This window comes from Nansenia antarctica (assembly GCF_963989245.1).
Source record: "Nansenia antarctica genome assembly, chromosome: 12".
Taxonomy (NCBI): Eukaryota; Metazoa; Chordata; class Actinopteri; order Argentiniformes; family Microstomatidae; genus Nansenia; species Nansenia antarctica.
Genome location: NC_137682.1, coordinates 29,310,869 through 29,382,957, shown reverse-complemented (window position 1 = coordinate 29,382,957; position 72,089 = coordinate 29,310,869). Strand labels below are relative to the sequence as shown.

General features: G+C 43.0%; 3 protein-coding genes across 3 annotated transcripts; 1 reads left to right on the top strand and 2 right to left on the bottom strand.

Annotated features, from left to right (window-relative positions):
* Window positions 1-16,644: 16,644 nt before the first annotated feature.
* Window positions 16,645-33,718, bottom strand: LOC308168500 (uncharacterized protein; the record flags this gene model as incomplete). Its single annotated transcript, XM_080543100.1, has 20 exons — window positions 16,645-16,814; window positions 16,955-17,085; window positions 17,205-17,403; window positions 18,000-18,161; window positions 18,245-18,370; window positions 18,457-18,605; window positions 18,829-19,073; window positions 19,380-19,483; window positions 20,112-20,166; window positions 20,267-20,359; window positions 29,904-29,963; window positions 30,489-30,547; window positions 30,954-31,057; window positions 31,298-31,454; window positions 31,631-31,773; window positions 32,119-32,230; window positions 32,343-32,504; window positions 32,606-32,737; window positions 33,115-33,263; window positions 33,546-33,718. The coding sequence occupies 20 exons, from the start codon at window positions 33,716-33,718 to the stop codon at window positions 16,645-16,647; spliced, it is 2,685 nt and encodes an 894-aa protein (XP_080399226.1).
* Window positions 33,719-45,051: 11,333 nt separating this feature from the next.
* On the bottom strand, window positions 45,052-62,246 carry mmp20b (matrix metallopeptidase 20b (enamelysin); the record flags this gene model as incomplete). The annotated part of the gene is made up of 11 exons (XM_080543099.1): window positions 45,052-45,152; window positions 45,428-45,531; window positions 45,633-45,789; window positions 46,342-46,475; window positions 46,608-46,779; window positions 48,482-48,640; window positions 48,982-49,107; window positions 49,281-49,429; window positions 50,263-50,501; window positions 51,229-51,313; window positions 62,206-62,246. The coding sequence occupies 11 exons, from the start codon at window positions 62,244-62,246 to the stop codon at window positions 45,052-45,054; spliced, it is 1,467 nt and encodes a 488-aa protein (XP_080399225.1).
* A 2,111-nt stretch (window positions 62,247-64,357) lies between these two features.
* On the top strand, window positions 64,358-67,619 carry mmp13b (matrix metallopeptidase 13b; the record flags this gene model as incomplete). The annotated part of the gene is made up of 10 exons (XM_080542715.1): window positions 64,358-64,453; window positions 64,865-65,103; window positions 65,310-65,458; window positions 65,662-65,787; window positions 65,871-66,026; window positions 66,165-66,285; window positions 66,599-66,732; window positions 66,923-67,082; window positions 67,260-67,363; window positions 67,519-67,619. The coding sequence occupies 10 exons, from the start codon at window positions 64,358-64,360 to the stop codon at window positions 67,617-67,619; spliced, it is 1,386 nt and encodes a 461-aa protein (XP_080398841.1).
* Between the last annotated feature and the right edge of the window lie 4,470 nt (window positions 67,620-72,089).

Sequence of the window (72,089 nt, the reverse complement as noted above, 5' to 3'; positions counted from 1 at the left end):
GAAGTTGCAGATGCAACCCCAGATGAGTGGCTGAAGCATCAGCCAAAACAGGTACAGCTTAGTGCAAGTTGTATAATCCTAGGCCCTCAGGGAGTGGCTATGAAGATAAACAGTGACACTTATCTAGATCAGGAGCATAAGATTGAGGGTAGCATCCCTCATGTGACACTTATGATATCTGAACACTATAAGCAGAAGCATTTAGGGGCAATGATGGCAGACTCAGAAAAAGCCAGATTTGTAACGACAAAAGAAAACCCTGCTATCTGGAGGAGCATTGATGGACAGTTCACCAAACTGATGATCTCTGCTCAAGGAATAGGACATCCGCAGACTGTGAAGCTAATGAACCAGCTAATCCTTCCTGTACAAGCTGACAGAGACCTCAGAGAAGAAATGATGCAGAACGTGCCAGCCGACCTGTGGGCAAAGAACAGTACAGACATTGGATTTGTGAAATCAGCTCGTCCATTGAGAGTTGAACTCATACCGGGTGCAGAACCCCCTTGGAAAAACCAATACCCATTGAAACAGGAAGCAATTGATGGAATTGAGCCACAGATCAAAGGACTGTTAGAGGCAGGAGTCCTGAAGATAACTCAATATCCGTTAAGCAATACACCTCTTCTGCCAGTGACGAAACCTGATGGTTCATATCGTCTGGTACATGACCTACGGGCTGTGAATGAGGTAGTCGTCAGCTATCCAGCTGAAGTTCCTGATCCTCATGTGCTGTTGACTCAGATTCCATCTACAGCCAAAGTATTTACAGTGATTGATTTATGCGGGGCTTTCTTTTCTATACCTCTTAGTGTAGAAAGTCAAGGGTTATTTGGGTTTACCTACAAAGGTCAGCATTATCAATATACCAGAATGCCACAGGGGTACAAACACAGTCCTCATGTTTTTAATCAGGTCTTAAGGGAGGACTTAGACGGGTTAGAACAGATGATAAGTAGTACTGCCATTCAGTACATGGATGACATACTCCTTTGTGCCCCAGATGAAGAAACATGTCACAGGGATTCCGTCAAACTGTTAAAGGTTTTGGCGGAGAAGGGACACAAGGTGTCTAAAAAGAAGCTACAGTATTGTCAGGAAAAGGTAACTTACTTAGGACAATCCATTACACAGGGACATCGCAGCGTCACAAATGAACATTTGGAAGCTATTCAGAAGGCTCCAAAACCACGAACGGTTAGGGAAATGATGATGTTTTTGGGCATTACTGGGGATAGTTCAGCATGGGTGGAGGATTACTCTAGACTAGTCGCTCCATTGAGGGGGATGATTAAGGAAACAGGTAGCGATAACCTCCAATCTTGCATTACTTGGACAAGGGAAGCTGATTTGGCGTTTGAGACAATTAAACACAAATTGCAAGAAGCGCCAGCTTTAGCGCTTCCAGATTATTCCAAAGAATTTGGATTGTATGTTTCTTCTTCAGCCGAGGGGAAGTATGCCTGCGCTGTTCTTACGCAACCAACAGGCATTGGACCTAGTCCACAGCCCGTAGCCTATTACTCTGTCGCATATTCAGAGGTAGAAATGGGTTTCGCGCCATGTTACAGAGCAATGGCCGGGGCTTATCTTATGTACGAGAAGGCAACAGCCTTAACAATGGGGTACCCAATTACCATTCTCTGCCACCACAGTCTAAGGAACCTCTTGAATCAAGGCAAGTACACTTTGACGATGCCTAGGATTAGGGATTATTACAGGATGTTGGAAAGGGAAGATGTAACATTACTAAGATGTAACACACTTAACCCAGCAGAGACCTTGCCAACCCCAGAAGATGGGGAACCACACGATTGTGTGAAGGAAGCTACGAGGTACTCTAAGCTTAGAGCAGATCTACTAGCTTTGCCTTTAAAGGAAGCTGACGTTGAGTATTGGACTGATGGATCTTGTTACCGGGTAGGAGAACATTTACGTGCCGGGTATGCCATAGTCCGATCCCAAAATTCGGGGTTCATTGTGGAACAAGCCGAGGCTGTTCCTCAGCCTTGTTCAGCTCAGTTGGCTGAATTGATTGCCCTCACAGAAGCATGCAATTTGGGAACCGGACAAAGAGTGACAGTATACACCGACTCTGCCTATGCCCACAATGTGTGTCATTTACATGGAGCTGTATGGAAGGGACGGGGTTTTAAGAAAACTGATGGTTCGCCTATTCAGCACCACGCTCAAATCATGAAGCTGTTACAAGCCATGATGAAACCAAGGGAATTAGCCATAGTGAAGTGTGCCGCACACAGATCTGACTCATCACATGTCACACAAGGTAACAGGGCTGCAGATGATGCAGCCAAAGCTATTACAGGAGCAGACAAAGCAGGTAAAGTTCTGCTGGTCACACATGAAGTACAGTTACAGGGCATGGTCACGCTTGAGGATTTGTTGATGTTACAGAGTGAGGCAAATGCGCTAGACAAAAACTTATGGTTAACAAGAGGAGCTAGTCAGGATGACACAGGTCTATGGAGAAATCATGAGGGGCTGGTTGTGGCACCCCCAGATTTATTAGGCGTACTGATACAGGAAGCTCATGGATTAGCGCATGTGTCCAGGGGGGAGGTAAGACGCAAGATCACCAAGGAATATGGTTTTTGGGCTCCATATTTGTTGGAACAAATAGACCATGTCCTTGGTCAATGTGTGGTCTGTTTGAAGAACAATATCAGACCTGGAATACCAGTGGGAACTGGGCATATCCCTACCCCAAACGGGCCAATGAAACATTTAGTGATTGATTATGTGGACATGATTCAACCTATTGCAGGATACAGGTACATGCTAGTTGTAGTAGACAGGTTCAGCAGATGGGTAGAAGCTTGCCCCACTCGAAGAAAGGATGCTCAGTCTGTAGCAAAGTTCCTATGCAGGGAAGTCATGCCTAGGTTTGGAATTCCAGATAGGATATCGTCAGACAATGGTAAGGAATTTGTGGATAAGACGGTAAAGCTTATACTACAAAAGTTGGGAATCAAGCAGAGACTTGGGTGTATTTACTCACCTCAAAGCCAGGGGATAGTAGAGAGGATGAACGGGGTCCTTAAGAACCGTCTTTCTAAGGTCTGTAAGCATACAGGTCTTAATTGGTTGGAAGGACTCCCTCTTGCATTGATGGCCTGTCGTTCCAGTGAGATTCGAGGGCTGCACTTGACTCCCCATGAACTGGTAATGGGGAGGATAATGACAGCTCCCTGTGTACGAACCAGTGGGAAAGGGCCAAGTTTGGCTCTCCTGGAGAGTGACATGAAAGCCTATGTACAGTACATGACTAACCGGCAAAAGAGTATCTCTTCTTATGTGCTCCACAAACAGGAACGTGAGGAGGAGGTGAACGCACAGGAGAGGAAGGACGCGTTGCAACCGGGTGACAAGGTATACGTGAAGGTCTACAGACGGAAGTGGCATGAGGCTCGACGGGAAGGACCTTACGAGGTCGTTCGGTGCACTGGGACTGCCCTCCAGATCAAGGGGTCCCCCACCTGGTATCACGTTCATCACTGCATCAAGGCACCCAATGAGGACGATGAGGGAGAACCTCAGCAGGATGGTGAGGAGATCCCTGGGGACGAGGAAGTCCACAGCTTGGACATCCAGGCTGACGAAGATGTTGGTGAGTATCTGCGTCATGATGCAGATGATGCCGGGGGCCTCGTCCCAGACCCTGTCCAGCCCACTGATGAGTGGGTCAACGGAGACCGTGAAGGATCCAGTGACTGCGACACCCCTCTTGGGGGTTCTACCGAGCCTGGTGTTGCCCCTGTTGTCACCCCTTCCGACCCTGACAATGCTCCAGACGGAGATGTCAGCAACCCGGGCGGCTGCCCGGACCGAGGTACCATTGAGAGACACAGACCTGTCAGTGATACACCTCAACCAGTCAGACCCCGTAAAACACCAAGGCCAATTAGGAGGAAACTCAAGCCATGCCGTTTCAGAGACTGATATACCCCTTAGTGTTCCTACCCCATTGACTTCTTTGGACAGTGTTACACTTTACTCACACACTGTTATGCCTGGACGTCAGAGAAGAATGATCATAGCAAGTAGAGCTTTTACTTGCCCACATTCACGTTGTACTATTGATGATTGTTTGATCTATACCGCCGAAGAGAGCGAGTGGTATTTATTGGATACTACATATATTACACTTGATCAGTACTCAAGCAACATGCAAGAAACTCGTGTGACATTAACTAATGTTGACCAGGAAGAGAGCTCGTATTGGTGTGCTAGACGTGATATCGGTGAACCGGTGTCTAGTAAATCCAACAATTTCAAGGACAAAATTTGTAGGACCAGGCCTGACTATCCACACCACTATAGGTTGGACTGTGAGACATTGGTGCATAAATATGTTCACGATGAGTTACCAGGAAAGGTTGAAAATGTTGCTGTGAAGGCTCCTACGAAGGCGATTGTAGTTGCTACTGACGATTATTTGTTGTATGATTCTAATCACCTGGGGACACGGTCCCACCCTAATTCTGCCACTAGTATCATGAAAGATTTTGCTTCAAAAATGAATTATTCTGATTGCTGGATTTGTCAACAGGTCCCTGTAAGTGCGTCTGCTCCTATGTTTTTCCCCATACCGTTAACTAAAGCAGAATGGCTTCATTATAATTGGCAGGGTTTAGCCCCATTTGTTTTACAGGGCAAGAACCAGAGCTCTTCTTGTCAGCCCAGCACGATTCTGGTTCCTTTAAATTCTTCCTATGCAGGTGTGGATATTGGTGTGTTGGAACGTCTGACAGCAGCGGTTAACAAACACCATAGGCCTAGCGGTGTGGGGAAGGTTATTATTGATAGGCTTACACATTTGTCACAACCAACAGGTCCGAAGAAGATATATATTATCCAAGCTATGTTCGCTCAATTAAATGGTACTGCATTGAGTCCTCATCTGTCATGTTCTGGGAGTGTGACTTCTACACGGTGGAGGGGTTCAGTTGTTATTTCTGGATTAAAATGTAAAGTTGTTGATTGTGCTATGGTGCCTCAAATGAAATTACATGATACCAATACTACCAGACGGCAGAGAGGCACCACGCAGCTTAAAGTCATGCCTCTCGTAAATGTTACAACCTGTATTGACATTCAAGTACGGCCCAAGATCAGCTCGGTTCGTCAGTTAGGGGCTGCGTCTTGTGTAGGTGGAACCATTTTCTCGTATCCTGGTACGGAGCTTCAACTCCCGGAACATGTGTTTCTTGTGTGTGATAATGATGCATTCTCTAAGCTTCCTGCTTTGATTGAGGGTGGTTGTTATTTGGCTCATCTGATACCTTTGATTAGGAAAGTTACTCGGGAGGAGATGTCTGTACTTCACAAACAAGCAACCCATCGTAGTCGTAGGGCGTTGTCTGCCGCTCAGAAGTTTTTTGGCCTAATATTCCCAAGTTATGGTGTCTACAACACTCAGACTGAATTAAGTGCCTTATCATCCGTTCTTGAAAAACACATTAATGCTTCGGATGCTGTAGTGTCTGCCCTGGCCACTGAATTGACTGAAACTAAGAATGTAGCTCTCCAAAATAGAATGGCTTTGGACATTATTTTGGCCAGTCAGGGTGGTACTTGTGCTTTGATAGGCGGTGAATGCTGCAGTTATATTTCGGATTCTGGTAACGCTTTGCATGATTTTCATGAATCTAACAAGAAGGGTGTAGAGGATTTACATAAAGAACACGGTTGGAATATGTTAGATTTCTTTGATTCTGCTTTTTCAGGTGTTGGTAATATGATCAGGTCCGTCGCTATTATTTTTGTTGTCATTATCATCTGTATTATGTTACTTGGTATTTTGATCAAATGTTTTGGAAAGTGTATTTCGGATGTTCCTATTAATGCTTTAATGTTGACCAACGTAGCTGATGAGCAAAAGCTGGATTCTGTTTTGCTTTCTGATTTTGTTTCCTCTTTTGATGATTTGTTTGTTAAGTGATGTTTTATGATTATTTGCTTCGATTACTGTTTGTTTCTTTCTATATCATGTGGTTGATGTCAGTTGAGAAGTGGTGTGGTGGTTATGCAAAGATAGGAAAGCGGTTCTGTTCCTAGCACAACGAAGAAAACACTCTTGACTGGGAAAGGATATCAATCTGAGAAAGCGGTAAAGGCTGTTCTCCAACTGGGTTCATGTGCTAGTAACCTCTGTCCCTGGCGCTTCAAGGACAAAGAAAACATCGGTCGTTGGTAGTTTCTGTATTAATTTGTGCTTGATGGACTGTGTTTAGTTTAATTGTGGTTGTTATTTTCAAGATTCTTTTTGTTATTGGTTGATTTCTATTTTTTGCATGATGTCTTTGGGTTCTTCTTAGTTATTTTTTATTTTTGGTTTTTAATTTTTTATTTTTTTAATTTTTTTATATTTTCTTAGCTGTGATATGTGGGGTTTGTGTTTTTGTTTTGGTTTATGTGATCATTTAGTTTCGGAACACCCTCTGGGTGGTCCGAGGGGGGATGTGTAGTATATTTTTACACATTAATGGCCTTCTTATATTCACGTATATTTTACACATATATTCACGTATATTTTACACATATTACACGTATATTTTTATTACCTCAAATACACTTTATTGAATACTTTATTATTTCATTTACAAACGATCTCAATTGTCGCACATGTGCTGACACACACACACGAGTTGTCGCACATGTGCTGACACACACACACGAATTGTTGCGCATGCGCAGTCACACACACACGCATATGCACGCCCCCGAGGGTCTAGGCCAATCAGAGGCCTAGGAGGAAGGCTATAAGACTTCTGTGCAGAGGCGCGAGCGGGCTGCTCTGCTGACTATCTCGACTGTGACTGTTTAGTGTGCCTGTAATCTGAAGACCCGACCTTTTTTGAATAAATACTTTTAAACCTGGGCCAGAAGTTTCCACCTCTTCTTGTATCACTGAAACAGAGAAAATATTCGACAGTACATACCAGGGTTTTTCCTGGGTCAGAATCAAGCCTTGGAGGTTGATGTTGTGCGCGCGCAGTGCGCCCAAATTGTCTTTGAGGGACCCCCAATTGTTGTATTTGTATTGTAAATTGTAATTATTATTATTATTAATAATAATAATAATAATACGATGCGATTTGAAAGTACCAGTAGGCTACCAGATACGTATGCACATATTTTGCTACCAGGGTTGCCAGATGGAATTGACAATTTCCAGCCCAACCAGTCTAAAAGCTGCCGAATCCACCCGTCCAGTGTGACCAAAAGTAGCCCAATCTGGCAACACGGCTTGCTTATGGAAGCATATAGTGGACTAAATTCAAATGTTAATGCAATTTGAGATTGCATTTGCATGTTCCACTTTTGCATGCATTCTTTCAGACAATATTCAAATTCAAATGCAATTCTAATGAGCGGATGTGTTTCCTAGAACATATAAATGCAATTGCTAATCAAGTGCTAAGCCCCATCCTCTACAACCTCTACACCTACGACTTCACCCCCGTCCACCCCAGCAACTCCATCGTAAAGTTTGCAGACGACACCACCGTGGTGGGATGCATCTCGGGGGGGGACGAGGCGGCGTACAGGGATGAGGTAGAGCAACTGAGCAAGCTGTGCAAGGTTAACAACCTGCTGCTGAACCAGTCAAAGACCCAGGAAATCATCGTGGACTTCAGGAGGAAAAAATCTGAGGTCCAGCCCCTGCTCATCGACGGAGAGAGTGTGGAGAGAGTCTCAACCCTCCGATTCCTGGGGGTGCACATACAGGAAGAACAACACAGCAGCCACCATCAAGAAGGCACAACAGCGGCTCTACTTCCTGAGAGTCCTCAGGAAGGAACACAACAAGCAGGAGATACTGGTGGCCTTCTACCGCGGCGCAGTGGAGAGCATCCTCACCTACGGCATATCAAATGTTATATATTATATAGCTGACTAGTGAGCCTGCATCAACCTTAATGCTATTCAAGTGCAAGAAGATTACATTTGTCTTTGCAGTTTAGGATACACACATTAATCTGCTGCGGTAGTAATGCTGCGGTAGCAATGCTAGCATGCTAACTAACCTGGTCTGGAACGCACGTCTAGCGGAGCGAATTACGTGTGAAATTAGCAGGTGTTTTCATATAAAATGTTATATATTACATAGCTGACTAGTGAGCCTGCATCAACCTTAATGCTATTCAAGTGCAAGAAGATGACATTTGTCTTCGCAGTTTAAGATACACACATTAATCTGCTGCGGTAGTAAACACAGTGCAGTAGAATGATGTCACAGTCGCCACCTAGTCTGGAACGCACGTCGAACGTTCGAACGATTAGCAAACGATTAGCAAGAGCGTTCGAATGATTAGGCCGTTGATGGCCCTGCCAGGATTTGGCAGTGCCAGGTTTTGGCATGATTTGCCAGGTTTTGGCCTCTGTTTGTTCATGGGGATGATTACCTTTCTTCACATCTTTAGCTCCTGACACGGCTTCATAGTTCGCAACTAGACGGCTCACCTCTGGACCTGATAACATCCATCTACGCAGTGCTGATGGGTTCTCTGTCAGCCCGACTGCTCCCCCATCACCTTTGATCACAGCATTGAGCCATTCATGAGCCTGATCAATTGCCACTGCAGAGAAAGCCCTGTCTGACTTATGTACTACAAAGTTCCCCTTGTGGAACTCTGCAGCCACTTCTGGATGTTGCTCCTCAATGCACATCATGTCTCGAAGGTGTATTGGAAGCCATCGAGCATAATTCACATTGTTGTTGGCAAAAAAGTATGGGACAAGTTCAAACAGTGACTCACGGTACAGTCTGAAGTTACCTTCTCGAAATGATCGGATCAAAATGAGAATGGTCAGCTCCATCCTATAAATGAGAAACCAGAACTTGAACTGTGGACTCTTCTGCTCCGTGCACCACACTTCAAAAGTGGTGTTAGTGTTGTCAGGTGTCTCTTCCCTGTACACATTGTATGCATCTTTCATGAGCTTGTACAGACGGCATACTGTTATCTGATGTGCATACCGTGTTCTAGTTACACTTGATGCTGAAAGAAACGAATCTGCTGTACCAGTTGAGGCTACCCCAGCCTCAACGAGGGCACTAGTCCATCCACTAGTCCATCCACTGTCTTTGAGTAGCGTTCCGAAAGATTTAAACTCTGTCATTTCAATATGTAGACCTCCAAACATGATCACATAGTTGTCTTCTCCATATTGCTCTGGCCAGTGCCATTGGATCTGCTTTGCAAGAGCATATAGTGGCTGGTCAGCAGCTATGACTGGCGTTTGTCCTGGATTCAGGAATGCTACTGTATCCCTAACTTTGTCCATAACATGCTTTATTGTTGCAACAGAGTGGGCCTGGTCTCGGAAGAGGGGAAGCAGTGACGTAATGCTGACATTAAAACCCTGGCTCCTCTTTTGGGATGCATGGGTTGGCTAACCATGTTATAGTGGCAGAAGCATCGACTTCTTGGGTTAGGCTAACCTTCTCCAGCCATTCATACCGGGGGCCGGCCATCTTGAAAATTGAAATTTCAAGTGGCTGGGAGTGTTTTCTTGTCAAGCAACCCTTAGAGACTGCTCAGGCCAATTTTCATGCTTGTATCACCAAATGAACCATTATACATTTACATTTACATTTTTGGCATTTAGCAGACGCCTTATTCCAAAGCGACTTACAATCAATACATTTGAATACTAAGCATGTGAATCAGCAGTCCACTATTCGTTGTAGGAAGAGTACTCTAGCTCGGGCCCGGGGCCACTGATAGAAGGAAAAACCTTCTCCCTATTATCGCCTTCTACTAAAACGTTTTTTATTTTTTATTTTATTTTATTTTTTACTGGAGAAACTGAGAAACAGTACAAGGGGGGCAGTAGAAGTTCTTAGGGACACAGTAGAGGGGAAAGCGGGTGTCTTTAGGAGACGTAGTGGTGAGGGTCAGAAGATGTCTCAGGAGGAGCAGTTAAGATGTAACCTGAAGAGATGGGTCTTCAGTCTATGACGGAAGATGGGTAGTGACTCTGCCGTTCTGACGGCCGTGGGGAGCTCATTCCACCAGCGGGGAGCCAGTGTTGTGAAGAGACGTGATCGGGCAGCCCGACTGCTGTGTAGAGGATGCTATACACAGCAGAGGATGCTGTATAAGCAGTCTTATATCACTTAACGACTCCACTAAGGTGTCGGCCAACTTGAAAAATGGCCGCCATCTTGAAATGTCAAGTAGCTGTGGGTGGCTTATTGTCATGTGATGCACAGAGACTGCTCATGCCAATTATCATGCTTGTATCACCAAATGAACCATTATATCACTTAACTGCTCCACTAAGGTGTCGGCCATCTTGAAAAATGGCCGCCATCTTGAAATTTCAAGTAGCTGTGGGTGGCTTATTGTCATGTGATGCACAGAGACTGCTCATGCCAATTTTCATGCTTGTATCACCAAATAAACCATTATATCACTTAACTGCTCCACTAAGGTGTCGGCCATATTGAAAAATGGCCACCATCTTGACATTTCTAATGTCTCTGACAATTTTCTTGTCAAGTGACCCATGGAGACTGCTCATGCCAATTTTCACGCTTGTATCATCAACTGAAAGATTCTGACGAAAATAAGCACTTAGCCGCTCCACTATAGCAAGTGTGATGTCCTGAGAGTCTTCATAAATTTGGCAGTCAGCGCTACACTGACACAGCTCCGTGCAGGGTAGCTTCACTGAATTGTACAAACATCTGTGTGAAGAACAGTCTGCTTTACATTGACAACATTGGAACTCTGTTGTGATCGGTTTCAGCTGACCATCCTTATCCTTGTAGTAGCCATTCTGTAGTGGGTCAAGGAACTCCTGCTGGGCAATGTCTGCCTGACCCCACACTCTGGCCTGGATATGGGCTCTTAGGACATGCTGCTTGAGAGCACCAAGTGTGGGTGGAAGCTTGTCACTTTCTGCCATGTGCTTGCAGAAAAGATACCATCTCAGTTCAGGGATGTTGTTAATTTGGATCCCCTTCGGTAAGTATACAGTGCATACAAACGTAGCTAATGTAGATAGCAAATCCTCTGTAACTTGGTTGGTTTGACAAAGTGTCTGCAGAGCCTTGAGGACACAATCATGGTTGTTGCCTTCAAAGTGTAATTGATTGTTGCTCTCTGTGTGTCCTGCAGCAGAAGCAATGACAAGCTTGGGGGAGTCTTTGCTGTATTCAACAGTCTTTGTTGCCAGATACTCCGTCAGATCAGCCTTTGTTTGGTCATGAGAAAGTAAGCAGCTCATTGGAATGTTCTTGATGTTTGTCATCTCTGATTTGGTATTGGATTGGATCCTTTCCTTGTCTTCTTTTCTCCCTTGTGTAAGGCGATCAACTTCTCCAGAATCGATTTAATTGAGTCGTCACTTACAAGCGAGTTCGTTTAATCTCAACGAGACGTCCTTGATATCACTTCTTAAGATGATATGATCCAATCAAATATTAGGCACCACTACTGAACTGTTCATTAAGATAATATTTATTCAAGCACATCAGCAAGCAATAATAGTTCATTTCCATGGAAAAGTGTCTCATCTAGTTTCACCTCTGCAGGCCCGTCTCAGCTAGCCGTCAACAAGTTAACTGCAATGGCTCCACCAAACAAGAGTCCCTCTCACCTTCGTACATAGTCCTTTATACATTTGATTTAACATTTTGGGCTGGGTGATGCCTCCCCCCCTCTATCTGGTAGTTTTCCAATTGTCAGCACAAATCCGTTGCAGCTGCAGCAAGTGTTCTCGTTAGCATTGGCCTTCAATTCCTCTTCTGTGTGGGTGCGAGAGTGTACTGTGTGTTATCAGCTTGAGTGTCCTGCTAGCCTCTCGTTCTCATGGTGATATCCGTACTTTGTATGAGCAGAGCATTGTGTCAGTGTCCTTATCAGAATGTCTTGTTATCAGAATGTCTTGTGAAAACACAACTATTGAAGTTACACAGTAATATTAGGATTCGATTTACAAGTTAAAATATAGTATTAGAAGAATAGACTTATCATTAATCATTAGTTATGAAAGTATAAAATCAGTACAGAAAAATAGAATATTATAACAGCAGGTGTAAAATGGTTGTTAGCACATAGGTAAAAATAAGTAATTTACAGGCAGTTTGAATCATAAAACGTTCTTTTAGTCAGGAGCTTGTATTCTTCTTGTCGCTCAAAAACAGAACCTCTCTTTTGGCTTTGCGTGACCTTCCTATTGTTCTCAACTGACCTCAGTCACATATTATTTAAATGAGCACATAGTACATGATTTATCACTTCTAGTTATTTTAATACAAATTCCCAACACTTGTGATGTGCTTCAAAGAATTATGCTTGTATGTATCAAACACCAGGACCACCTCGTCGTAGTCTCTGGTTAGAGACATCAGTCTGCCGTAGAACCAATCACTTAAATATTTGACTGTGACTACTGTTGCTGGCTTCTTTGTCAGTTTTTGGACAACAACCATGCCATCCACTAGTGCAATTTTGTGACTAGCATGACCATCTTGACTGGAGCCCAGAGTTTCAACGTCCATTGGAGCTCCACCTTGTAGTTGGTCCTGATCTGCTGTGTCTTCCTTTGCCAGCTTTTCTAGGAGGTGGATCAACTTTGACTTGTCAGTGCATGGCAGTATCCCCATTAGGGGGCAAAGAGTGCTCTTGGTGTCTGTGTGAACTCGTAGTTGCCAACAGCCTGTTTCTGGTCAATGTGTCTGTTAGACCGGGCAAGGATCAGCAGTCTGCCATACAGATCTTTGGTCTCCTTCAGATCTACAGTTTTGTCTCGGATTTTCACAGTGGACTTCTTGTTGCCAGATATAAACATTTTGTTGTTTTCCTTCTTGACTGGTGCCCAGAGGCTGATTCCTCCATTGATTCTCTCTGACACATACTCTTCGTACAGTTTCTGCCCAGTGTCATTGATGTTCAAGATCTGTTGGACATACTCCTGTGGGATATAGGCATGTGTGATCATGTTGTACAACTTGTCACCCTCAGCGGTAACTGGGTTGCCATGACTAAGTATGGCAGCCTTAATTTTGTCAATTGCCTCATGATCTCTTCTGATGTCTGAAGATCCTAGTCCAGGATGTTCTGTGTTCTTGCCAGCTGTTACAAAGAAAATGGAATCATGCATTTTCTGATTTGTTATGCTCTAAGGTTTTCAAAAATATATAGTTTTCCAACTCCACACATTTTTTTAACAAACTCAATATATGTGAACATAAGTGAACTAGACTAACTCTTTTTGAGCCAAGACGTGAGATAGCGTCAAAAAGAACGCCCTCCCACCTTTGCAAGTCTGCAACTCTTTTTGAGCCAAGACGTGAGATTGGAAGAAAGTTGTAAGCTTGTACTTGGGATTCGTAGTCTTTTTTTGCAACTACAACTCTGAATATGCAAGTCTGCAAATCTGTTTTGCATTGACAACTGTCAATATACAAGTCTGCAAATCTGTTTTGCACCGACAACTGTCAATATACAAGTTTACGTATTTGTGACATCAATATAACTCATTTCTTATTTTTACCCCTAGCCTACCCCTCGTTTTGGAGTGCCATTCGCTTTTCGGGTTGCCCCTCGGAACAGAGTTACAAGGGGTAGTGGTTGAAAATAGGGTTAGGGTTACTGTAATGCACAAATCAGACAAACATTTGGTTTAAATGTCTGTTACAATTAATCTCCAAGTGATGGCCAACTCTGTGTTCGGTGGGCTCATCTTCTTGTTCTCAGCCGTGACAATCATCAGCGTCATGTTCCTGCTCATCATGTTAGTGTGTGTTTGCTACTGATCGCCAATAGAGGGGAGTGTGGTCCTGTACACGCCTAAGAAGGCCGTGCTTGAGCCCGCCACACAGACACGGGTACAGGCAACAGAACACAGACATGAGTGACTGACACTTCTACTAGAACTGAAAGCGGAAAGTAACAGGCACGTAACATCCATAATATGCTGTATAAATAAATATATTTGACTACCAGCAAGACACCGGAGCACTCGTATCTATAACAAACGCGGAGATTGTATGAGCCCCGGTGTCAGTCCAATGGAAGCATCAAGCACAGCCTTTCCGTAGAAATACAAAGTGAAGTGATCTTATGACACTTAACTCCTCCTACTGGCCCCGCTTGCTCCAGGTCTGTTGTGTATAATGGAGAAGCGTATCCTACCCGTACCATACTTTCAAATGCGTGCCGTGCCGTACCAGTCTGGTCAATGGAAAAGCGCCAATATTGGCCCAATCCTGATTCCCTTTTCTACCCCTATGGCTCTGTTTCGAGTGCCACCCGCTTTGGAGCCAAGGCCTCCGAACAGAGCCACAAGCCGTAGTGGCTGAAATCTTTCCCTATGAAATGGGACAACCCTTCAAGACCCTGATACGTCATCAGTAGTGTCATAGAAAAGCATTGACGCTCGCGATTCATTCACAACTTAGGTTTTACGCTATCAATCGATCAAACAAGTCATAAAATAAAAAAGAACAATCAATTGTTGCAGAGGAACAGGGTGACCCTGGGTGTCACCCTGTGACAAACGCGCAGATATGAGTGCCCCGGTGTCTTGCTTTGGTAGTCTAATGGAAGTGCCCAGGTAATAGTTTTGCTATTATTGTCTTCTACTGCTGAGCACCAAAACCCTCGGATCTTAAACGTGGAACGGTGTATTTCTATGTTATGCACATCGGCATAATAGCGATCTTTTTTTTCTGCTTAAAAGTTATATAATGCATTGAAATGACATTAAACTAAGATAATACGATGGTTATCATAATTTTTCAAATCTTTATTTAATAAGTAATTACAGAGAAAGTAATGGCATTTGTGGCTGTTTTCCGTATTGAAAAGAGCGAAATCAGACTTCTGTAGATGATTCGCAATGCATGCTGGAATCAAGGGGTATGGCTCCGAAGCTAGTCTGGTCCTGAAATCGCTCCAAACGAAGCCGTGGATAGCCCTCCCCCTACCCCTTAGCCCTCGATGAAATATGAATTGGGACACCCCTACCCTAAATGTGAACGCGCAAAACGAAGCCATAGGGGTGAAAACGAAGCCGTAGGGGTGAATTGGGATTGGCCCTATAGGTCTAAGATGCATGAGATCTTGTTCTGTGCCTTGGGTTCTGTAGATAAGCCAAAGACATTTCCGATTGAAATTTCCCAATTGAATTATAAATCAGGTCTGAAAGGGAGGTGCAAATGTACCTGATGGAGTGATCCACTTTTGCACTACTAATAAACTCCTGCGGCATTGCTTAATCATTACATTGATTGAAGGCAGCATGGTAGACATGCGATCATAACTCACTTGTTTTGTTGGCAAACTCATTATGGGGTATTGTGTGTGGATTGATGACCATTTTTATTTATTTAATACATTTTAAATTGTAAACACAACACATGTGGGAAAAGTGAAGGGGTATGATGACTTTCTATATAGACCATAGTAAGACAAGCATGAATGATACAACAGGAACAATTGGGGCTACCTCTTAGTGTGCAAATACAATATAAAACACTGGAAAAACAGTATTGAGTTATGTTTGACTCCATGGCCCCCTTATTAATAATACGGGAGCATGCACATTGTTGATATCTAAAGCACTGAAAGATAATACTGACATTTCATGAATTGGTAATTGCAGGACCCTCCCCTCGATATATGTATAACATATGTATAACATATAAAGAAAACACATAATCCTCTCCCTGACTGAAATTGGAAACGTGTGACCTTTATCCAAATTCCATGAGTCGTCCCCAAACAAAAGCGAGTAGGATCCTGTCAAAGCCTGGAGGCACACAGTCAAATCTTCAGGAGTGCTTACACAACTCACATGTCTGATTTTTTTTTTTTTTTTATCCCTGGGCTATGTTCAGAGGATGAACAACAAATGATCCAATATACATTACAGGCAAAAGTTAGCACATCATTTGAAATAAATAAAAGAGACAGCAATCACATTTCCTTGCTTTTATTGTGATGATGATATACATGCCAAGAAACATGACTTTACAGCAGTGCAGAGGTTATTCACAGAAATGTAAGTATTGAGAAATATGGTAGATCTTTTTAGGTTTAACTTGGGAACCATTGATTAACATTGTTGAATCTTCAGGGCAGATCTCAGTAGCAATTCAGCCAGCCGTAGTTTAGGAGAACACGTATCACTCTTTTGTACGCCAAGTAATACTCACTCTGCCTCGGACCATCAGAGAAATAAAGGTAACCTATGGGAGAAAATATACATTTTCATCAATACATCGTGAGAGTCAAGAATCGTGAGAGTGTTTCTTAATGAGAAGAAACAATTGTTTACTGAAGAAAAGGAATGTTTTAATGGAGTTGTGGTTTCCTATATCATTATACGTTTTAAAACATCGGACTTTCTTTCTTACCAAAATTCTCAAAGGCAGCATCCACTTTTGAGCCAATGCCCGGAAAATCTTGAGTTATGAATCGGGGATATCCATTGTCCATTTGGCCTCTGTCCTCATCATAGCTGAAACATATTTATCCATCAAATATATATATTTCATGCAGTGGAAACATACCCAAACTGCAAATCCAGAATAGTGACATTAGTGGCGTATCATGTATCATGAATAGTGGCGTTTGCAAAGCTAATAAGTCATTGTAATGCTCACCTCCAGTATTTGTTGCCCACAAAGAAGTAGGTTCTCCTCGTGGTCGCCACATACACAGATGCATCTAACTTATTTACTGATGAAGGCAAACCAAGGCTGGAGATAGGCTTTGGATAGCCAGGCATGATGGTCTTTGCATACGCCTTTATCCCCCAGTACTTATCACCTGTGGAAATATAGAACAAAGTAACAGACGTCATTTTGAATTGGTGCTTTTCAGGGCACTGACAATAACATGTTGACTTGATTTTGTTCATCATCATTGTGTGTTCATCATCATTATGTGTTCATCATCATTATGTGTACCTTCAAACAGGTAAACCGCGTCTTTAGATGTGACTTCATAGGCGGCATCAACATAGTTAATCCGAGGCCATTTGGAGCTAACTTTAGTGAGGCGAATTCCTTGGTAAGATGTACTCTTCCTCCAATAGTACCTAGAACAGCATAGAGGAATGAGCTTGCAAACATCTTGTTATTCACACATGGTTGTTATTCAAGATTGATAATTGATATGAACATGTTGATCATGTTGAAGTCTTTCCATCCAACTCACCCATTTTTGAAGAAATACAGGTCTCCTCTGATGGAAGTGGCTGCATCAAAGGCCAGATCCGGGCTACACTGCTCGTCTTTGGGGTTGGGCTTAGGATTTGGTTTGGGGTCTGGATCAGCGCATTCTGTAGGCTCAGGCTCCTCTGGCTCAGGAATAACAGTGGGTATTGGTTCAGGTTTGGGATCTGGTGTACGGGAACCTGTAATACAATACAACACACGTATAATATCACACATTCAACAGATACAGAGGCATACAGAATAAATACAATATAGATTTACTGTTGATTATATAGGCAGTCATTACTGGTGCATTTACAGTACAAACCAACAGAAACTCTTAATTTGTATGAATTCATACCCATTCATTCCCAATTAATTAGCTATCTTATGACCCAGTTTGTATAAAGAGCTACAAATACTTGCATGGCGGTTAGGCAGTATTAGGCATTAACTTTGAGTGGTTACGGTTGGGTACGTGAAAAAGTTTCCCAACCACTATTTGAACCAGAGACGTTGAGATTTCAAGTCGCGGTGCTGCTTCCACCACCCCACCAACCTCCTTATGAGGCATTCTACCTTTCATACTAAACTGCTAGGTTCTACCTTTCATATTGAACTGCCATCTTAAATGGTTGTGGCTTTCACATTCGTAGCTATTCATAAGATTTCATACACATTTGGTGTTCTGCTTTTTGTATGAATTCATATGAGGTAATATCCTGCTGTAGAAACACACAGTGTAGTGTGGGTGGTAATATTCAGTATAAACAGTTAACTGTTGATGTGAGGTTACCATATAGAACTTGCACCCCGCGTCTGTCATCATCAGGCAGCTTGTATCCGTTGGTGTTGGCATACTGATAGGTGGGGAACATCAGAGCCCTCCTGTCCCTGGAGTGGTCCAGCCCCAGCGCATGGCCAAACTCATGAGCAGCCACCAAAAACAGATTCACTCCTGAGGGCCATATTTGTGATCACGTTAATCAATTCATAGGGATGTTTGTTGACTTAAACATTGTTATGTGCAGAGACGGTTACCTCTCTGACTCAGAGTCCAAGTTTCATCATCATCAAAGTGTGTGTCTCCACCTTGGCTCTGACCAGGTGAATTGGCGTGGGCCAAAACACCATTACGCCCATCAAAAGGGTAGAAGTCCCCATGATCTGTGTTTGGACATGGAAGATTTGAGCTAATTATTATCAGCAGTGAGAGAGTGCCTATATGGAGAGGGTATTGAGTGCATACTCACATCCACCCTTAAAGAGGATCATGATGTCAGCAGTTCCAGTGTATATCTGTTTGAAGTCCAGGGGGATGACATCACTGTAGACCTGGAATGCCTGGGCTATGGTTGCATCCACTTGATTCTGGCTCAGGTCTGGTGTGTACTGGGAGATTCTAGGTGAAACAGTAATTTCAGAATTATAAGCTCAAGCAATTAATTGACATTACTGTTCAGGTAAAACAATCCTTCAACAGTTCATAAATTGTCAATAGAATTAAATGTATGCTAAAAATGTCAAATGATTCTTCCCAAATTAGCTGTAAATCATTGCAGTAGTTATCAACTTAATCCATAACAAACACAACCAAGTTAACTACTTAGCTATTCAGAACATACCTGTAGGTTATAGTCTGCTTATTCCATTTGGGTCTCCCAGCAAAGTGTCCATATCTGCTGATGTCAGACACGCCACACCTGGGCTCCTTCATCACCTCCATCGTCTTTTGATCCAGGACCCCCGTGACCTCCAGGCCAAAGAACGCCTGCATAGCCTCCAGGCTCTTATTGATGGAGGGCTTCACGATGCTCCGAGATGTTAAGTTTGTGACCCCGACATTAGTGTAGAATTGAAACAGGTAGTCCTGGTACAGGGGAAGGATTGGAAATGATATTGACACTGGTGTTTTATGGATCTCTAAACATAGATGTTTTGCACAGTCTGGACATGATTACAGATTATGTAAGTTATCAAAGTGCCACTTCTTTACAAATAGTCATTATTCCAGGCAGTCTGGGGAACATAGACATGCTTTACCAGATCCAGATAATGCCTATTCCTGGGCTAGAGAGCACCTTTTATGTCCTCAAACATTATGTTAAGTCCAAGGCTAGGCTTAATATGGATCCAGGAAACTGGCCCATAGTGCTTAATACCTCAGATACATTACCTCAGCCATTGTCTTTTCTTCCACTGGTGATGTTTGGACCTCTGGAGCTGTGGTGGGGGCAGCCCAACACAGACCCACACAGGCCAGAAACAGGATCACAGAACCTGTAGAAGAACTCATCATTTACACACCTATGTCAGAAGTGCAGAAATGGTTGCAGAATGGTCGAGTCTCTCTCTCTCTCTCTCTCTCTCTCTCTCTCTCTCTCTCTCTCTCTCTCTCTCTCTCTCTCTCTCTCTCTCTCTCTCTCTCTCTCTCTCTCTCTCTCTCTGTCTTTCGTTCCCTCTGCCCTGTCCATCCTCTCTTTTATAGCCTGCCTAACAGCCCGAGGTATGCATTGCTCTAATCAGAACTTGAGTAAGTTACAACGGTAGATGTTGTGCTCTTGTACATTCCTGTAAATGTTAGGACAAGCCCTTGTCCTGAAGACAGAGGCATCCACCCCTGATACCACTGGGGGAAGTTGTATGTCGAGAGTTTGGGGATGGTGATAAAGTAGTGTGAGGTAAACTATAGGAGTAGTGTACCGTAGATACAATAGTTATAACAAGATACAATATTTAACTATTAGGGTAGGTTGCTCAAGTATTTAGTTTGAATATATTTGTGCATTCTTTTGACATTCAGCAGACACTCATTGCACGGAGTACAAGTACTGAGACAACAAAATGTAGTTTTGCATCTAACCAGATGTGCAAAAGACATGATAATATAGATGAATGTGTCATCTACTGTGATGAATGAAGTCCTGAGTCTGCAGCTGGTAGAGGTATGGGGGGAGTGTACACTGTGTACACATATGGGTAGAGGTATGGGGGGAGTGTACACTGTGTACACATATGGGTAGTCAATGTTCCTCTTGTTGGGGCAGAGGAGGGCTGAGCTACCGCCGGGATGCTGAGTTCAGCAGAGTGACAGCCGCAGGGTAGAAGCTGTTCCTGAGCCTGCTGGTGCGGGAATGGAGACTCCGGTAACGCCTCCTGGATGGGAAGAGGGAACAGTTGGTGGCTGGGGTAAGAGATCCCTACTGATGCCTTGCGCCTTGCGCTGAATAGGCCAGACTATCCATAGACGGCATCAGGCGGATGCCCTGGGGGCACCAGCCAATGGGGGGGCACCAAATGATTAAAACAATGACTAGACCCGAATATTTGTGATATTTTCTATATGTATTATTTACTGGAAGGGATGCAAACTGTACAAAATTAACCATTCGTGTATATAGGTACACTACCGTTCAAAAGTTTGGGGTCACTTAGAAATGTCCTTATTTTTGAAAGAAAAGCACAGTTTTTTTTCAATGAAGATTACATAAAATTAATCAGAAATACACTCTATACATTGTTAATGTGGAAAATGACAATTCTAGCTGCAAACATCTGGTTTTTAATGGAATATCTACATAGGTGTATAGAGGCCCATTTCCAGCAACCGTCACTCCAGTGTTCTAATGGTACATTGTGTTTGCTAATCGTGTTAAAAAGCTAATGGATGATTAGAAAAACCTTGAAAACCCTTGTGCAATCACGTTAGCACAGCTGAAAACGGTTTTGCTGGTTAGAGAAGCTATACAAATGGCCTTCCTTTGAGCTAGTTGAGTATCTGGAGCATCACATTTGTGGGTTCGATTATACTCTCAGAAAAAGAGAACTTTCATATGAAACTCAACAGTCTATTCTTGTTCTTAGAAATGAAGGCTATTCCATGTGAGAAATTGCCAAGAAACTGAACATTTCCTACAACGGTGTGTACTACTCCCTTCAGAGAACAGCACAAACAGGCTCTAACCAGAGTAGAAAGAGAAGTGGGAGGCCCCGGTGCACAACTGAGCAAGAAGACAAGTACATTAGAGTCTCTAGTTTGAGAAATAGACGCCTCACAGGTCCTGAACTGGCAGCTTCATTAAATGGTACCCGCAAAACACCAGTGTCAACGTCTGCAGTGAAGAGGCGACTCCGGGATGCTGGCCTTCTAGGCAGTGTGGCAAAGAAAAAGCCATATCTGACACTGACCAATAAAAGGAAAAGTAGTAATATGGGCAAAAGAACATAGACATTGGACAGAGGAAGATTGTAAAAAGGTGTTATGGACAGACAAATCGAAGTTTGAGGTGTTTGGATCACACAGAAGAACATTTGTGAGACGCAGAACAAATGAAAATATGCTGGAAGAGTGCCTGACGCCACCTGTCAAGCATGGTGGAGGTAATGTGATGGTCTGGGGCTGCTTTGGTGCTGGTAACGTGGGAGATTTGTACAAGGTAAAAGGGATTTTGAATAAGGAAGGCTATCACTCAATTTTGCAACGCCATGCCATACCCTGTGGACAGCGCTTGATTGGAGCCAATTTCCTCCTACAACAGGACAATGACCCAAAGCACACCTCCAAATTATGCAAGAACTATTTAGGGAAGAAGCAGGCAGCTAGTATTCTGTCTGTAATGGAGTGGCCAGCGGAGTCACCAGATCTCAACCCCATTGAGCTGTTGTTGGAGCAGCTTGACCGTATGGTACGCAAGAAGTGCCCATCAAGCCAATCCAACTCGTGGGAGGTGCTTCAGGAAGTGTGGGGTGACATTTCTTCAAATTACCTCAACAAATTAACAGCTAGAATGCCAAAGGTCTGCAATGCTGAAATTGCTGCAAAGGGAGCATTCTTTGACGAAAGCAAAGTTTGAAGGACAAAATCATTATTTCAAATAAAAATCATTATTTCTAACCTTGTCAATGTCTTGACTATATTTTCTATTCATTTTGCAACTCATTTGATAAATAAAAGTGTGAGTTTTCATGGAAAACACCAAATTGTCTGGGTGACCCCAAACTTTTGAACGGTAGTGTATATACATGTATATATGAAAAAGAATTGCGATTGGGTGAAAATGCCTACAGTCTACATTATCATGTATTTTTCGTACCTGTCATCTACTGTGGGTGAGGAGTTCATTTGCTTAAAGGGTGAGAAAGTAAAGAAAAGGATTGCAGCCAAACTACAGCATGCCAAGTACTTCTCAGTCATCTTAGATTCAACCCCGATATGTCACACATTGACCAGTTGACATACATTTTTTGATTTGTCAGCAACAAAGGGAAAGTGGTGGAGAGATGAATTTGACCTACTTCAGTTACTGTATGTCTTGTGCTGCATCCTCTCAGCGTTGGAATCGGATATTTAACAACAAGGATGTGTACATCAGCAGGACTCTAAAACCACTGTCCAGTACTAGATGGAGTTCTAGTACAGCTGACTCCACCAAAGCTTTGAGAGAAAACTACAGTGCAAAAAGAGGCCTTGGGAAGGTTCAGATGCAACAGATGCGGAGGAAAAGGATAATGCTGGACAGCGAGGTCCATGGACAGGGACAGCAGGCGGGCACCATACCCAAACAGGCCATCCAGACTATTGTCTCCCACCGGACTCCCACTACCACAAATAAGGTAATATATGGCGCAAATATGAGAAACGTATTACCCATTTCATTAAGTATTCCCTCGAGTCAGTCCCAGTGTCAAAATGACATCTCCATGGCAATTTTGAATATCAGGTCCCTATCGAAAAAAAAAAGATTTATCATAAATGAGCTCATTTGTGATAGAAAACTCGATTGTATGCTACTCACAGAAACTTGGCTAGATACAAATGGAGCAGCAGTCCCTATTGAGGCATCTCCCCCCAACTACAGTTTTTTCCAATCAATCAGAAATGGAAAAAAGGGGGGAGGAACAGCTACCATAGCTTCAAATAATCTAAACTGCAAGAGCATATCCTTTGATATATTCTCCTCCTTTGAATATCATGCCACAGTTATGGCATGCCAACCACCTATTCTAACGGTAACTGCATGTATACAGGCCGCCGAAACCAGCCCATACCTACTTCTCTTAGTTCCTATCCATTATCCATCCCAACTATGATAGGATTATTATCACTGGAGATTTTAATTTTCATGTTGATAATGAGGCTGACTTGAGGGCTAGGGATTTTATTGACCTCTTGAAATCTATGGATTTTATCCAACATGTCAATGAACCCACTCACAATCATGGCCATACCCTTGATCTTGTGATTACAAAGGGTCTTGAGGTCTCAATATCAGGTATCAGCGACCTGGCCCTCTCTGACCATTTCTGTATTTTCTTTACCATTGTAACACGTAAAGCTGAAAGCAATGCTGAACGTGTTGTTAAAAAACGTTATCTTACCCCTGCAGTGGCTGAGAATTTCAAAGCTTTAATGAACAGTAATCACACAACTCCCACGTTATATGAAAACGACTTAGTAATTACCTTTAACAATAAAGTAAAAATGGCCCTAGACTCCCTGGCACCTACCAAACTACCATTGTAACACGTAAAGCTGAAAGCAATGCTGAACGTGTTGTTAAAAAACGTTATCTTACCCCTGCAGTGGCTGAGAATTTCAAAGCTTTAATGAACAGTAATCACACAACTCCCACGTTATATGAAAACGACTTAGTAATTACCTTTAACAATAAAGTAAAAATGGCCCTAGACTCCCTGGCACCTACCAAACTAAAAAAGGTTGGAGCCAAGAGGAGAGCACCATGGCGTAACAGTGAAATAAATCTCCTTAAGAGAACATGTAGGAAAGCTGAGCGCAGATGGAGAAAGAGCAAATTACAGGTTGATCAGAATATTTTTAAAGAACATCTATCTGCCTTTAACTTGGCAATGCGAAATGCTAGGAAAAATCACTTCTCAAATATAATATCTACAAACAAGAATAACCCCAGGGTCTTGTTCTCGACAATTGATTGCCTTGTAAACCCTGCTCCTAGAACACTAGACGGCGCAGCCTCTGTCACCAAATGCGAGGAATTTGCAGCCCACTTAAGGGATAAGATAACAAATATTAGAATATGTATTACTCAGGAAAGACTAGGTTTGTGTAACACTGTAGATCCGTCACCACAGAACATGACTATGAGCATGTTCACCATGATTAGTACTGAAACATTAGGTAAAATTGTGTCACAGCTTAAACCGTCTACGTGTCCTCTTGACCCTATTCCTACCACCTTTTTTAAGGACATTTTTGAATCTGTGTCTGATGACATACTAGGCATTGTAAATCACTCCCTACTTAAAGGGATATTTCCAGCGGCCCTTAAAACTGCCCTGGTTAGACCCACCCTGAAGAAAAGTAACCTAGATCTTTCTGATCCAAAAAACTGTAGACCAATATCCAATCTCACTTTTCTAAGCAAAATTTTAGAAAAGGCAGCGTACAAACAGCTTCATGAATTCTTAGTCTTAAATAATAGGTATGACCCACTTCAGTCAGGTTTCCGATCATACCACAGCACAGAAACAGCTTTACTTAAGGTAACTAATGACCTTAGGATAAATGCAGACTCGAAAAAACTCTTGATTCTTGTACTCTTAGACTTAAGTGCAGCCTTTGATACGGTAGACCATTCCATACTTATTGAGAGACTTGAAAACTGGGTTGGCCTCTCAGGTCCGGTCTTAAACTGGTTCAGGACTTACCTGGCTGACCGAGACTACTTTGTAGCCCTTGGTGACCATAAGTTAAAAAAAGTATAGCGCAACCTGTGGAGTTCCCCAGGGGTCCATTTTAGGACCGTTGCTTTTTAGCCTATACATGCTACCCCTCAGTTCTGTTATCAAGAGGCATAGCGTTAACTACCACAGCTATGCTGACGACACTCAGCTTTATATCTCAGTAACTCCCAACGACTACAAGATGATCGACCACCTGATAGATTGTATTGCTGATATTAATATTTGGATGACACAACATTTTCTCCAACTCAATCAAGAAAAAACAGAGGTATTGATCATTGGCGAGAAAACTGGGAGAGAGAAATTATCTGCACACTTGAAAACACTAGCTCTTAACACTAAGTGTCAGGCTAGGAATCTTGTTGTCATAATTGACCCAGATCTACATTTTGAAACTCATATTAATAATACTATTAAAACATCCTTCTACCATTTAAGAAACATCACTAAGGTACAATCATTTCTCTCCCAGGCAGACACCGAAAAATTAATGCATGCGTTTGTTACTAGTAGGCTAGATTACTGTAATGCTCTCCTGACAGGTCTCCCCAAAAAAATGATTAATAGACTACAAATGGTTCAGAATGCTGCTGCTCGTGTCCTTACTAGGACCAAACGAAGAGCGCACATCACACCTGTCTTGAGATCACTACACTGGCTCCCTGTCAGTTATAGAATAGACTTTAAGATCCTTTTACTAGTCTATAAATCACTCCACTGCGATGCACCCAATTACATGGTGGACATGCTCATAAGATCCCCTAAGGTCTAGTGGCACGGAACTTCTAATAGTGCCAGAGGCTAGGACTAAGAGATTTGGAGGATCAGCTTTTAGTGTATGCTCCTAGATTGTGGAACACCCTACCTGAGGGCTTGAGGTTGTCTAAAACTCAGGAAATGTTTAAGAGACCTCGAAACCTACCGTACTTATTCAATGTCGCCTTTTGCTACTAAGGGGAGACATTGGACATTATAGAACTAGGATCACTAGGCCATTACACCATACTCGTGTTTTGAGATTTGTGTTGACAGGAAAAAGGACCTGGGTGCTGATGAGGCACTGTCAGCTCCCAGTAGCACCTAGAGCAGTACTGGAATCGGTACCAGGATGTACCTGGACCACCATCAGGTTGTATTGCTGTCATCTTTATTGTGTTGTTGCATCATAACTGCGCTTAAGATTCTCTTTTGGCAGGACCTGTGCCCATGCTGGATGCAGAACGATGCAGATATAACACTACATTTATGGACAGTGTGTACGCCGATAATATGCATGGAACTTTTCCTGGTACATGGTGTACAGGTTTTTCGCCCTTGCTTGCTTGCTTTGCGCCGGTGGTCCTTGGGCCTCCCCTTGGGGGCCCCCGGCTGCCCCGTGTGCCTGGTCTGTTCCTCCGCCGGGGCACCTGCTTGGCCGTCCTTGTGCGGGGCCTTTGTGGTCTGTGCTTGCTTGGCTGGGCCGGGTGTGCTGGTGGTGGGGCGGGCTGGGTGTGTGGGGCGGTGGGGGCTCCCCGGGGGGGGGTGTGGGGGCCCACCGCTGGGTGCTGGTAGGCAAACTGGCTAGTAGTCGCTTTATGTGTAGAGGGCTGCAAGGGAATTTTCCTGGCTACATAGTGTACAGGTTTTTACTTTTGCCTGCTTGCGGCTCTGTCAGTATTGATTGATTGATTGATTGATTGACTGAGAATGTTCATTATGTGAAGCGCATTGAGTTGCATCTTGTCAGAAATGCGCTATACAAATAACATTTGATTTGATTTGATTTGATGCCAAGCGCGAGGCTGCTGTGCTCTCTCATAAACCTGATGAATTGGAGACTGCAATAATGGCGAATCTATGGGATGCTGTGCTGAGTAGGTTCAAAGCCACAAGTGACATATTGCAAAATTGTGATCTAAACTTAGATACTGCACAGTGACTGCTGGAATCTCTGCATTTGTGACATGGTCTGGTGAAAAACTCTGCATGTCGGCAATTCTCAAGTCGCACAAATGACCAAACTTTTTTATTTTTTATTTTTTTATTTTATGTGTTTTCCGTTTTCTTTTCATATTACGAAAGTTTAAGTCTTGAAGAGCCCACTCAATATAACAAACAACAGTTTTAGGATCAATCATTTGTGAATTGGATTCACTGTATCGTCTACTGTCCTGCTTCGTAGGCTACTGTGTAAGTGATACATGGCTTGTAAACAAACCTATGTTTTAGGACATGTTCAAAAGCAAAGACTGTGTGATCATCATTATGTGTAGTTATGTGTTTTTAGCATGTTGATGTTCTATTGTTCAAGAATTTCGTGCAGGAAGAGAAAAAACATTCACCTGAGGACACCTGTGAAGAAAATGGGCTACAGACTACTTTCTGAAGCGTGTTCGTTGCACTCAGGCTGTTCTTAACCCTGCCCATTACCAACTGCGAGGGTAACTGTTGAGTCTGTTATGACCAGTAGTCTATATGTATTTATTTACTGTATGTATGTTTGAGCATGTATGGCATTTGTAGGCCCATGTCTATCTATGGTGTCAGGTTTTTGGGTTGGATCTTACATTTTTCTATAGTATGTGTGGTGAGTCTATACTTAAGCTATAAGTTAATGTAAATCTATGATATTTATAGATAAATATAAATGTAACTTTTGGGAGGAGTGGGTGGTGAAGTTGTGGTCACCCTAGAGCACCACAAAGGGTTAATTCGGGCCTGTCCGCAGACACCGCCTAAGCTGGAGGACCTTGATGGCAGGGAGTTGTGCACCGGTGATGGCAAAGATTCATTGAAGATTTTTGTCTGTTTCATATAATATATGCTATTAATCTAACACTTTTATCCAAAGTGAATTACATTGCAGTGAGTACATACATTTTACAGTATATATGGTCCCAACAACAATCAAACCCACAACCTGAGTGTTGTTAGCGCCATGCTCTACCAACTGAGCCACAGAGGACCAGGTTTCATGATTTTAATTAAACACAATTCAAAACGTATTTACATGAACAAAAGTTGAATGGTGAATGGTTCTGTACTCGTATTCACACAAAAGCAGTAAGAGACACAAATGCAGACACAAAACTGATCACTGGCACATACATCCCAAAAGCACATCAGGATTAAATTGGAAATGAACAGTTTTGAATTGACAAAAACATCAATTTACAGTCACTCCTGGTAACAAATATAGTGACAACAACGCTGTCGGTGGACAACAACACTGTCGAAAGACAAATCTGTCAGTGGACCCCCGCTCAATCATCAGATCATAATGTAGTCCATCTCCTACCGATGTATAAGACTGTGTTACAACGTGAGCAAGTGGTGAAGCAAAGGGTGAAGGTCTGGACTGAGAACAGTTCCCTTGCCCTTCAGGGCTGCTTCCAGTGCACAGACGGTCAGTGTTCTTGGAATCTTCATCTTCATTGGTTAGGCACAGCCATATCAGAAAGAGCCGTGCTGTGATGAGATCTGTGGCAAGGTGCTTAAGACCTGAGCTGAGCAGCTCTGCAATATTTGCTATATTATTTTTATGGAATATCTTGAGCTAAAAAAGATACCAATAATCTGGAAGCACTCAACTATTGTCCCTGTTGCCAAGTGTATGAACTCAAAAAGCTTAAAGGATTTTAGACCTTAGCACTTACATCTTTATTTATGAAGGTTTTTCAAAAATAATGATAATGCAGGCTGTTCAGCAGCAGGTGCAGCGTTCTTTAGAACCTCTGCAGTTTGCTTATAGAGCTGGCAGAGTTGGAGAGGATGCCACCCTGATGCTGCTAAACTGTCTGTGTCATCACCTTGAGGGCCCCCTGACTCATGCCATGCTTTTCGCACCATGCAACCACATTTGCTTGTAGAGAAACTCCTATCTAATTTTAATCTTGATATTAATATCAATGGATGAATTTTAAACTTTCTGACAGACAGATCACAGTGTGTGACTCAGTCATAGTTAGCCTGCTGAAGGGGAGGGGGACTAGATAAGGAGGCTGGTCGTTAATGACTTTGAGTTATGGTGAGTTATTTTGTTAGTTACTTTGAGTTATGGTGTAGACATTTTCTTTACAACAAGCATAACAACAAAAAAAACGCTATTATGCCACTATGAGTACACCGACCAACGCGACGCAGACCGACCAACGCAGAAGTATAAATTGGGAGAGCCCTTGTGTAGGCTACGGCGTAGCCGCTTGTAAATTCAACGCAGAAGTATACATTGGACTTAAGGAGTCTTTCCTTGAACTGAATGTGTCTTAAACCAAGAACATGATTATAGATTGTAGGAAGCCACCACCCATCCCCAAACTCACAGTTATTGAGGTAACTGAGACTGATTTGGTGGAGTACTGATATTTGGGTATTATGTTTGATAATAGGTTGTGCTTTCAGGCTAATGCAGATGTCATTTCTAAGAAGGTAAAACAATGTCTTTACTTCTTGAGAATTAATTATTTTAATGTGTGCACCAAAATTATGACTGTTCTACAGAACCTTTGAGTCTGTGCTGTCTTTTTCTATTAATAATAATAATAATAATAATAATAATAATAATAATAATAATACATTAGACTTATATAGCGCTTTTCTAGACACTCAAAGACGCATTACAAACTGAAAAGATTGAGTAGTAATAATAAAAAGAAATAAAAGGTGAATAGAAGAAAGTATAGCGGCCTAATTAAGGTAGTGCTGGGGACACATGGGAAGAGGGGGAGAGGGTTAACTGGTGAAGGCGAGCTTGAAGAGGTGGGTTTTGAGGGCCTGTTTAAATATTGGGAGGGTGTTGGACTGTCTGATGTGGTTGGTGAGGGCGTTTCTTTGGCTTTGAGATGGAGGAGTTGGTCGGTGTACAATCTACTATTGTGGTGTGGTTTGGGTGCGGTGTGGTGTGGTTTGGGAACCTGAATCTGGCTATAAGAATAGGCTGGGTTGGCTTGTCAGAGTGGCCAGTAAAGTTATTGGGGTGAACCAAGCACAGCTTTCTGACCTTTACAGTCTGCAGGTTGTAAGGAAGGCCCATGCCATATTGGTCTGTAGTGACCACCCCCTGCAGAGGGAGTTTGAGCTTCTACCTTCAGGTATAGGGCCAGTTTCACTAGTTTAAGACTAGTCCAGGATCAAATCACACTTGCAATGGAAAATCTCTTTTTAGTCTAGGATTAGTCTTAATCTGTGTCCATGAAACCAGCCCATTGAGTTCCAACTCATAGGACTAAAAAAATGTACATGAAAATGAAAAGACTCTTTTGTTTGTGCTGCAATTAACAATTGAATTTGTTCAAACGATTGCACTAAGCAATTTGCTTATCCTTTGTCTTCACATGAAGTGATCTTGCACTGTACTGTATTGCTGCCTCTGTGTCCTATCTGGTATGTTGTCTTTCATGTTGTATTTATGATAGATTGAATGTGTTTTTAATACCCGTCTAGGATCAAATTTGTGCTAGTGTGATAATACATTTGACTTGACTTGACTTTTGGCATTAAGACTTGCCATGACTGATCATGCCTGGTGCTTTTGGCAATCCTATTGGCAGCCAAGCCATGCATTTGCCTGCATGGTGTTCAGTACCCTTCCTTGCCTGTAGTCAAACTGATATGCCTTTGCCCCACTGAAGATGTGAATACTACCTGCAAACAAGAGTTGAAGAAATCAGGAGAATATTGTACAGAAAAAAACATTTACATTAACACATGAATGTGCTACCATGTGTGAAGCTACTCGTGAGCTTAGAATTATAAGGTTCTATCTCCGTTTAGGGTAGTTCAGAGATATTGAGCGTCAACGTTTTTACATTCCATTATGTTTTGTGAGATGGAACCTTTGCATTTTATGAATTACTAAATAAAATGTCAACATTTTAAAAATAACACCACACAGGCATTAATAAACACCTAATGGATCAGATTATGTAAAAAACTATATTTTGACAAAAATGGAGATAGAACCTTATAATTCTAATGTCACGTACTGTTGGCTACTGTGATTGGAACTGTGACAGGCAATAGGATGAGTGGTGACATGGTGTATTTATACCTTGTAACTCAAATGCTGCATCAACCTTTCTCCCAATGCCTGGCCAGTTCGTATGGATGTTTCTCGGAAATCCTGGATCCATCCTACTTTTCTGTTCATCATACCTGTGGAATGGATTATGCATAAACATGTATTTTGTACATACATTGAATGAGTCTTATCAGCAAAATCTAGGTGGCAGACTATTACTTTTAGTTACTGTTCACATGGAAACAATCACAGTAAACTGAATCTAAATAGTGTATTTGTGAACAAAACATTTGAAACAAAATATGATTTATAAATATATTCAGTTAAAGGTGCACTTGGGGTATACAATTAACTATTCAACGGGGAACATTTACCTGTAATAAACATGTCCTATGAAGAAGAATGTTTTTCCATAGTCTTTGATATGAACAGCAGCGTCAATGTGCCGTACTCGGAATGGGAACCCAAACTCATAGATTGAGCCAAAATGGCTTTTCATCTTCAGCTGTTGAACCACCCAGTATTTTGGACCTGAAAGACACAGCTGTGTCACTGCATTTGGAACACTATGAAAAGCTTAAACATACACAACTGCCAAATGCAAGAGTTTCTTGCTTGAAGCACGACACTTTTGACGTGGCGCTATAATTTTGATTCAGAAATGCTGTGTTTGAGACATAAGTGATGCTTTGGAGATTACACATTACCAGTGAAGACATATGCTACGCCTTTGGCGGGGATGTCATATGCTGCATCCACAGGAGAGTTGATGCTAGGGAGATATATGCTACTGTGACCCTCTCTCAGCCGGTTCCAGTATCTCGGCCATGTTGTTCTTATCCACATGTACCTGAGACAAACACGTGGTCATGTTTCACGCCTTGTACAAACGTACTCCGGCAAAATGTTTGCTATCTGGCAGAATTCTACCCATGGTGTGGTGAATGGGAGCTTGAGCTAGGTGATCTGCACTTCGACATTAAACAAAATGTGTTGTTGAGGTGATAGCAGTTAGAATAGAAGGTTACAAAGTAACTGACTTCAGCTAGAGCACTGGACAGCATTTTAGCACACAGTGTGTGGCATGCAAAGCAGCCCCTGTGTCACAATCATGCCCACATCATTTCATTGTAAACAAAGCACTCACATGTATTTGTGTGTTTGAGGTGTCATATTGCAGGTAAACATTCTTTACCTGTCCTTAAAGAAAACAATCTCGTTCCCGACCACTGCTACTGCATCAACAAAGAAGTTGGGGTCACAGTTCTGAGGGACGATCTGCGGGCTCTGTTTTTTTGTGTGTTTGCCTGTGAAATAAAAGCACCATCTGCGATGTTTATCAATGTGTACCATACACATCAAATATCCATTGTAGTATCATCTGATAATCATGTTATTCCCCAAGTTACAGTAACTCACCATACAGTGCCTGGATGCCAAGCACATCATCCTTTGGCAGTGTATACTGTGCTGCATTGTAATACTTGTAGTTGGGGTACATGAGAGCAGAGGGGTCTTTGGAATGGGAGAGCCCCAATGAATGGCCTAACTCATGCGCAGCAACCGTGAAAAGGTTGTAACCTGAAACAGCATCCAGCCAGAGGTTTTTTAGTCTTGGGTCATGTTTTGTGCTTGTAATAGAATCAGACACGTACAGTTGGTTCCTTTTTTAACAGCAATACCTGGCTTGCGATGCCCCATTGTCCAGATTTCGTCCTCGTCAAAGTGCACGTCTCCTCCCATGCCGTCCCCTGGCTCAAAGCCGTGAGCCAGCACACCCTTGGGGCCGTCAAAGGGGAAGAAGTCTCCATGAGCTAAGAGGGATATAGAGAGAGAGACCACAGTGACTGAGTCAGAGCCTTGGGATTTCTAACATTAGTAATGTCTTGTTGCTCCAAAGCACATAATTATAGTGTAGTTCCTCACGTGCAGCCGCTCACATTCTCTGAAACTTCTGAAAAGAGTTCCACTCTTTAAACTAATTAAAACAATTTAAACAAAATGTTTTATGAAGGCATGATAACAATGTTATAAAGCCTTTATAGGGTCTGCTATACAAGTAATTCATAGTCTCATGTCATATAAAGTGTGAAAAACAGTGCATGCTGTGCTTTGCCAAATGTGATATAATCCTTATGTTCCATAATGATGTTTGAGCTATTTTTAAGCTATAGTCAACTATGTTGAATACCTTTTGATGCAAAGGAGAGTTCGATGTCTGCCTTGCCATGGTTGACTTTGATGAACTTCAGTGGGGCTACGTCGCTCCAGATCTTCAGTGCAAAGTGGATTGAGCTATCTACCTGCTCCCTCGTAAGGTCAGGGGTGTACTTCACAATCCTGCAGGGTGTTAGCAAACCACACACACATTCATGCAGCAGACTGAACAATAGCATCAAGAACTGGAGTGGCTCCAGAGATTGTAATCTATTTAATAGGGCAACTAAATTGTGAAAGAGGACAAACGAAAACATCATGCTCATGTTGAGGATTGCATCATTTTCAGATGTTAAAATCAAATCAAACCCATCACAGCTTTTTGGATATCACTGAGCAAAGCTAATGCCCAACAAAGGATGGCAGAATCTCCCACACAGTTGTCTTTTAGAGTGTGTTGTGCACCTGTATGTGATGGTGCGGTTCCTCCACTTGGACTTGTCAGGGTAGAAGCTGAAGTTTTCCACATCAGGCACCCCACACCTGTCCCTCCTCATCACAGAGAGGGTCTGGGGGTCCAGCCGACCAGTCTGCTCCAGATCAAAGAAGTCTTGCATTTCCCTGTACTTGTCCTCCATACCTGATGCAGCTCTCCTACTGCGGGAACTTGTGCTGCTCAGGTGGTAGAAGCTCCTCAGGTAGCCCTGTCATCCACACACTCAACTTCAATCTGCCCTATTGTGTTTTAAGATGTGAGCTGTGAGCTGTTAGTAAAACAGTCATTCTGGAGAAGTGGGCAAAACTAAAATGTTTCAGAAATTATTGACCTGAACTTGTCTCTATGAATCTATTCATGGCCTAGTAGAGTGGCAGAAACAATCCTAATACAATAGTATAGTCAAATGTTCTATTCATACTTCATTCATACACACAATCAAAGATTTTTCTTTCAAAGGGTAACAACTGATGGAGTCACAAACCTCAGCAAGCTCAATGTCGTCAGGTCTTGGCCATTGTTCCTGAGTGATGGGTAAAGTCCACAAAATGTCCATGAACACCAGAGAAGCCAGCATTAGGATCCAAATCAAAAACAACTCCATATTCAAATGAGCACCACAGCAAGATCAGTTTCATATAGCTCATGGCTTTATAGATGGGAGCATGCTTGAGGTAGACGGTGAATCACGTGGGCTTTAAACCCGCAATCCAGCAGTTACAGTAAGCTTACCTGCACCTATTTTCAAGACAAGTGTGATAAGCAACTTTGTATGGAATGCCCTAGTCTGGTTTACCTCAGCCTACTGTATGTCTGGGGAGTGTGAACCCTGTATTTGCAAACAATACTCTATGTTACGTTGGTTGCCAAAAAATAATTAAGATTGCTTTGTCTTTACTTTAATAATGTATCTAACATTCACAAAGGTTTTTGGGGCTAGCAAATTTGGCAAATAACTACTGAAACAAACAAATGTGTTGGCTTACCTGTATTACTTTACGTGTCAATTCGTAAACATTTGATGACCTACAAATAACTAATGGTTGAGTTCTCAGTCTGGTTTGATATCTGCATTTCAATCACAACCACAGTTGCAGATGTATGAACTGATATGTTTGATGAAAGAATGTTTATGAAATTCCCCATCAACTCTTCCACAGTAGTGAAACACTCACATACCATAATTAGTTTGTTTTTATTCCTAACCAATGCTAACTGTCCTTCAGGATAAAAGCGATATTACAACATGTGGCGCTTAGCCCAGGAGGGTGCGGGATTGTTTTGAACACATTTGTTTTGCATGTTAATCGATACATGCAGCAATCTAGTGCACTTTGAGATGGACATTAAGAGATTACATCTACTAAGAATTTTGTAAAAAGATACAATAGAATACAATACAATATCAACATCCTTAGCTTGCCCATTCATTAAATATACTGTTAAAACAAATCTGACACTAACTTATTAGCATTAGCAACCCTTATGCTGAGGGAGACGGGGTCATCCCTATGTTCCCCGGGTCCTATGTTCCCCGATACCTTAGCTCCCTCCCTAAAAAGGTTCCTATGTTCCCCGAGTCCTATGTTCCCCGCTCCCTATGTTCCCCACTCATGAACAAGGGTCCTATGTTCCCCGGGTCCTATGTTCCCCGATACCTTAGCTCCCTCCCGAAAAGGGGTCCTATGTTCCCCACTCCCGAACAAGGGTCCTATGATCCCCGGGTCCTATGTTCCCTGCTCCCGAAAAAGGGTCTGATGTTCCCCTGTCACGAAAAAGGCTTCTAGATCCCTGTTTCCATAAGATTTTCTATACGATTTTCAAGCGAATTGACTACTAAATCGAAGTAAATTTGAGCAATATTAGAAGCATCTAAATGGTTTTCTATAAACAGAACAACTCTAGCGAGTTAACGCGACGTCATAATTCTCTGTGTTGATGAGCATTAAAAAAAAATGTTTATACAACCGATATATAAGGTGCGTTCGTAAATTCGCTCTGAGAGCACCGGAGCGCACACTGGGTTCAACATCATAAAGGGACCAAGTAATTTGATTGGACAAGAGGCATTCCATGAGTGCCATGATCAGATTTGGTAAATGCTCAATGGACTGCACTTATATAGCGCCTTTATCCAAAATGCTTTACAACGGCCTCTCATTCACCCATTCACACACCAATGGCGGCAAGCTGTCATGCAAGGCGCCGGCCCGCTCACTGGGAGCAATTTGGGGTTCAGTGTCTTGCCCAAGGACACTTCGACATGTGGCCAGCCGGGGCTCGAACCGCCGATCTGCCAACCTTGCGATCATTAGACGGCGGCTCTACCTCCTGCACCACAGCCGCCCAGAATTTCCAGAGCGAATTTACGAATGCAGCCATAGTATGCCATAACCTGGATGCAGACGTAAAGTAAGTGGAGAGGAGATTGATCGGGAGTTGACAATATTACTATGAATGAAAATGAATGAATTTATATTATTTTACGGTACTGTCTCAATTATATCTTAATAATCTTCTGGGTCTACCATTACGCACATGCCCAGTGTACCTGAATACGCGATTCCATGTGGCCAGAAATTATTTTGCACGACGATGAGAAAACGCTTGGCAATCATGTATAACACATGACACAGTGACTGGAAAACATACATATACATACATATACCCACGAGACCGGGGAACATAGGACCTATGTTTTATGTATTAGCTACCACCAACTATGCACAAACTTGTGGCTTAACTCTGCTGCTGCACTTTCTGGCTGTTCTGTTTCCACCTCTTTCGTTGCTTCCTGCTTGTGCTCAACAACATGCTAATTTTCTTTGCCTCTCTTTTAAAAGAAATTCTGAATATCCATATTTGTACTGTGCTATGCTGCAGACTCTGACTTTTAGCATAAAAATACAATATGCCTACTGCATAGCACAACGATGTGCCATTATGGAAACATATCAATTAATGGATCGTCAGAGGATCGTCACTTCCTGCTACCAGTGCAAGTTTTCTGATTGTCGAAAGCTAACAATGTTCTTATAATTTCACACATTTAGCCTACTTCTAATAATATATGGATATTGAGAGCTAATAAACGGTGAAATAGTGATAGAGCGAAATAGTGATAGAGCGATCAATCGCTCGACAAATAGCTAGAGGAGAAACCACAAACTACGACAGTTGTTGTCGGCGCCACTGTACAAATCTCCTATCCTTGTTGCGGCCCGGTCGGGACGTGATCCGAGGACAACCAGACCTCTACGCCACAGCCGGCTCCAATTTCTGGAGCCCCCGCCACACCAAGGAGACTGAAAAGTGGAGTTTTCACTGATGGCGGCGGCATCAGTTTTGTGGGGCCTGAGATGTCCGGGCTTAAATGACGCCCTTCACCGCCCTTCACCCTGCTCCTCTCTCAAATGGATTCATCAGAGCAATTGCGCGTCATCTCCCTGTCATCAGAATGTCCACGCCCCTTTTTGGATGATAGAAGCGGAGAAGTTTGAATGGCGGTCAATGGGAATTTCTGGTCTTTGCTACTTTAATCCGATAAAATAAGAAAACCGTAGTGCTTTTTAGATATTAGGAGCCCAAATCCGATGGCCAGTTAGGCAAACTATTATATAGTGTCATTGCCGATCAATGATCGACGTCGTTATATAGAGAAAATTAATGAAATAGGGGTTGATTCATCAGATAAGTCATCTCCCTGTCATCAGGGATTTGTAGTTCTTCAGTTGATTTGTCCAATATGCTGCTCCCCGTGGGCCCCGGCCATATGGCGAGACCGGGTTTCGATCCCAGTCCCCAGTGGGCAGCTTGCACCAGAGACTGATGCTTAGACCGCTGCGCCACCGCGGGGCCCGGTTTTCTTATTTTATCGGATTAAAGGAGAAAAGACCAGAAATTCCCATTGACCGCCATTCAAACTTCTCCGCTTCTATCACCCAAAAAGGGGCGTGGACATTACGGGAGGGGAAAGTACCCGGATGCGTTGCTCTGATGAATATGCTGCAGCCAAATGCCTTACGCCTAAATGACACATCTGACCTTACCTCACCAGCCGTGTTTACGTGGCAGAACTTTTGCTGGACTTTTTGCAACGTCGAACTCACTGGTCGCATGTTTTTCTTACAGCTCTTGCATGTCTACCGCGTAGCTGCTACAGTCAGCCCTATCTTTCTATATTGAGTTTGCCTTTGATAATGGCCATCAATAATATCATGTTTCATTTCACTTCATTATAAATTGTTCTGGGTTCAGTCTGCTGCATAGGTGAAAGTGGGCCGGAACGGTCCGGTGCTGCGTTCCGGCAAGACATTCTGTGCCGGAACGCCGTTGGGGGAAGAGATGCAGCTGGCTGTCAATCAAAATCCGATTGCTGCAGAGTGCAGAAGCAATCACGATTCACGATCCATAATTTCCAACAAGGAAACACATGGCTGACGTTATGTTTCCTTGCGTCTATTTTAATACCTTTGAAAATGACATGTTAACCCGCTTTACAGTAGACCCGACGCGACGCGACGTGGTTGGGTGGGCAGCACTGGGCACTGAGACAGTCCGACCGGGATTACAGTCGCGCCGGGGCCGGGGGGACAGTCGCACCTTACAGTAGGTGGCCGTGAGACTCACGCATAATATTGTCTGAAAGAATGCATGCAAAAGTGGAACATGCAAATGCAATCTCAAATTGCATTAACATTTGAATTGAGTCCACTATATGCTTCCATAAGCAAGCCGTGTTACCAGATTGGGCTACTTTTGGTCACACTGGACGGGTGGATTCGGCAGCTTTTAGACTGGTTGGGCTGGTAATTGTCAATTCCATCTGGCAACCCTGGTAGCAAAATATGTGCATACGTATCTGGTAGCCTACTGGTACTTTCAAATCGCATCGTATTATTATTATTATTATTATTATTATTATTATTAATAATAATTACAATTTACAATACAAATACAACAATTGGGGGTCCCTCAAAGAAAATGTGGGCGCACTGCGCGCGCACAACATCAACCTCCAAGGCTTGATTCTGACCCAGGAAAAACCCTGGTATGTACTGTATAACATGATAGCCATCTATGAGCAATGCACTGTATATAAGATGATGACCAAGGGTCTTTCTGCTGCTGACCAAGGGGCTGAGTTCACTTGATGAGGCCCAATTTTGTTTTAGACTCTGTAGGCTACTGTATTTGTTTATTAAGACTTAAGATATATTATCTGAATTTCTCTTGTTTTATCAAATGTTCCAATAATTTTAATTTCTTGTGCTGGTTTAAAATTGCAAGAAACTAGCACAAATAATTGTGTGGGAGAGAGGGGCCGCCGCTACCAAAACGTGCACAGTTTTGGGTCGCTCCACCACCAAAAACTCTCACTCCAAACTTTTGGTGAAACTTGGCAGCCCTAAAGTGTTTCTAATTTCGACACCAACACCACGATGTGTGTGTTCAGGGATGCATGAAGCTGGGGGCAGGAGGAGAACAATATGAAACGATGAAGGTTGGGGTAGTAGCCTATAGTTCCTGTAAGAAACTCAAACCACTTTCACCCCTGGTGCTGTCATCTATCCTTAATGAGTGATTAGAAAAGTGAAACGAAGCAGAACGCAGTCGTGTGCACGCACACACAGAGACAGAGAGACGCAGAGAGAAAGAGAGAGAGATGGGAGGGTAGAGGAAGATAATCAGTAGATGTTGATGCTAGAAGAACACACCAGACGGGGAGATGGAACAAGATGGTTTCACAATGGTCCGCGCGGACAGAACGAGAAACAGCGGTAAGATAAAAGGAGGCGGGATCGCTGTGTTTGTTAATTCCAAATGGTGCAAGCCAGGTCATATCACTATCAAAGAGCAAGTCTGCACTCCAGACATAGAACTGTTGGCGCTAGGTTTGAGGCCAGATCTCTGTCCGAGAGAGTTTTCACATGTTGTGGCTGTGACTAGTTACATTCCACCAAGCGCGAACCCGGCGCGCGCAAATGACGTCATCCATTCCTGTATCGCGGGGATACAGACCGCTCACCCAAACGCATTTATCATTGTGAATGGGGACTTCAACCATGTAAATATGGAAAAGACATTGACGGATTTTACCCAGTATGTCACATGTAAAACAAGGGAGAACAAAATACTAGACAAACTATATGCCAATGTGAAGGGAGCCTACACATCCACTGCCCTCCCGCCACTAGGGGCATCCGATCACAATATGGTCTGGATGGAACCAACATACACCCCTATCATAAAAAGGCTGCCTATCACCACCAGGACTGTCCAGCAATGGTCAGAAGACGTGGAGGAGGAGCTGAGGGCGTGTTTTGAAACAACCGACTGGGGGATGTTCCAGAGAGTCCAGGGGGAGGACATAGATGGTCTGCTAGACTGTGTCACAGACTATATCAAGTTCTGCGAGGAGAGCATCGTCCCCATTAAAAAGGTACGGTGCTTTCCTAACAACAAGCCGTGGATAAATGGGAACATCAAGAACCTTCTGAAAAGGAAGAGGAGGCTGTTTAAGGCAGGGGACACTGAGGGAGCCAGGGCCACTCAGAAGGAGGTGAAGAAGGAGCTGAGAGCAGCCAAAGAGGAATACAGGAGGAAATTGGAGGGCGGGCTAGAGGCCCACAGCTCCAAGGAGGTGTGGAAGGGCTTCAAGAAGATCACGGGCCACAAGCAGCCACATCCTGTGGTGGAGGGGACCCGAGAGCAGGCAGATGACCTGAACTGCTTCTTTAACAGGTTTGACCAACCATCCCCCTGCCACCCCCCACAGCCCCCGACCCTGTCACAGCCCCCGACCCTGTCACAGCCCCCGACCCAGCCCCCGACCCTGTCACAGCCCCCGACCCAGCCCCCGACCCTGTCACAGCCCCCGACCCAGCCCCCGACCCTGTCACAGCCCCCGACCCAGCCCCCGACCCTGTCACAGCCCCCGACCCAGCCCCCGACCCAGCCCCCGACCCAGCCCCCGACCCAGCCCCCGACCCAGCCCCCGACCCAGCCCCCGACCCTGTCACAGCCCCCGACCCAGCCCCCGACCCAGCCCCCGACCCAGCCCCCGACCCTGTCACCCCCCCCATCCCCCTGTCACCCCCCACAGCCCCCGACCCTCTCCTCCCCTCTCCAATGTACCGCACCCCTGGCAACAGTAGCCCCCACTCCCCCTGACACCCCAGCAGCACCCCAGCAGCAACTGCCTCCCCTTACCAACACCAGGAGCCAGGGAGCATGCTTCACACCTGGAGACACCGGTACTCACAGCTTTATAACATCTGAGCAGGTGAGAAGGCAGCTTTCCAGGGTGAATGTGAACAAGTCCAGAGGTCCAGACAACATCAACCCCAGGGTTCTGAAGGTGTGTGCTGGAGAGCTGGCGGACACATTCCAACATCTCTTCAGTCTATCTCTAAGACTGAGGAGGGTGCCACAGCTCTGGAAGACCTCTTGCATCGTCCCAGTGCCAAAGAAGGGACGGCCCAGCACCCCAAACGACTACAGACCTGTCGCCCTGACACCACAGGTCATGAAGATCCTGGAGAGGCTAGTGCTGCAACACCTTAAGCCCCAGGTGAAGGACTTCCTGGACCCCCGGCAGTTTGCATACCAGGAGAGCATGGGGGTGGAGGACGCCATCATTTACATGCTGCACAGGGCCTACACACACCTGGAGAGGCCACAGAGCATGGTGAGGACCATGTTCTTCGACTTCTCCAGTGCATTTAACACTATCAAGCCATCACTGCTGGCTGACAAACTAGCAGTGATGTGTGTGGAGGACTCCCTGACGGCTTGGATCCACAACTACCTCACAGACAGGCGTCAGTATGTGAGACTGCAGGGCTGTCAGTCTGAGGTGGTGGTGTGCAACACCGGTGCCCCCCAGGGAACTGTTCTGTCACCCTTTCTCTTCACCCTCTATACCTCCGACTTCCAGTTTAGCTCCGACCAGTGCCACCTGCAGAAGTTTTCGGATGACTCCTCTATCGTCGGTTACATCACAGACGACAGGGATGAGGAGTACAGGGCCCTGGTGGAGAGCTTCGTGCAGTGGTGCGACACCAACTACCTTTTGCTTAACACCAGCAAAACAAAGGAGTTGGTGGTGGATTTTAGGAGGAAGAGAAGGACCCCAGCCCCCATCACCATCAAGGGGGTGGAAGTCGAGAGGGTGGACTCCTACAGGTACCTGGGAGTACAAATTAATAACAAACTGGACTGGACTGACAACACCGAGGCTCTTCTCAGGAAAGGGCAGAGCAGACTGTTTTTCCTGAGAAGGCTGAGGTCTTTCGGTGTCTGCAACAAGCTGCTGCAAATGTTTTACCAGTCGGTGGTTGCCAGCGTTCTGTTCTTCGCCGTGGCCTGCTGGGGTGGAAACATCTGTGCCAGGGATGCTGCGAAGCTAAACAAACTGGTGAAGAAGGCCAGCTCTGTGGTGGGGACCGGGCTGGACAGCCTAGAGGTGGTGGCAGAACAGAGGATGGGGAAAAAACTGGCGGCCATGCTGGCCAATCCCTCCCACCCGATGTACTGCGAGCTGGCAGGGATGAGGAGCAAGTTCAGCCACAGATTTGTTCTCCCCCGTCAAAGTACAAAAAGATTTGGACAGTCCTTTATTCCAGCTGCACTCCGACTCTACAACCAGGCCCTGCAGGGTGGGGGAGACCTGGAGATGGAACTTTTGGAACTTTTTACTTATTGAGCCTGCACTGTTTTATGTTTTTTATTGAATGTTTTTCTGTTTTCTGTACTGAATGTTTTCTGCCCTAACTGAGCTGTTTGACAACAAAATTTCCCCATTGGGGACAATAAAGGTTTTCAATCAATCAATCAATCAAGATGACGATACATAGAAACGAGTATCTCGTCTTTGAAAGTCCAATTTCACGGTCATGTTTTGAGTTAATTAAAATCTTTCCCTCAAACTGATTTGATGTACAGCCCTACTGTTTGTTCTATTGGCACTATCATCTCCCACCGTAATAATACAAAGGCCAGCAATAGACCAGTCTGAGGATCTAATAGGAACAACTTAATATCAGTCTCTTTGAAAAGTAAACTGATTCAAAGAAACAGCACAGAGATATTGATCATGGCACTTTTTAATGTAAGTTCACTTTCTAATAAGACTTTTCTTATTATCCCTTGTATGGTCCTTGGTTCTGTGGGACCCATTTTCAATGTGTACTAAAATAAAAATGATTTTTAAAAAAATCAACCTGAGACTCATCGGCCTTGGCTCATTTTCTGTTTACAAACTCACAGAGTACCACTGTGCACCCCACCTACACATCTACATTACTGTGCACCCCACCTACACATCTACATTACTGTGCACCCCACCTACACATCTACATTACTGTGCACCCCCCCTACACATCTACATTACTGTGCACCCCACCTACACATCTACATTACTGTGCACCCCCCTACACATCTACATTACTGTGCCCCCCCCCTACACATCTACATTACTGTGCACCCCCCCTACACATCTACATTACTGTGCACCCCACCTACACATCTACATTACTGACAGGGTCCTCGGGTCCACTGGACCCAAAGGAATAGTGTGAGTGTGGAAATTGGAACTTGGGTCCCAGTCGGCCAGGGGCAGGTCCCCCTGGTCCCAGTCGGCCAGGGGCAGGTCCCCCTGGTCACAGTCGGTCAGGGGCAGGTCCCCCTGGTCACAGTCGGTCAGGGGCAGGTCCCCCTGGTCACAGTCGGTCAGGGGCAGGTCCCCCTGGTCACAGTCGGCCAGGGGCAGGTCCCCCTGGTCACAGTCGGTCAGGGGCAGGTCCCCCTGGTCACAGTCGGCCAGGGGCAGGTCCCCCTGGTCACAGTCGGTCAGGGGCAGGTCCCCCTGGGGAGGACCACGTGTCTTTACAGGGGCCGACCCAGGGGCCGAGTTGTGGGGTTCGGGGGTTCGGGGGTTCGGGGGTTTGTGGCGTAGATAGTGGCATTGTGATGAGACTCTGGTCCTTTGGGTCAGAGCCAGTCGGAGGCAGGACAGTGGCCTCTGAGCCACTCCCATGCATCCCCCAGCAATGACCGCGTGTCTCTAGCCCACCCACGGGCCGAGTTGTGGGGTTCGTGGCGCTCTTGACGGCAGGGACATTACTTTGGGTGATTTTTGTTCATTTGAGCATCATGCTGCTATACTCAGGTATAGTACTACTACTATACTACTACTATACTCAGGTGTCAGCCTCCTGTGCTGGCTATTACTTTATACATGCCTTCCAAGCAATGCCCCCTCTTCCTAGCTGAATTTGCTGAATTCTTATCTATTATCCATAGTAACCATGTTAAAAGCATTATGGTAGGGGACTTTAACTGATAAACCCTGTCTCCTTAGACTCCGCTAGTCTTTTTTCCACATCCACATGTGAAGAGTTTGCAGCATACTTCCGGTCTGGTATTGATCAGCTAAGGAGGGATACCTCAGAAACCCCTACCTCACTATGTGAGATAACCCTAGAGTCCTTTACCCTAGACCCCCCTACCTCACTATGTGAGATAACCCTAGAGTCCTGTGCCATGGTTGATTATGAAATGCTTAGGAAGGTAGTAACACAGCTTAAGCCCTCCACTTGCCCTCTTGATGTTATCCCCACCACCTTTTTGTAAAACTATGAGACCAGCTCCTACTTAAGCCCTGCACCTGCTTCCAGTCGACGCTTTTAGCCACTATGGCCCATAGCCGCGGGAACGTATTTTTGAACAGGGGGTGCTAAAATAAACGAAAGATTGCCGAAGGACTTGAGGGTGGCAGAGTGAGGATATTTTTAAAAGAAAGCTTTAACTCACCTTTTTAATAATAATAATAATAATGCATTGGACTTATATAGCGCTTTTTTAGACACTCAAAGACGCTTTACAAACTGAAAAGATTGAGTAGTAATAATAAAAAGAAACAAAAGATAAATTTAAAAAAGTATAGGGGTCTAATTAATTTTTAGATTACTAATCTAAGTCTAAGTGTCTTTGTAGGACAATCTACTCTGTATACTGCAATTACACCTAGATTTATCCTGGCTGCAATTACACCTTTAGCCTATACTGCAATTACACCTTTTTAGCCTGGCTTTTATCTAGTGTTTATTTCAACTTGCACTTTTACTCCTATTTCTTGTTTTTTTGGGGATTGTATTTGATTTACTATTGTTTTTATGTTCAGTACTTGGAGTTGCATTCAGTGCATGACTTGTGCTATATACATAACGTTTGATTGATTGATTGATTGATTGATTGATCAAACTCGTAGAGACTGAAATTAAAAACATTTTTTAAATTATTTTTTTACCTTCAAAAGGTTTGGAGCTGGAACAAAAACATCCAGGGCTCAGGCCCCGGAAGCCCAGGCCTAGTGACACCACTGGAATATAATATAATATATATAAATATATAGAATGTTTGACACAACTTAAATTGCTCAGGTAAAGCTTTAATCTCTTCCATAGACATCACTTAGCATCCAAGCCACGTATTTGCTTTCTCAGTTCCAACAACATGTTTCTGAATGTTATTGTACTCATACACTTGTGGTCCTACGAAGAAGTAGATGTAACCTGTAACAACAGAATTAAACCATGAGGAGGCATCTCATAAAACTTTCTTTTAAAATTGATGTTTTATTCCTGAACAGACAAGAATGGTAAATGGTAACCTCAAATAAAGAATATGTGACAATTAACACAACAGTTCTTTGATGCCTTGAACTGAAGTGAGTTTGGTGCAATAGCCTCAAGTTCAATACACTACCAATAACACATTTGACACAGGTTTGTTTATAATAAATGAAATATAATTACTATAATTAATAATAAGTATGAAGCATGCTCACCATCCTTATAGACGGCTGCATTGATTGTTGTATTAATCCCTGGGAAGCCATCACTGATGTATCTTGGGTATCCATCCTCCATAACTCTTCGGTTTTCATTGTAACTGAACAAAAACACCCATTATTACACTTTAATTTGACTATTATTATTGGTATGTAAAGTTATGAGTGGGTAACAACGTGTTCATGTTCATTTCTAGCTCACCTCCAGTATAGATCATGAATGAAGAACAGGGTGCGTCCTGTTGTCACAATGTGCACTGCTGCGTCTACCTGCTGCACCCAAGGTGGGAAGCCAAAGCTGCTGATAGGCTTCGGCCTGCCTTTCACAAGGGACCCCTTCACTGTCCAGTACATGGATTCTGGATTGGTCAGAACACAAATACATGTCTCATCTTGACTTAGTCCCCACCACAAACTCCAAATCCTACTCCTTCTATACAATAACACAGTAACAGGGGTGCAAACTTGTCACCTTTCTGCTAAATTAGCAGTTTTTATCTCAAAATAGGTCATCTATGTGAATCGTGTAGATCTACAAAAAAAATATTTTGGGTGTGGGGGGGAGGGGGTCTAAGTCTTATCAAACTCACACGATGCCCGAGCTAACTAATCTTCCTGTCTACTAAACTCCGCTGCTGTTGAAATAACTTTTAGCTTCAGGTAGCTAGGTACAGTTCCAGACAGTGTGGAGAACACAGTCACAGTAAACTGTTTTCGAAGTAATTCTGCAGGTGTTAAGGTCAGGGCTGCCGCTACTTACGTGCGTCATTGTTAGACCACCGTTAGCCGCGCATTGATAATTTTCTTTGTTTTCAGGCAAAAAATGATGTGTCACCTTTTTGGGCCATCACCAGTTTGCACCCCTGCAGTAAACATAATGAGGTGCTATACAGAGTAAGGGCTGTTCCTACCATGAATCAGGTAAGCAGTAGATCGCCGAGGAACCCAGAAGGCAGCATCAATTTTGGAGTCAATCTTTGGCATAAAGTTGTCAATAGGGCCTTCTTTTATGTCATATTGCTGGTTATGTTTGATCCATAGATACCTTCACAAGAGAACACACATTCTAGCATTTCTGCACACAAAAATCGAGTAATTAAAAACATAATGATCCTAGAAGGAAAATCCAGTACCACACAAAATTTATTTAGCCCTTTCATTCATCAGATCTGCATACCTATCTTTGAAGAAGAAAGTGGCATCACCAAGGGATGACACAGCATCAAAAGACAGGTCAGGAGCACATTTGTTCTGCATCAACAGTGGGAAATGGGAGCCCATGAACCAGGGGTTGTAGAGTGGACTCCAGCCATGCCTAGAGTAGTAATATGGCGTACTGCTCTTTGGACCTAATGCAGACAAGAAGCAACACATAGGACCAGGGACCATAGTTATTAAGCCTCTCAGAATTACTTTACGCTAAAAGCGCAGTTATGACCAAAAACATCTCACAGCTCAGAGTAGGCAAGGTACGGACTGCGAAAAAGGAAGCTTCTTACTCACACTAAGCGATGATTAGGACCAACTCTTATGAATTAATTCCTTCTATATTTTATGATATTAAATATATTTTATGATATTAAAATCAAGAAGAAAATATTATTTGGAGCCGTAAATGACATTTTGATGATGTTCCTTAGTTTGCTTCCAAATAGGCTATTGGGTTTGCTCCAAACATTGACTATCAAATAAAGTGGTTGTGACATTTAAATTATAACAAAAGTAACATAATAATGCATGATCGATACCCCTTTTTGTTCAACTTCAAGGTAAATTATGTTTAATAGCATCATAATCAAACAGTAGGCTCCAACAATACGCTACCATGTTTTTTCATCATGGTTAAGGGGTTATGTTACTTCGATTTTTGCGCATTGAATATCCAATGTAATCATAGTGACACTCTGTACATTCTCTAAATGTAAATATGAACACAAGTAAATTAACATAATAATGCAAGATTGATACCTGTTCAACTTGAGGGTAAATCATTTGTATGGGTTATTTTGTCATAGGCTTCATTATAGTATCACAATACAACTGCATCTCAGCAATAAAAACCTGGCTAACACACAACTTCCTCAAACTTAACAGTGAAAAGTCATCCTCATCGGCACCAAATCCATTCTCAATAAAACCGGACCCATCACACTCACCATTGACGACACTACCATCACCCCTTCCCCCCTGTCTCGCAACCTTGGCTTCATCCTGGACCCCACCATCTAATTTGATCCCCACGTCAGTTCCATTGTCAAGACATCCTACTTCCACCTCCGAAACATTGCAAAAAGTAGACACTGCCTCTCCCCCCCGCTGCTGAATCCCTCATCCACGCCTTCATCTCCTCCCGCCTTGACTATTGCAACTCCCTACTCACCGGCATCACCTCCCGCTCCCTCCATAGACTCCAGATGGTCCAAAACTCAGCTGCTCGCCTGCTCTCAAACACCCGGTCCCGTGACCACATCACTCCTGTCCTCCACTCTCTCCACTGGCTCCCCATCAAAGAACGTATCCAATTCAAAGTGCTCATCCTCACATACAAAGCCCTCCATAGCCTGGCCTCCCCTTACCTGACTGACCTCCCCCACCGCCCTACCCGTACCCTCTGATCCTCATCCATTGTTCCCCTCACTGTCCCACCCTCAAAACTCAAAGGCTTCGGTCACCGTGCCTTCTCACGAGCTGCACCCCGCCTCTGGAACTCTCTCCCTCAACCACTCAGAGACCCTCACTCCTCACCTTTAAATCCCACCTCAAAACCTACCTGTTCTCCCATGCTTACACTACCTGTTCTCCCATTCTCCCATGCTTACAGCCTCCCCTACCCCCTAGCCATCTCCCCCAACCCTAGTAGTGGTTGTGTGTGATGGTTGTCTGTGATGGTTGTGTGTGATGGTTGTGATGGTTGTGTGTGATGGTTGTGATGGTTGTGTGTGATGGTTGTGATGGTTGTGATGGTTGTGATGGTTGTCTCTGAGAGGCATGATAACTACCGGTGATCTCAGAATCAGTCAAGTCCAGTGAGATGCTCAATGGCCTCCTTACCATAAAGTGTGTTGATGTTCGTTATGTCCTCTTTGGAAAGTAGGTTGTGTGGACTGCGGGATTTGTATGTGGGATACATCAGCGACTCGGGGTTTCTAGAATGCCTCAAGCCCAAAGCATGGCCAAATGCATGTGCTGCCACTAGAAAAAGGTTGAACCCTGGAATTTCACAAATATGAACATATTACTTCCCAGCCAATAAATTATACTTCCCAACGCATGAATTATACAAAAGTAGTTTTGGTCTGCTCTCGTGTGCATTTGCCTAAACTATTCAATGATTCTCTGATCTAGAGATCTAAACTATTCAATGATTCTCTGATCTAGAGATCTAAACTATTAAATGTTTCTCTGATCTAGAGATCTAAACTATTCAATGATTCTCTGATCTAGAGATCTAAACTATTCAATGATTCTCTGATCTAGAGATCTAAACTATTCAATGATTCTCTGATCTAGAGATCTAAACTATTCAATTATTCTCCTCAATTAAAACACACCTTTCGGGCCTGCGGTCCAGACTTCATCATCATCAAAGTGAGTGTCACCTCCAGTCGCCTCTCCTGGACCAAAAGCATGTGCCAGTGTACCTTTTGGCCCATCAAATGGGTACGAGTCACCATGCTCTTTATCAAAGAGAGATTGGTATTAAGAAAACAACAGAAAACAGAATGTCGTTGTTACACCACAAGTGACATAAGATATGTATGGATATTAGTGTAGTAGAGCAATAAGTAACACAATAAGTAACATTTCTATTCTCTATTAGTAGAGAATAGTGACTATTCTGCCCACCCACCATAGGTAGCAAACTCCACCATGATGTCGGCAATCCGGGTATGTGACCTCACGAAAGTGAGTGTGCTTGCCCTGGCCCACACACTTAATGCTGACTCAACTAGAGCGTCCACCATGCTGCGGGGTAAATGCCTGGTGTACCTGCCGATGCTGCAAGATCAAAAAGTACAGTCAATCAGTCCTCCAATCATGAGTTCATGCTTTGAAGATAATTGGTTGTTTGGCGTTTCTAGGACTAGAGGGCATTGTAGCCTTAGCGGGGGGGAACTTTTTTTATGTTAATGGATAAATGCAGCAACCTAGTGCACAAAAATTGGATCTGCTAAGAAGTTTGCAAAAACATAGAATAATACAATATGAATATTGTATTATTTTAAAAAATTAACTAAATAAATAAATAAAAAACGTTATGTGCAATAAAGGGGAACGACACAGGAAAGTGTCATAATTAACACCCTAACTGAAATTATTTGAATACTTGGTGGAGACACCTTTGTTTCCAATGACAGCTTCAAGATAGCTTCCTGTACAAAAAAACCCTAGTCTCTCACAGTGATCAGGTGGGATTTTGGCCCATTCGTCAACATCTTCTTAATCATCTTGTATCATATGCAGACCCATTTATTCTCCGAAGCCATTATTAGCTAGCTTGCTATGTCCTTTGTGAATTAACTAGCTAGTATTGTTTTTGTCTCCTTTGTGCACTGTGCTGAGGATAGCCTGGGAATAAGGTTACTGACTGAGTCATAGGCTTTTCTTTGAGTGATAATAACTTTGTCATCTACCTTTTACTGTAAGGGTGGGGGAGGAGTCAAGGACGGTCCAGTGCATTATGAAATCTAGACCAATCACTTCAGTGCCACATTTTTTGGACCATCAAAAACATAGAGGTTGGACCAAAAACATCTGTGGCTGAAGCCCTAGAGGCCCAGACCTAGTGACGCTACTGTTGGATCGTACTTCAGAGGAGCAAATTATGTTACCTGTATGTAATGATATTCTTGTTCCACCTGGTCCCTTGGTTGTCACTATAGTCCTCCACATCTGAAACCCCACAGCGAGGAGTCCTCATTACCTCCATGGTCTCAGAGTCTAGAACACCTGTCGTGTTGAGGCCAAAAAAGCTTTGCATGTCTTTTACCTTGGAGGTCATTGAGGGCAGACTTCTCTTACTCCGCCCAAAAGGCTCTTTCTTAAGATTATAATAGTGCCGGAGGTATTCCTAAAAACAAATGAAAGCCTCTGTAGTCATTCAGTATCAAATAACATAACATCATTAATGTAAATAATGCTAAAAGATTACTCTCAAGCTGCTGGACATGTTACAACTTGTTGGTTGATAGACCTTTGGTAGCACTGTGCCAATGATGAAGTCATTTTAAGCAAATAGTCAATATTATTTTCACCATTTTAACATTATCCTAATGTGATTTTTGCTCAACTGCTGCATACATACAGACTGTAACAGAGTGGAACTTGGCATACCAGAACAGTTCATGCTAAGCTTCATTCATATATTAGTGTCTAACATAATGCATAGCTTTCTGAAATCTGAAGAATTAAAACTTTGGTTGAAACCCAACATTAAAATAATCACTTTCAGAAACAGATTTTAAGATAAGTATGAAAAAAAACAAGAGTGAAAAACAATTTAAGGAAGCCTGACAGAACCTGGAAACATATAATTGCAACTCAAGATGCTGAGGGCTGTACATTCTGAGGAGATTACACTAACCTCCGCCCCCACTCACAGAAATAAAAGGATAAAGATGATCTCAATATCTCCCACAGTGAAGAACCCAATTTCCCGGCATGGGGATTTTTTCCGCAAGCACAGTCGTTTGTTTGCAAAAAAAAGTCCTTAAAATTAGCCTTTTTATATGCTGAATTCAAAGTCACATGCCGACTCTCGAATGTCAGTTCTTTAGTTAATGAAATAACACACTTACTGTGGCTATCTTCAGGTCATTCTGGGGTTGGTTTGCAGGAACTGTCTCTGCCTCAGGAGTTGATGTAGGAGCAGTCGAACCTGGACTGGGCAGAACCAAGACCAAAACACAGAACCAACACAACAAAAGATGCATTTCCAAACTTAACAATGCAACATTGAAGTGGTTTAGTTTGAGAATGCATAGAGTTGCATGTCTTGGTTAATGGGAATGCTTTTTAACTGGTTATTGTGAGTCATACGCCGCCAAAGTCAAGAAAGCCTCAAACAGCAGTATGGAATTAGGGAGGGATTTAGTTTGAGCAAAGGGGGGGAAAAACATAAAAATGATATCAAACGTGAGAAGCAATTAACATTTTTACATCATAGTATGTGTTTGCCCCTATGGCTATTGAAATTCATATAAATGTTAAGAGTAATTGTAACTTTTATGTATGATTGTTTCCTCTTTATTACCTTTTACAACCTTCCTTGTGATTTATGTTGAGATGTGAATAAGTCCCTAAGACTCAGTTTGTGAAATAGAAGTTGCTGAAATACAGACAATCCTCAAGAAAGGTGAAACAAAACAAAATGGTGAACAACACATGTGTTGTCTATGTTATGCTTAATCTTTGCCCAACGTGATGAGCAGGGGATCAACCATGTCTTTCATTTTTTATCTCTGCAAAAATCACAATTTGTGTTCCTAGACATTGTATGGAATGGCTTAGCCATCTGCAACACATGCAGTGCTTATGTTTAAATGAGCTACAGACCACTGTCCAACCACGCATTTTGCAAGTTATCCTAAAATACACAATCAAACCAAATGATTGTACTATTTTAGACAATGCATGTCTTTTCTGTGAAAGTAGGTCTAAAAAGGAATTCCAACTGGCTGTAATTGTAGGGTTGGCTTCAGGCCATCGAAACAGAGAAGGGCCGCCAGCCAGGTCCCTGCAGCGGGAGGGTGGTGCCATGGTAAACTCAGTCTACAATTAGCCTTGATTGGGTGCTTTGGAGCTTTATAGCATCAGCAAAATTCCTCTGCTTAAAAAATATACTGTTGTAGGATACATGGAGTTCTTCTGGTGGATTCAAAGAATTCATGTTGATGGTTTGTGGGTGAACAGTAGAGGTGGTGAAGTAGTTTTGGGTAGATCTCTATGGCAGAGAAGTTACAAGTTGAGCACTTACTGCAGACAGACAGGGTAATTAAACAGGCAGGAGCATAATTGAGCCCAAAGATACTTAGTTAACTCTGAGAGTGCCACAACTCGGTAAATTACACTAGTTTAAAGCAAACAACTGAAGTTATACAAAATCCCCCTCCTGTGCAATCTTAAGAATCTAATTCTATGTCTAATAAGGATTGTTTCCTTATTTCCTTTGCCTGAAGGCCAAATAATAGTGAAATGTGTCATAAAAACTGTATATATATATATATATATATATATATATATATATATATATATATATATATATATATATATATATATATATATATATATACAAAGCACAGTGCAATATATATATGTTTGTTGCCCATAAAAAGTGATTGTGAAAAGAGTCACTGGACATGCAATTTGCCTTCTTCAAAATGAAAGTGTATATGTTTTCACGGCTTGGTAAAAATGTCTGCATGTCGGGAATTGTGAAACTTCTACAAATCGAGCCAAACAAGTCTTGTTGTGATTAGGACGAAAATTGAAAGGATGAAGAACCCACTCGATATCATAACCAACAGTTTTACATTCACTAAATACCTACAGTTTGTTACCAAACTTGGGTGGGGTAGTATTTTTATTTATTTATTTATTTTTGAGTGGGCGTGTCCCTAATCGACCGACCCACATCCTCATAAATAGCCATGTGCGTGTGTGTGTTTGTTGACAAGACTTCTGTCATCAAGGACTATCCAGCTATTGTTCCCACCCATTACCGACCTGTGAAATGTGGCTGTGAATACTTTGAGGGTGAATTTCTCTGCTCGTTGATTTGCAGACTTGCAGACCTTTTCTTCAGACCCTGTCACATATTGAATTAATATTATTGCATGGAAACATGGCATGATACCTTTAAAGGTGAGGCATGTTGTTTTGTCCTCACTGAACATTTGAAAACTCATTCACTGAACGTTGTTTATCATGTACATTTACATTTTAGACATTAGACGCCTTTATCCAAAGCGACTTACAACATTTGTACATGTGTACAAGTTAGTGAATCATACATCAGTCATCATAAAAACAAATCTATGCTAGGACCAGGGTTAGACCAGGGTTAGGACCAGGGTTAGACCAGGGTTAGGACCAGGGTTAGGAGGACCAGGGTTAGGACCAGGGGCCATTGGCAGTCACAATGCTAGAAGAAGGAATCATTACTTTTTTCTTTTAGTGATTTTTTAAATGTATTTACAGCAGGCAAACTGTAGAGGGGTAGTGGGGATGAAGAGGTCTTTAGGAGGGAGAGTCAAGATGTAGCCTGAAGATGGCAGTATCTATGGCGGAAGATAGGTAGTGACTGCAGTCCTGACAGCAATGGGAAGCTCATTCCACCCCGGCACCAGGACAGTGAAAAGATGTGACATTTGACCGCTGCATCCATGTAGAGGTGGTGGTGACAGGAAGCCAGCCAAGATGGAAGAGCAGAGTGATCGGGCAGGTGTTTGGGGCCTGACCATTGCTTGCAAGTAGGTAGTGGTTCGATAGGCAAGCACCAGGGTCTTGAATCTGATGCAAGGAGGGGTGACATGGGAGAATTTCAGTAGATTGAACATCTGACAGGCAGCAGCATTCTGGATGAGCTACAGAGGTCTGATGGCGGAGGTCGGGATCCCAGCCAAGAGGGCGTTGCAATAGTCAAGGCGGCAGATTACACGTGCCTGGAACAAGAGTTGTGCTGCTTCTCTCGTGTGGAATGGATGTATCCCTCTGATGTTGTAGAGGAAGAATCTACAGGAGTGTGCTGTCGCTGTGATGTTCAGGATAAGTGGTTTACAAAGGTACCTATAGTTTCATCATACTACACATACTACACTACACTAACTTCTGAAAACCTTGTGTCAGTTTTTAGACCTCTTCCCGTGGATTGGACTAGATTATCAGATTATTCCCATTCCTGATATACAGATTATTCCAGTCCATTCCTGATATACAGATTATTCCAGTCCCATTCCTGATATACAGATTATTCCAGTCCCAATCCTGATATACAGATTATTCCAGTCACATTCCTGATATACAGATTATTCCAGTCCCATTCCTGATATACAGTGCCCTCCATAAGTATTTCAAAATTAACATAATTCAAAAAGAAAGAAAGCACTGGTGAGCTCAGCAATTCCAAACAGCCTGGTAAGGACAAGGACGACTTCTACAGTGGCTGACTCACCATAACCATAACTCACCATAACAAGAATGCTCACCATAATAAATAGAAAACCCAAAACATCATGTCATCTAATTCCTTGAGCGCTACAAACGTATCACAGCCATTTAGCGCTATTTTAAAGCTCATATCTACTTACTGGGCCGTTATTAAGATGATCACAATAATCCATTTTGTTTGGTAAAATTCTTCATGATAGAGGCTAAGATTACTACACAGCACAATTGAGCCACAATGAACAATGTTTATGATGACCACAGAGTCCTGCTCCACCAGTTCAGAATGTTTTGATCTACTCAGAGGTTTCACAATTCATACCTTAAGGCAGATGAGCCAGAGTGAGCATGCAAACTCCCTACATACACATGGCTGTCTTGCATTGCACAATCCTGACCCAGGGCAGCTTGCTCTTAACCACTTGCCATCAAAACAATAACACGTTAAATTCCACTGCTCACACAAAATGTCACAACTTTATTAAAATAGTAAAATAACAACATTGTCGATAATTACCATAACCATTCCTGCAGTTAGGTACCTTTAGTTTCACACACTAACTTCTGAAAACCTCACTTTATAAACCTTTGAAAACCATCCCGGGGATTGGACTACATTATCAGATTATTCCAGTCCCATTCCTTATATACAGTGCCTTCCATAAGTATTTCAAAATTAACATAATTCAAAAAGAAAGAAAGCACTGGTGAGCTCAGCAATCGCAAACAGTCTAGAAGGTCAAGGAAGACTTCTACAGTGGATGACTGAAGAGAGCTCGACGGGAGTGTGTCAGAGACAATCACCACAGCCCAACCACAGAGGCTTCCCTGCAAGGTGCAAACCACTATTTATCCTCAAAAAGGATGGTCAGGTTACAGTTTGCTAAAAAGTGCCTAAAAAACCTGCAGAGGTCTGGAAAACGGTCTTGTGGACAGATAACACAAATATTATCATGTACCAGAGAGAGTGCAAGAGGAAGGGTTGGAGAAAAAGGGATCTATCCAAAATGTAGAACATTAGTATCACCTCATATGTGAAACATGCTAGAGGAGGTGCTATGGTTTGGCAAGTATAGCTACCACAATAACTGGTTAACTTGTCTTAATTGATGATGTTACTGCTGACGGCAGCAACAGAAAGTCTTGTCTGCTTCAGCATAAGCAAATGCCTCCAAATTCATTCAATGGTGCTTCATCATACAGTAACACAATGACCCTAAAAATACTGCCATAGCAACTAGGGAGTTTTTCAGAGGCAAAACAATGGAAGTTCTTGACTAAGTCAATCTTCAGATTCAAATCCAATAGAACATGCATTTCATTTCCTGATATGATTTTAGGAAAAAAAGACCTCAAAACAAACAACAATTTAAAAGGCATTACAGGCCTGCAGAGCATCACCAGAGAACGATACAGCGTCTGATGGGGTCAACTGGTTGCATGTAAAATGCTTTCTCTTTCCAATACTTATGGAAGTCAATGTAGATAGCTTTGTATTTAATACAGGACTGTAAGTCTCCTGCTTTTACTGGGGTCTCTTGTGCAATCTTCTTTTGCGTGACATTATTCATAAACTTCAAAATAATCGCTTTTACAGTGTTCTAAATGTTTTGTTGTAGGTGCAATCTATCAAGATGCAAAGAATATAGAAAAATCAATGGCCTTGTTGTGGAAATCACAGCCCATACCTAACATTATATCTTTGTACATATTAAGTGATTGTGAGAACAACACTAAAGGTTTTTCTGTCAGGGTACTGCTGAGGCAGGGTACTGCTGCTCATTGTTGAATGAGCCTCTGCTGCCCTCTGGTGTCTGTTTGTCTCAACCTCCTGGCAGAGGCAGACTTGTCCAACCCAGAGATAAGCAGAGAAAAGGCTGGTCAACAATCAATGATCTTGATGGATTTGTTTGTTGATTCCAGAGTTTTCCTCTGTCTGCACTCATCATAGTAATTTTCATGCCAGGATATATTTACACTGTAGTGTGTTTCAAAGGGCTCCTTCATACAGTATGTCAATGTCAACATGCAAAATAGTCTTCTAGGCCTTATCTTTCGGAATGGTGACTGAAATCAGGGAATACCTGAGACAAGGTAATTCATTCTAGTTTACTGTACACCCAGCTGAAAACAAAATGAGCAGACACTAATGTGAAGCGATTTCACTCATAGAGATGTCTTCAAACCTGTTATGTGAGTTGTCGTTTATCTGCCTGCTACCTTTGGTGCTACAGTATGTCACTTCATTGTCTGTGCCTACCAATCTGTGACAAGACGTATTACTTTTGACATTTGAATGTTGTAGAAGTCTAGTCACAAATGGTGCTACCACTGAACACTGTTCAGACCAAGCTGCAGCGGGTGATACGCTCTGCGGAGAGAGTGATCGGCTGTGCACCCCCCCCAAGACCCTACATGACACCAGGGCTCTGAGGAGGGCAAGGAAGATAATGGCTGACACCTCCCACCCGGGCCACGGCCTCTTCACTCTGCTTCCTTCCGGAAGGAGGCTGAGGCTGCTGAAGGCTGGGAGAGTCTGCCTTCAGCGCCACAGACTTAGTTTTTTCCCCTCAGCCGTCCGTCTAGTAAACGACTATGTTGCCCACCTGTCCCCCCCCCCCCCTTTCTCTGAGTAGGGTTTGCACTAGACTGAACCCCTGTCATTGCACTTGCCCGCCGCTGCACTATATTGTTATATTCCCATTGCACTGATTTGTCGGTTTCACTGTTCTGTCCTGTTTGCACTTGTCTTTTATTGTATATTTGTGAAAAAATAGAACTTAGCACAAATAATAGCAAAAATAGCACACACACTCTAATGCCACAACAAGTTCCTACTATGTGTTTCAACAAAAATGGCAATGTTATCTGAATCTGAATCTGAGTCTGTTCAATTGTAAAGTATGTAGCCATTCATTTTGTGGTCTGTATCATCATTTCAACAAACAAATCATTTGTGACAAGGTCTGGTGAAAAGGGCCGCAAGTCGCGCACATTTTTTAAATGTGTGTTCCGTTTTTTTGCATATTACGAAAGTTGAAGGATTGAAGAGCCCACACAATATAACAAACAACAGTTTTAGGATCACTAAATACTTGGAATTGTATTCACTGTCTCATCTGTGAACCAGACCCTGTCACATTTGTTGATTTCATCTGATTTAAAGGAACACAATATGCCACCTCTGGCCAGTGTGGTGAAATTCAGTTCAGTTCAGTTCCAAACAACAACATCCTTCCTAATAAAAATATAACCCTACAAAATAGACTTGCAGTGTCAGGCATTAGCTGTGTTTCTGCATACACACACGTTTCGAAGAGGCAGCTACCAGAGATAGAAAGGCTGAAGTCCACTCCCCTAGAACACCCTGTGCAGTAACAACATGTTTGTTGACCTTGTGAACCCTGTGAACAAAGGGCATGAACCACCAAGTGAGATTGGTCTCTACTGAAGATTAGAGTAAGTACCAGGCATGTAGTGCATTTATTATAATGTCAGTTTCCATGTGAGACTTTTGGCTATATTTTGGTAATAGCAAAGCATATCTAATATTGATAATCTGACTCCAAGTAATGTAATTACCAGTATGGGCTAGGAATTGTTGAGTTTGTGCTGATTTAGTGTAAGAATGGTCAAATATAATGAATCACATGAGGCTTTAATAATACATACAGTATATACTAATATACTATAATACTATACTAATATACTATATACTCTATAGTTATTTACTAATATACCTATTACAAGGCAAATACTTTATAGACAAATGTTACACTCTACCCTCTATGGTAAATAATGGATAGAGAAAGAGTAGAGAGAGAGAGATGGAGACAGAGAGACAGAGATGACCACAGGTCATTCAGACAATGGTACTCACAACTCATAATGAGAACCTCACAACAAGACAAAAAAAGAGACCAAGCTATTCCCTGACCTCTGCTTTTATGTCACTCTACAACCACAGTATTTACATTTACATTTTCAAGGACTTCAAATCTTATTCTCATCATCCAGGTAACAGATTCTTCTCAATAATTTCCCGGTACTTGGTAAATGGTAAATGGACTGACTTATATAGCGCCTTTATCCAAAGCGCTTTACAACGGCCTCTCATTCACCCATTCACACACACATTCACACACCAATGGCGGCAAGCTACCATGCAAGGCGCCGGCCTGCTCATTGGGAGCAATTTGGGGTTCAGTGTCTTGTCCAAGGACACTTCGACATGTGGCCAGACAGGGCTCGAACCGCCAATCTGCCAACCTTTCGATCATTAGACGGCAGTTCTACCTCATGTGCCACAGCCGCCCCACGTGGCTCCATTCATCTTCCCTTCGATAATTTGGATTCCACCAGTACCATGTGAAGAGAAACAGGTATGGTATTTTTAGGATCATATGCAGAGCCATTTCTCCTCCAAACACGGCGTGTCGTATTGTTGGCAAAATAATTTTTTGTCCTCCGACCAGATTACATTCTCCCAGTAATCTACAGGCTTCTCTAAGTGTTCGGTAGCCTAGGCTCTTGGGCTATTCTTCTGACTAATTGCCCGGTCAGAAATCTTGGGAGGAGCTCCTGAGCGAGTCCGGTTGAGGTCGAGTGATGTTGTTTCCAATTGTGGATAATGGACCCAATGGTGCTTATCTTAGAAACATTTAGGAGTTGAGAAATCCATCTGCAACCAGTGCCATTACTATGCTGCTCAACAATCTTGTTGCAAAGGTCTTTGGAGAGCTCTTTGCCATCATGAGATGTTTCTTGCAGGAAAGCTTGGTGACAGAGAAGCTAGAGAGGTTCTTCGCCTGTGCTTGAACTGTAATGACTGGGATTAGGACTGCTACCAACAGAGGCTGTGACGTTGTATATCAGCTTCTGTGAGGACAGTTGTATACCATCATGCACCAGGGTTAGTTACAACAGCGACAAATCCTGGTTCACAGCTAAACTCAGACAGCTAAGATTGGCAAAAGAGGAAGCGTTTAAGAGTGGGGACAAGGACCCCCTAAAGAGCCCCTAAGGACCCCCTAAAGAGGCTAAATAAAGGTTTAGAAAGGCGGTGAGAAATGACTGTACTCTGAGAAACTTCAACAGCAGTTCTCAGAAATCAACTCGGCCTCTGTTTGGAAAGGTCTCAGACAGATCATTAACTACAAACCGAAAGCTCCCACTCCACTAACGACTTGAACGAGTTCTGTTGCCAAATGGCCTCTCCACCACTGCCCACCTCAGAGGCCCCTCCTTCCCTACCACAATAGGGACTTTAAGCAGCGACGTTGAGGGAAGGCGAAGGCGTTGCCGTTAGTGGTGGAATTCTAATTATCATTAAGCAACACTTCTACTACTTGTGGGAGCCAATGTTAAAATATGTCATTATATGCTTTAGATGACAATTTAATAACAGATGAGGTGAATACATTACTCTATGACACGAACAGATTCATAAATTTAGATTTGTCATATAGGCAAAGGATGACATGTCTATGAACAAACAGGTGAAATTATAAAATTAGCAGATATCTTTAACAAATATACTAATAATCCACAAAGCTACTAACAGTAAAATCGGATATAAACAAAATGACGAATTGTCAAATACGATAAAAATAACAGAACACTAATTTACAACAGTTGCAACACATCAAGCATGAGTCCATAACAGATGCAGAATCCCAAGCCACCAGGAGGAGGCACCAGAGAGTCGCCAAAGCAACCCGACCCATAACAGTAGACGGACTAGAGTTGGTAGGTTACAATGGCAGGTTACAATGGCAGGTTACAATGGCAGGTTACAATGGCAGGAAGTGTCGAGACAGAATCCCGCATGCCAAATCTCGAACGCTGTAGCCATCCCTTCAACCCTCCCACCCTGGTCCCCTCCTACCCTGGTCACCCTCCCACCCTGGTCGGTCCCCTCCCACCCTGGTCTCCTCCCACCCTGGTCCCCTCCCACCCTGGTCGGTCCCCTCCCACCCTGGTCCCCTCCCACCCTGGTCACCCTCCCACCCTGGTCCCCTCCCATCGGGTCCCCTCCCACCCTGGTCCCCTGGTCCCCTCCCACCCTGGTCCCCTCCCATCGGGTCCCCTCCCATCCTGGTCCCCTGGTCCCCTCCCACCCTGGTCCCCTCCCACCCTGGTCCCCTCCCATCCTGGTCACCCTGGTCCCCTCCCACCCTGGTCACCCTCCCACCCTGGTCACCCTCCCATCCTGGTCACCCTCCCACCCTGGTCCCCTCCCACCCTGGTCACCCTCCCACCCTGGTCCCCTCCCACCCTGGTCCCCTCCCATCCTGGTCCCCTGGTCCCCTCCCACCCTGATCCCCTCCCACCCTGGTCACCCTCCCACCCTGGTCCCCTCCCACCCTGGTCCCCTCCCATCCTGGTCCCCTCCCATCATGGTCCCCTGGTCCCCTCCCACCCTGGTCCCCTCCCACCCTGGTCCCCTCCCACCCTGGTCCCCCTCCCACCCTGGTCACCCTCCCACCCTGGTCCCCTCCCACCCTGGTCCCCTCCCACCCTGGTCCCCTCCCACCCTGGTCCCCTCCCACCCTGGTCCCCTCCCATCCTGGTCCCCTCCCATCATGGTCCCCTGGTCCCCTCCCACCCTGGTCCCCTCCCACCCTGGTCCCCTCCCACCCTGGTCCCCTCCCACCCTGGTCACCCTTCCACCCTGGTCACCCTCCCACCCTGGTCCCCTCCCACCCTGGTCCCCTCCCATCCTGGTCCCCTGGTCCCCTCCCACCCTGGTCCCCTCCCATCCTGGTCCCCTCCCACCCTGGTCACAAACTCCTTGAAACATTCCCCTCCAGCAGGAGTTTGAGGTCCATCATAACCAAAACTTCACAACACAGAAACAGAGTCTTCAGTGTCTTCCCTCCTGCAGTTATCCTATCTAATGAGACCCGTATCCCCACTGACTGTTATCTTGACCCCCACGGACATCAAACATTCACACTGCACTATTCTTATGTCACACTGCACTATTCTTATGTCACATTGCACTATTCTGGTAAATACTTTTCATCTATATTATTATTACTTTTCACTTATGTTTTTGTCTGTTTTTGTCCTCGCACTTTGTCTACTGATACAGTATGTACCACCAGACCAAAGCAAATTCCTTGTATGTGAAAACCTACTTGGCAATAAATCTGTTTCTAATTCTGATTATGAAATCATTTGTTTACTTGCATTCAGAGGTTGGAAACCCTATTTCAAAGAGTGGAAGTATTTACCCACCAGCATGCATTAACCCAGCTGATTCTATTTAGCACAGGTAAGAGAACTCATTAGTGACATAAGCTGGTTTAGTGCTTTTTCTTACTTTTCTTCAATAATTTTTTCTTTTGTCATTCCACTTTATTGCACATAGCTTTTTATGGATTGGAATGTTACAATTTCTTTAGCTGTGTAGTTTTATTGAGTTAATACCAACGTCTGTTTCATTGATTCATTTCATGTGAATAGCTGCAATGGAAATGTTGAATTGTTTATTTCCCCTACAATATATTATTACTATATATTATTACTATATATTATTTCTTTATCACATTTGACTAGATGAGGAACTCTTCTACAAATGTGTGTGGTCTAAAAATATCCCTCACCTCGACAAGGTGGTTAGAACTGGAGCAGAGGCCAATGACATATTTGCAGAACTCTAGAGCAGCTCTGTTCGAGCTCACTGTGGGGTTCAGAGAACCCAGCAGGACATTGCTGCAAGATTCTATTGGCCAGGAATGTCCATAGACACATACACACAATGGGTCGGTGTTAACTTATGCTTTTTTTTGTGTAGATGCAGCTACATGCCTCAATATAAAATGAAGGAAGGAAACCTGTGTAGCCTGTATTCTAAGGCTATTGTTTTTATTCATCATAATTTTTTTATTATTCTTTTTAAAATTATTATTATTATTACGGTACTACCCAATCTTTTTTAGTTTGTGTGTCTAGAAAAGCGCTAAGTCTAATGTATTATTATTATTATTATTATTATTATTATTATTATTACTATTATTATTATTTGGGGTTGAAATATCTAGAATTGAATTTGTTTATGGCACTTTGATTTTGGAGTGATCCACTACATGAATATACTTTGAGCCATTATGAATCTTCTTTTATGCAATTTGACTAACCATGCACTATTCTCCCAAGCAGGATCAATCAATATTGTGAAATAATTAGCATGTATAATACCACCTTAAAAGATATGTCTGTCATTCTATGAATCAGAATCCCATGTTGCAACTTCTCGTTATTGTGACTAAGTACCACTATGTGACCTCTGTCCACACCATGCTGTAGCTCTGGACAGAGCCAGTTGTCTCCACTGTAATTACACAGGTATTTCAACTGAGCACAAAGCCATTTTCATAAATACAGCTGAGGACATTGGAATATCTTAGCATCTTCAGAAGGTGCACTTTAAGTGTCTGACCTGCTTTTAATACCCATGTGCTGAATTGGGAACTTAGGGTTGATAGAAGTTAACAATAGGTTTTTATTTGCATACCTTTCCTAAATGCAATGTTGCTCATGTCATGTTTGCGATGTGTTGCCTCTGCGTCTGGTAGAATTCCATTGTCATTGCAGACACTAACAGGTATCATACCTATACATACCTATTAGACACTACATAGTACGTACATAGCAGACGTACAGTCATAGCAGTATTAGAGACTTGGCATGTCTTGACCTGTTTCAACCTCAACATGTTACACACTGCTCTAACATAGAAGATACTATAGGTTATACTGTATGTCATTCGCCACATCAATAAAGTGACCTACAACTTATTCCAGTGACTGTAGAGGTTCTGTTGTGAATTGTATTTTGTTTTAGTGATCACTACAGTATCTGCAACCTTATTGTTACTAAATGTGTCACAACTACACGTTATGAAAACTAGAAACTACATAAGCAGGCACATCTTGAATTGCATTAGGACTTCCTCCATGGTGAGAAAGGATGCTTGTTCTTATCTTGTGAAATGATCTGGTGATTACTTGACATTCATTTATTTTGCTGACATTACTCAATGTACTTATATCAGCTCTGATTCTGACATCAAATAAGTATAAGCAATAACCAAATTACTCACCAAAGTGATTCAGACTCTTCATCATTTTCAGTACAAATATGTATTGTATAGAAGGGACCGATATAAGACATATAAGACAACAAATTGTAATTTGCGCATTTCTAACAGCAACTCTGTTATTATCAGCAACTTCTCTGACATTCATATCCTCAAAATAGCATATACTGTGTCACAGTCATGGGTGCCAAAAGTGTCTGTATATTATAAATAGCATTTATAGTTCCATTATAATTGTTGTGCATAGGCTCCTTCAAACAGAGATTATTCAATACAATATTGCCCACAACAACAAACAAGAGAGACATTTAGCTTTATTTCTCTTCTGAAGAAAAAAAAAACCCACCATAACAGAAGTTCATGAAAACTGTTACATCATTGGCCTTATGGATTTCATCAAATCTAAGAAACCCTCAAGTCATGACTATTTGGCAAAAAAATGTGACATCAGTGCATTTTCAGGTGAGTTCAAAGCAGTTCACAGGACCACAATCACTTCATTTTCGGACCGACAAGCACTTCTACTCAGAGGAAGTGGCTAGGTGCTTTTACATGAATCACAAGCACTCTAGGGAAAATCCCCCTACCAAAACACAGTATAAATACAGCTCCATGTCAGGACCCCAGTCACTGTGCTTGGACGCCACCATCACAACATGGAAATGACAGGCCTGCTGCTGCTTGTGATGCTTGCTCACTCATCTGCTCTGCCGCTGTCCAGAGAGGAGACAGACACCTTCCTGTTAGCAGAGGTAAGCCATGTTTGACCAAGGTCAGTTCAGAGGTAAGCCATGTTTGACCAAGGTCAGTTCAGATTTCAGCTTTCTGATTCTAGGATTGTCATCATGGTTGTGAAAGGTTGTGTTTTAAAAATTGTGAACAACATTTAGAGTGTTTATAACATTCAGAAATATGTTTTTATTGACAATAAATGGTAAGTGTAGATAAGCTGCCTAAACATATAACAGTAGCCTCTTGGATACTATTACTGAGCTATAACTTTAAAGCATGCAGTAACATTAGATGTAATTTGAATAGTTTGCAGTGTTTAATCTATAAGATTGTGCATATATATGAGTCACCTAAGATGTAATCCTTTTTAAGAACATGTTTATACAGCACACATACTTATTGAGTAAAGGTTTTTTACTTTTTATCTTCAGAAATACCTTCGCAGGTACTATAACCTTCCAGCTGGACTCCAAGGCACCCAAACGTCATCTGACACCATGCGGGACAAGATCAGAGAGATGCAGTCATTCTTTAATCTTAGGGTGACAGGGAACCTGGACACAAGCACCCTGGAGCTGATGAGTATGGCCAGGTGCGGTGTCCCTGACGTTGCTGAATATAACCACTTCCCCAGACACCTCAAATGGCAGAACACCAACGTGACCTTCAGGTGATGCTTCTCACACATACTAGGTTCAATTGTATGTGATACTGCAGGTATTATGTTTATCCCATAGTAAAGATGTATTACATTAATTACGCAAATGTGAACTAACATACTCCCCATGGCCTGGGATTCAATGGGTATAACCATCTTTCTATGACGTTTTTGGATTTAATGTAACTTTATCAACCCTCCCTTGAATGATTTTTCAGGATTGTCAATTACACACCAGATCTGAAGAAGACTGATGTGGACAGGGCCATCCGTAGTGCCCTCAACATATGGGCCGACGTCACTCCTCTGACCTTCAAGAAGCTATATGAGGGCAATGCTGACATCATGATAGGCTTTGGGACGAAAGGTATTCCCAATGTATCCATTCTGACATGAGAATTGACACTGTAAAAAAGAGATGATATTGTCAACAAGAAAATGGTACAGAAAATAGAGAGAAATGTCTTGATAAAGTATATCTTATCATCTCATAATTCAGATTGTCCAGGATCGTTTCAAATTCAGGTCATAAAGTAAAAATAAAAAATCACCCTCTCCTTGACTATATAGAACATGGAGACTTCAACCCATTCGATGGAAAAGACGGGCTCTTAGCACATGCCTACCCTCCAGGGAAGGACATTGGAGGAGACACACACTTTGATGAAGATGAACACTGGTCAAAAGACTCAAGCGGTAAATGTTGTAGCGCTCATAGACCAGGGAAAATTATTACTTGAGCACTGATTATACATTAACTTGTTGCCTCATATTTATAGCATACAACTTGTTTCTGGTGGCCAGTCATGAGTTTGGCCATGCCCTTGGTCTGTCCCATTCTGCTGATCCTGGAGCTCTGATGTACCCAGTCTACTCCTATGCTGAGGGTTACCCGTTGTCTGAAGATGATATCAATGGTATTCAAGCTCTCTATGGTGAGTGTTGTTCCCTTCAATTCCACACTGGGACAGCCCAATCTAAAGTAGCTTGTATGAGTCATATAATTAATACTATCCCATTCATAATGGAATTATAATTGTGAAAGGTATCAATTATGTAATTTAATCATATAGGCCCCAACCTCCACCCCAAGAAAAGGAAGCCCAAGCCAGACGCTCCTAACAAATGTGATCCTATGTTGAGTTTTGATGCTGTTACTGAGCTCAGAGGAGAAACTATCATTTTCAAAGACAGGTAGGAAGCAAGTCTGCTCATGAAAATGAAAACGTGGACACAGACCCATTCCAAACATACTCACACTGTGCTATAATGTATGATTTCACACAGAGAACATGGCCAGTTCCACCCACACCTGTTGATTTCACACCTACACACACCTTCAGCGCACACTGACATCATTCAACTCCTCACCTTCATGAGTAAACCTTATAATCTACATTTATATAAACCTTATAATCTACATTTATATAAACCTTATAATCTACATTTATATAAACCTTATAATCTACATTTAGATTGCTTGATTTGTCTTTTTTTTGCCTGTCAGGTTCTACTGGCGTATCCATCCTCAGATGCCAGAGCCTGTGCAGATCCTGATCAAGTCCACCTGGCCCTCCCTTCCTAACAAGGTTGACGCCGCCTATGAGAACCAAGAAAAAGACCTGGTCTTCATATTCAGCGGTGGGTTACATGCTTACAGCACACTGTCCTTTCCTTTATCCCTCTGAATCTACGCTCTGTAACCACTCAAGTTCACTGGCCAGAGTTGTCTTGATTTACTCATCCTCATCAATTATACAGTGGTAGATTTCTAATACAGTTTAATGTCAGTGTCAAAAGTATGTGCTACTTTGTTTCCTTCTTTTCATAGGTATCAAAATGTGGGCCCTCAATGGTTATGACATGGTGGAGGGCTACCCTAAATACATTCACAAACTGGGCTTTCCCAAAACTGTGCGTAAGGTTGATGCAGCCGTGTACATACCAGACACGGAGAAGACCTTGTTCTTCACAGAGGAGGAGTACTGGAGGTAGGACTGAAGTCTGGACTAGTGTTGAGGGAACGTACTAGCAAACATGATATAATAATAGTTTACACTCAATCACTCAGTTAAATGTTGTTACATAGCACTTCAGTAATTACATTCAAAAAAGACTTTACTTTCCGTGGAAAACAGGTAGTACAAATGGTTGTATCTCATCCACAGCTATGACGAGAAGACTGCCACAATGGACAGCGGCTTCCCAAGATCTATTGAGACTGATTTCCCTGGAATGGGAGAGGAGGTGGATGCTGCTGCATATCACTACGGTATTTCATTATCTTCTAAAATAGTTTCGAGTATTAGTTGTGTGTTTTTCATATACTGTACCAATTTGTATTTGTCTTGCGTTGTGTTTTAAAACATGAATGAAATAGGCAAAAGCTCCGGCCAGCAGTTGATTTTCATTTCTTTCTCCCTACAGGATATTTGAACTTCTTTCATGGACATGTGCAGTTTGAGTACAGCTACAGTTCAAGGAAGGTCATTCGCATTTTGAGAACAAACTCAATTCTCAGCTGTTGATGCACAGGATATCAATTCCATGGCTAAAGTACTGGTCATGTGTGCTGGACACCTTGTTATTCATATCTGTTATTCATCTGACTCAGAATGCTGGAAAATTCTATGTTAAAATGTCTATATATGTCTGATATATGTTCTATATTTATGCAAGACTAGTTATAGAGTAATGTCTATAACTAATGCAGAAACTGATTGGCAGGGATCAGCTATACTGCCACAGGAAAAAAGTGGGTTTCATTCATATTATTTTTTGTAATATAAAAAATAAATCAGGAATAAACCTTATTGATTCTGGCCAAATTAAAGAGGTTAGTGCAGGTCCACTCATAGGTGACAAATAAACAAATAAAGAGTTTGTGTATGAGCTAACATGTTTTATGGACTGAATGTTTAAAAACAAAGATAATACAAACAATCTCACTGCTACTTGTGTTATCATTGAGTGTGCGTTTGTAAATAACCAGGATAAACCTTGTACTGTATACTGTATATCTTGTACTATACCTGACTGCAGTCTTCATCTAACATGTGAAAAGATTGTATATTTAACTTTATAGGGTTCTTCAGGCAATGTCCTGTAAATATCTTGATCCGTAGATATTAGTATATATATATTATATATTATTAGTATATTATTATCAAATACGAATAGCAGTCCTGTGCTTACACCACAAGGTGTAACCGCACTGAGTAGACACCATTTACTGTGAACATGAAATGAGCTCAGACTATGATTGGAGATGTGAAGGCAGTGTGCGCTGTGATAATGGAAAGAAATGGTCTTCAAAGAAAGGTTATGTTTTTTTGTTTTTTTATCAAACAATTAATGACTTTGGAACTGTTCAGAGGGATTCATGATGATTCATAATGTAACTCAGGGTACATCATCATGGGCACGACACCAGATGGAACCTTTGTAAACTCAGGGTTTGACGCATACAATAATGGTGAAACTAGTGAGCTAAACAGCTTAATCATGAGGCTTGATCATGTGGATGCAATTACAGGGCAGTCCCCTTGTCTTCTCATTTCCTAGTCGGTTAGCTGCACTGTTGGTCTCCTTGAGATCTGTGGGACCTCAGACCTGCTGTTGGCCTCTGGAACGTCCCTCTACAGAGTCATCTGAGGTCTTGTCACATATTCAAAAAGCCATTCCTAACAGCAGTGAGGGAAGCGGTGGAGGGGGGGGGGGAGGGGGGGGGGGAGGGGGGGGGAGTAAGGGGGGGGGTTAACCATGTGACAACCTTGTTTTCCTTCCCAGCTCTGCTCCCTGAGTGAGAGTAGTGTACACATTGACAGACAGACAGACACATTGACAGACACATTGACAGACAGTCCTCCACTGAGGGAGTAAGACACATCCCAGATTGGCAGTTGTTCCCCCTTTACATCCTCTAATGCAGGGGTCGGGAACCTTTTTGACTGGGAGAGCCATAAAAGCCAAATATTTCTAAATGTATTTCATTGAGAGCCATATAGTATTTTTAACATATAATAAATTAAATATGTCTTACTTTTAATGCGATTTCTGGTGCTGCATGGTTTTGCTGATGTCCTTGTAGTCTGGTTCATACGTGGTGAGGTTGAGCTTCATGCAGGCGTTGAGGCTTCCATCAGTTAAACGTGAGCGTAGGTTGGTCTTAATGTTCCTCATATGCGAGAATGACTGCTCACATACATATGTAGAGCCAAACATGGTCAATACGGCAATACTAACACGCTGCATTGTGTGGTATGTCACAGGAAGCTCGTTCCAAGTTTTCAGAATCAGCTGGTCTTCAGGTTGAAGTTTTTTCATTTCTGTCCACTTGTGTTCCCTCGCCAGCTCTGCTCGCTGTCGCGCAAGACTTTCCAACTCTCCATTAAGTGTCTTGAACTTACTCATCCACATGTCTGATGCCTTCAGGTCAGCAACTTCCAGCTCAAAGTCTCCCATAGAGACCCCAGGGATGCATGTCAGGTCGATTTTGTCCACTGCACACTCATGTGGATGAGTGATGAACTTGAAAAGACCAGTGCGCGCACGAAATTCTCCAAAACGTGCTTTGAATGACTGCAGGAGATTGGACATAAAGCCAGCTAGCTGCTGGAGATCCAGATGTTGAGTGGAGTCACTTGCTAAGCATGCATCTCTAAATTGTTGCAGTGTTACAAAGTGCAGAAGACGACCTGTTTCAATGTCCCTGAGAAAGACTTCCAGCTTGCTTTCAAATGCAAACACTGCTTGTTGAAGGGATGAGATTGTATTTCCAATACCTTGCATTTTCACATTGAGCTGGTTCAGATGGCCTGTTATGTCCACGAGATAGTGAAACTGCAGTAGCCAGTCAGTGTTGTCTAGCTCAGGATGCTTGACGCCTTTCATTTGAAGAAAAGTCCGGATTTCACTCAGGCAAGCTGCAAAACGGCTGAGCACCTTTCCCCTTGACAACCAACGCACGTTGCTGTGTAAAAGCAGACTGGGATAATGATTCCCAACTTCTTCTAACAGAGCTTTAAACTGGCGATCATTTAAAGCTCGGGCAACAATGAAGTTGACCACTCTAATGACCAGCGACATCACCTCACCTAGCTCCTGGCCACACGTCTGAGCGCAAAGCGCCTCCTGGTGCAGGATGCAATGAAAACATAGGATGGCTCTCTTTTCATGTTCACGGAGAAGCGCTACAAATCCTTTGTTCTTCCCCAACATACAGGGTGCACCATCAGTACAGACAGAAATAAGTTTATCCATCGGCAGTTTTTTTTCTTTAGCAAACTCCATGAAAGACGTGAATAAATCCTCTCCTCTGGTTGTCCCTTTCATTGGCAAAACAGCCAAGCTTTCCTCACGCAGTGTGTCACCTGCAGCATACCTGGCAAATATACTGAACTGAGATAGATGGCTAACATCTGTTGACTCATCTAACGCGAGAGAAAAGTATGTCCCGGCGTTTATGTCCTTAATTTGTGTTTCCTCAACTTGATTTGCCATCATGATGCTACGATCGTGAACAGTTCTTGCTGACAGAGGCATGTCTTTTATTCGTTTGATTATCTTGTCTTTATTTAGGAAGTCATCAAACAGTTCATTGGCCACATCAAGCATGAATGTTTTGGCATACTCGCCATCTGTGAATGGCTTTCCATTCCTGACTATTGCCAAAGCACCCGCAAAGCTAGCGGAATTCCCGTCACCTTGCTTGGTCCACCCACGCAGTTGCTGTTGACTCGTCTGCACTCTCCGCTGTAGCTCCTCGCATGCCTTTTTCCTGCTGTCCCCCGCTGGATATTTCGATGCAAATGAAGCATGATGCGTATCGAAGTGCCGCTTTATATTTGACCGTTTCATCGATGCAATTTTATCATTGCATATTAGACATACCGCAGATCCTGCGATCTCCACAAATGCAAATTCCTCTGTCCACGCAGCCTGGAATGCACGGTAATCATCGTCTTTTTTTCTTTTGCCATCTTTCTCGTTACAAGGGTTGAAGCGTATAAGCTAGTTCACTATCTGATCAAATTGTTTTTTATCTATTCACCTTTACAACGACCTCTGACACTCTCGCGAGACATTGGTTCCCGACCCGACCCACGGGTCACGGGTCATGGGTCCCGTGAAGAGTCCCGTGAAATGTAACTTCAAAACTAATTTCTGTTTACTTTAAAATGACACAGTATTATTACGCAATATCACAAGTATTTTAAAATCAGTTCCAACTTTTTTTTATTTTTATTTTATTTTATTTTTTAAACTTTTCAACCCAATTGTCTGGGAGCCATATGCCGTCACCGGAAGAGCCATATATGGCTCGCGAGCCATAGGTTCCCGACCGCTGCTCTAATGTATCACAAATTCAGCATCTTGAGTCATGACATTTGCCATTTCATTTTCAGCATACTCAAAGTGATCTCAGTGCTGTGGACATGCACCATATAATGGGACAACACAAAGAAACATCACAAAAGCATTACAATGCTAACTAGCAAGTCAGTTGTGTTAAGAAAACACCACATGCAGGCAGAGAAATGGCCACAAAACCGTTAACTATAGCTTTGATTGTCTCCTGCTGGGAATAACTGCAGCTGTAGCACCTCTTATGGAAACCAGATGTGAGAATACGTCAGAAAGGGAACACAATCTCAGGATATATCCACTTTCCTTAGGAAAACTCCCTCCTTAGACCACCAATACTCAGAGTGATGCAATCCCTTTTACACCACCCACTCCCAGACATAGCACAGTTGGTGGAGCTGATTGTTTTGAAAGTGAGTAAGCATGAGGATGTCTGAGAGTAAAGGAATTCAACACAGCAAGAAAACAAACTCTCTTCATTAGAATGATTGTTATGAGCTCTATGAATTTGGCTGAGCTTGAATGTTAAAACACCAAACCAATACTAACCAATAACAATGGTGTTGGCAGTCTTGGCAAGAACCTGACTTTTCCCGCTTCATAATGTTTTATGTTGCAGTTTAGGAACTTGT